The 71,105-nt window shown below is 46.7% G+C and overlaps 2 protein-coding genes and 1 long non-coding RNA gene across 6 annotated transcripts; 1 reads left to right on the forward strand and 2 right to left on the reverse strand.

Annotated features, from left to right (window-relative positions):
* Nucleotides 1–3,299: 3,299 nt before the first annotated feature.
* Nucleotides 3,300–3,809, reverse strand: LOC117312089 (receptor-transporting protein 2-like). Its single transcript, XM_033855206.1, has one exon. It carries the CDS (start codon nt 3,807–3,809, stop codon nt 3,300–3,302), a length of 510 nt encoding a protein of 169 aa, XP_033711097.1.
* A 22,105-nt stretch (nt 3,810–25,914) lies between these two features.
* Nucleotides 25,915–49,930, reverse strand: BCL6 (BCL6 transcription repressor). 2 transcript variants are annotated; one of them, XM_019946139.3, is made up of 10 exons: nt 49,854–49,930; nt 39,415–39,453; nt 38,423–38,595; nt 36,412–36,633; nt 33,812–34,783; nt 33,081–33,265; nt 31,529–31,696; nt 30,301–30,431; nt 30,049–30,186; nt 25,915–27,123 (listed from the first exon to the last, which is right to left on the reverse strand). In XM_019946139.3, the coding sequence occupies exons 3-10, from the start codon at nt 38,581–38,583 to the stop codon at nt 26,980–26,982; spliced, it is 2,121 nt and encodes a 706-aa protein (XP_019801698.1). In that variant the 5' UTR covers nt 38,584–38,595; nt 39,415–39,453; nt 49,854–49,930; the 3' UTR covers nt 25,915–26,979. The 2 variants fall into 2 exon arrangements, with proteins under 2 accessions (XP_019801698.1, XP_004329364.1); XM_004329316.4 differs by lacking the exon at nt 49,854–49,930 and adding an exon at nt 40,612–48,736.
* A 358-nt stretch (nt 49,931–50,288) lies between these two features.
* Nucleotides 50,289–57,735, forward strand: LOC101317422 (uncharacterized). Of its 3 annotated transcripts, XR_012331425.1 has the most exons (4): nt 50,289–50,519; nt 53,661–53,878; nt 54,650–54,828; nt 56,553–57,720. It is a non-coding gene; the product is annotated as an uncharacterized lncRNA (long non-coding RNA). The 3 variants fall into 3 exon arrangements; XR_002178591.3 differs by having other exon boundaries at nt 53,661–54,828; nt 56,553–57,735; XR_186285.4 differs by lacking the exon at nt 54,650–54,828 and having other exon boundaries at nt 50,291–50,519; nt 56,553–57,690.
* Nucleotides 57,736–71,105: the final 13,370 nt, after the last annotated feature.

The following is a 71,105-nucleotide window of genomic DNA, read 5'->3' on the forward strand; positions in this document are numbered from 1 at the left end:
GGCCTCTGCCCTCTGGCAAAGTGTTTCTTGAGTCCTTCTCAAGAAATGGTATGTATTGTTAGTATCTGGAAATGAGGTGTGCCTGGCTAATGAGACTAAATTTTATCCACTAGCAGGAAAGAGCACAAGCAGGGGAGAAAGCCGATCATATCCGATTATTAGAAAATCACCCCAGGATAGCGGTAGTGTGGAGAGTGTGCTGTAGCAGGGGAGGCTGAAGGCATGACAATCATGAAGGAGGCTGCAGAGGCAAGGGACACAAATGATGAGTTTGGGCAGCAGTAAATGGGAAGGAAAGAAAGAAGATCAACCTCAGAGGTATTTGGGAAGAGCATTCAACAGGGCATGGTGACCGATTCGTGCGGGATAGGGTAGGGTGGTGAGAGAGGTCAGGAAACACCTCCCAGATTTCTGAAGTAAGAGCAGCAAACAGGAGGGCAAAATGATGAGATCAGCTTTGGTCATGCTGAGGGATCTCCCAGCGGACAGGTCAATTGGTCTGTGGGTCTGGAGTTCAGTAGAAATACTTAGAGGAGCTATAAGGACTGGGAGTTCATATGCAGTAGAAACCTAAGTCATGGCAGGTGTAAGTAACAGAGAGCAAACCAGCAAGGGGAGAGAATCTCAGGGAACACCAGCACGTAAGGGATGCTGAGAGAATGAATATCATCACAGTAGAGAGGAAACAGAAGTGGGAGACTGAAGAGGGTGTGCTCCCTCCTTGACCCGGAACCTTCAAGGAGGGAGTGCAAAAGGCAGCAGCGAGACCAGGTGAGATAGAGATGATTTGGCAATGGGGGGGCGGGGTGACAGTTTTAGGGACATGGAAATGAGACTTCCACGAACTAAGGAGTAAATAAGAAGTAGAGATAAATATAATCTACTCTTTGAGAAACTGGGCTTTGAAGGAATTAAAAAATACCGGGAAATAGTCAAAAGGGAAGTGAAGGCAGTGAGGGAGTCGTTGGAGTTAAATATGAAGAAGACACAGGTATATTTATATACTGAAAAGAAGTGGCTGTTGAAGGAGATGTTCATCTTCTGGAATTTTTCTCAGATCTCATCTCATTTCACCTACTCTATCCCCCCCACCCCCACTCTATTTTCAGTGGCTCTTCATCCCTCAACCCCCAGGCCCACTGCAGAGGCCTCACCTTTGCTGACCCACCTGAGGCCTGACCCTCCCCCTGACACAATCTGAGCAGCCTACCCCTAACCTTATACCCCACCATTTCAGTAAGAGGTGCTGCTGCTACTGCTTCATCAAGCTGGGAGCAGTTGGAGACCTCTGGAAACCTCCTGACACCTGGCCTGCTGACATTCCTCTTCCCAGGAGCCACCATATGTCTGCAGTTGAACAACACCCTGTGAGGCACACGCTCTACACAGGCCCAGCTGAGTATCCTCTGTTGCTGGTGGAGGTGAACACAACCCCACACGCCCACTGGTTCACAAACACACCAGCCTGATGCTCTTCCTGCGCCTCTACTGCACCCAGTCGAAGAAAGGTAGATTCTTCCAGATTGCCTAGCTCTCAGTCCCTAGAGGAATCCGGACGAGTCACCAGAAGCTCCCTGCCAAAGCCAGAGAAGAGTAAAGCCAGCCTGCACATAAGCGGACAGGTGGGACACAGTGTCCAAAGCAGTCCGTCTCTGGAAACACATCCAGGCAAACACACCACCAGACAAACGCACCACCTTGAACTTCATCTTCAGTTTTCAGGTCTCACTTGGGGCAGAAACTCTAAAGATGAGCTATAGAAAGGTGTGAATGTCAGAGAACAATTAGGGGTGTGAATGGGACAGTTTCTTTTCCTATTCCAGATAATAATAAGCACAGGGTCATCTGATGTCAGTCCATGAATCAAATCGCCCAAGTCACAGCTATGCCTGAGGGAACAGGCACAGCAAATACGTTCCCCCTCATGGGGCAGTCTCGTGGACTGGGCAAGGGGGAGGGGCTGGGAGACAGGCGCTGTCTCCACTGCTCATGCTTCCGCTTGATCATCGTGCCCCCTGAATGGAGACACACAGACCCACTGTCACCTGGAGGATCCATCTGCCTCATCTGCCCTTTCCCTCAGCATCCCCAGGATCTAGGACAGCTATAGAATCTTCTACAAGGTATCTTCATATAGGAGGGCAATATCACACCTGATACTGCATCATGTGTAAGTAGTGGTACCACAGCTCACACATTTCTGCAGAGCACAGGAATATATTCTCCAGGCCCCAAACCAAGACACACATACAAACACACACAGCCATCCTCTTGTGGTGAATTTCTACAGCTCCTCCTTCCCAGGAAATAAATTTAGGCAACACTGGGACTCATAGATTCTAATCAACTGACAGAGCACAGAGGCTGCATATTTATTTGTGTATCTATACCCCACCCCAACTGTCCCTGCCCCCAGGAGGTTTCAGGCTGTGCCTTTAAACCTGTACCCACCTCTTATTTTATGAGACAAAATACATTGAAGTGGGAATTTCAAGTTCTAGACCAGTGCTATTCAATAGAAATTTCTGTGAATATGTTCTATATCTGCACAGTACAATATGGTTACCAGTAGCCACTACTAGATATATGGCTTGATATATGATACCTGATATATGGCTGGTTCCATTGAGGAACAGAATTTTTCATTTTATTTTAATTAATTTAAATTTAGCCACACATGGCTCATGGCTAACATATTGGACAGTGCAGCTCTAAATAATTCCAGACAAACATTCTAATACCAGAGTAAAAAAATGAAGGTTTTCAGAATGGTGGGAGCTGGCTCTCAAGGAGAGGGACGGGTCAGGACGCACTGAGTATTGATTGAAGCTGCTTTGGGTGGGCCACTGCCCGTCCCAAGAGGAACCATGGTAGGATGCTCAGAAGCAGCTGAAGATGAGCTTGAGAATCAGGCAGGGACAAGACGGGTCCTAATGGGGTCCTAATGGGGTCCTAGTGGGGTATGGGATACGGAAATGAAGCAAAAGGAGGTGTAGAGATGGAGGTGGAGGAGGTGCAGGGAAGAGATACCTCCCTGTGAGATAACTACTAACACCAGGCCTGGAGAGTTCTAAATCCACTTAGTCCCTTCTCCCCGTGCCCCCACCACTGTAAATTTTAATGGAAGGATCATTAAATATCTCCTAGAGCAACTCACATTCTGCAGAGTAATAAACTGAGGTCCAAAGAGGTGACTGGGCTGTCCAGCGTTATATATTGAATCTGTAGCAGAATCAGGACAACAACCGCATCGCCACTCACACCCCCACGCACCCTCCTCCCACCCTCAACCAGCTCCACTACAGGAAGGTCGAGCTTCGGAAGGAGAACTGCAGGTAGACAATGAGCAGGCCCAGTGAGGCCCAGAAGAGGCCCCAGCGAAGGGAGAAGAAGTTGTACCCCGATGCCTCCCGGGCCCGTGGCTTGGAGGCACCGGAGAAGGTCACGTCCTCCTCCAGCAACTTCTCGCTGGGCTTCCAGTGCACGATGCCCTCCTGGCAGGCCTCGCAGAACTCTCCGCGGTGCCGCCGGTTGTCTTGGCGGCTGGCCACGTGGATGCGGTACTGGCCGCCGCTCTCCCCGTAGCGCTGCTCGCGCAGGCTGCTGATGAGGTTGTCCACCAGGCTCTCGATGTCCTCCTCCAGCATGCTCGACTCGTCCAGCCGCGCCGTGCCGCACTCGTAGCACAGCTGCTTGAAGACGCGCATGCGCACCGAGCGCGCCCGCTGGGCGCGGTCCAGGTACATGTGGAAGAGGATGACCACGTGGGGCGACTGCCAGGTGTGCCAGCACCAGGAGCAGTGGAACATGCGGCGGAGGGAGGCAGGGATGGAGAAGGTGGGCCTTCCTCCCAGCCACAGCCGGCCTGGAGGAGCCTGGAAAGGAGGAGCACTGTGTGCCTATACCTGGAAGTTGAGGCGGAGTGTTTACCGCCCCGGGGGTACATTAGTGCCTGAGCCGGCGTCTCAGCCTCCTCCTGGTGAGCTGCCCTCGGCCTGGGGCAGCAACCTCAGGAGCCAGATGCTGGAGCCATCTGGCTTCCAGCAGTGCTCTCCGCCTGCCTCCTGCGGGCCCTCCCGTGGCCTTGGTCCCCCCAAGCCTAATGCACGCAGGACATGGGTCTGGACGCTGTGGACTCACTCCCCCCAATCTGGGCCTTATTTCTCATCTGTGAAATGCAGGATAATTGTGTCCAATAAGCATCCTTCTGCTCAGCCCTCCCATGACTCTGATAAGGGGGATGACCACACGTCTCACTCATGCATCCTGTCTGTTCTGGGGCAAAGAGATGCCTCTAGCTGTCCCAAGCACAGATCACCAAGAATCCACCGGATGGCCAGGTGGATGGGTGGCGTGCCAGCAGGGGGAGGACTACAGAGTTTGGTCCCTGCACCTTCACACAGAACACTCTCCTGTCCCTTGACAAATCATCCCTAGATCCCACTGCAGGCCCACAGAAGAGACTGGAAAGGTGTATCCTGGTCTGCATCCCCCTCCACACACATACACACATGTACACTTACGTACACACAGGCCACTTTGTCTACCCTGGGCCCCTTCGAGTTCCAGCCTCAGGAAACATGGAGGGAAGTGGCCTGGGACGCATACGGCCTAGGCTTCATCTCAGCCCCCACCCAGTGCTGGCACCCCTTCAGTGGCAGAGAACTCATGACGTCCAGTGGCAGCTCCTTCCGTCCCTGAGATAAAGCTCTTCCAGGCCCCTGTTACCAAGGCTTTACAGGCAGTCCAGAGTCCACTGGGTTGAGTCTGCCCTCACTGCTAACCCTCTATGGGATCCCTGTTGACGGCCCTGAAGGACCTCTGATGAGGAACTCAGTTCAGTCCAACAGACACCACCCAGCACCTACTGTATGCCAAGCAGCACGCAGCGCAGTGGGGTGGAGATGAAGCCAAGCCTGGCCCTGAGCCCTGGGGCCCACAGACAACGTAAGCGCAGCACAGTACCCAGTGCAGCCCAAGGCAGGATTGGCAGGCCAGAGCATTCTGATTGGTCCTGAGCCAGAAGGGGCGTGTCCCCCTCCATCCTGCCTCTCTGTGCTAGGCCAGAGCTGCAGGGCACCAGGGTTACAATGCTTACAGGTAGGGTGAGCCTCTGCACAGAATATGCACAAGGGTGACGCCTCTCCAGCTCCACCTGAGGTCCGCTGGGAGCCACAGATCACCAGCCAGGAATAGGACCAGCTGATCCCTGAGGCAAGAGGAGCCACGAGCCTACGGAGCTCAGCCCCAAACCCCTGGACCCCTGCACCTGAGTTTCCAACCCTTTGCACCCCTCCCACCAGCCAGCCCGGAGCTTCACATCTTCAGTCCCCTCCTTCTGTACCTCTTTAAATCAAGCCAATCCAGAGATGTTTTCCCTCCCTCAAGCCACACCTCAGATCTTAAATCTCAAAGCATCAGACCTAGTAGGAGGGGACCTTAGGATATCTAGTCAAACTTTTATTTCATTGAGAGAAAGAGAGCCGTCTGCACACACAGCTAGTCAGAGACAGAGCCGAGACCCAGCCTGTAACAGGTGCCCAAAAGATGTCTCTTGAATAGATTTGAATTGAAATGAACCAACCAACCTCTGACTGTTGTCCCAAAGGCAAGTTCACTCTAATATTTGCAGCTCTTGGGGCAGGAGTACAGGTGTAAGCTCCTCACCCACGGCCTGCCTCCTTCTGTTCCCACCGCCAGCCCAAGGAGCTTAGCATGCAAGCATGTGTGAACAGCCCAGTCTGTGTGTCCACACCCCCAGGACACAGCCCCCTGTTGCCCTCCCCAGGGGCCTAGGGCTACTGTCTGTCCTTGATTCAATGAACCCAGGGAAGAGGCCCATACAGTGTGTGCCTTTTTTTTTTTTTTTTTTTTTGCGGTACGCGGGCCTCTCACTGTTGTGGCCTCTCCCATTGCGGAGCACAGGCTCTGTCCGCGCAGGCTCAGTGGCCACGGCTCACGGGCCCAGCCGCTCCGCGGCATGTGGGATCTTCCCAGACCGGGGCACGAACCCGCGTCCCCTGCATCGGCAGGCGGACTCTCAACCACTGCGCCACCAGGGAAGCCCCTATTTTTAAAAATCTGATTTCCTCATTGTACTCCTCATCTCTTACCTGAAACCTCCTGACACTGAATTAAGACAGCTCAGGCCCACAAATGGGAAATTAGTCGGCCAAGGAAATTACTGGCCTCAGGACCGGGCTGCTTACTCCTTGATCACTCCCTCTCAGCAGTCAGCTTCCAGCCAGGAGAGATGGGGGTTCCTGTGAGTTCCTGGGAACAGAACCAACCGAGGAGCTTATGGCCCAGTCAGGAGTGAATCTCTGGGAGACGTTGTGTCATTGTTCCCACAACAAATGACAATGAAAAAAACCCAAAAAGATAGAGGGTGGAATTGTCAGGGTTTACCTGCTTGCTTTTACTCAAATGATGCCACCCCCTTAGGCCTAGAATCAGACTTAATTTGAGTGGGAGCCGTCTCAGCAGAGACCAGTATGTCATCTTTCTGTACCACCGCCCTGTTTTCTCTCAAGAAGAAACGCTTGCTATACAATCAGTGAGCACAATTACAGCCTCACTTTTCTACACATGGGTTGCTCCAGGAATCCCAGTGTAAGAGCTCACTAACGTATACATGTGTGTAGCTGTGGCCACATCACACACTGGCAGTTTCACTATGCATTGCCGCCATATTTTTTAATCCAGATAATACTTCAAAACATAAAGGAATTTGTATTCCTTTATAAAATTAAACACTGTGTGCCTGTATTCTGCAAACAAAATTGGCAAAGGGGTGGGGGATGAAAGAACCATTCCCCCTCTCCAATTTGGAAAGTGGGTCAATAAATACCTTTGTAAAATAATCATTATTTATATGTTACTTCTTAGAATAATAAGGAATGTCAATGGGGAACCTAAAAATAAAAGTAATGAAGAGTGAGGGAGGTGAACAGATATCCCTGGGGGCTTTTGGAAACTCTATGTACCCTGACCCCAGAGATTTCAATACATGGTCTTGAGGGGGATATACCCCCTCCACCCATTCTGGTTCTGGAAAGACACCCTCATTGACAGCCATTGTTACTGATGGGAATATGTTGTCCCACAGGCATCTTGGTGCCAAAAAAGAGAAAGAAAAATGAAGGTTGGGTAAAACTGAGATAGTGGTTCAGGATATTTCTTTACTTAGAAACAAATCCAGGGGAAATGCAAGCTGAGTCCTGTCTTCTCTTTCTCCACAATTCAAGGAACCAAGGAAGGTGCTACAGGGCAAAGCAAAGGTCCCAGGGGGAATCTTTTCAGTAGCGGTTAGGATGGCCTCTCATCCCCAAGATGCAGTGCTCAGAGGCAACATGGTCCAAGCTCCACTCTGGGCGAGAGGTGACCTCTGAGTGTCGGGGCATTCACATGGTCAGACCAGCCCACAGCTCTCAAACAATGTGTGTAGCGAAACACCCTCTGGGGAAGATTTCACGCCTCTCTGTTATCAGTTGGCAGCAGACAGGACAAGAGCAGGCAGGCGAGATTCTATTCCTGCTGGTTTTCAAAAGTCCAAATTCTATGGGTCATGCTTCCTAGGCAGCCCAAAGTCTGTATTAAGGGTGGCCATACCTACTGTCACTTTTTTTCAGGGCCTTTTAATGTTAGGCAGAGATTCGGTGAAGAATTGTCACACTATCTGTGGGAAGAACATAAATAAAAAGAGGGAGGTGGGAGCAGGGGGTGCTCTACACAAGGAAAAAAAAAAGAGGATGGGGTTTGAATAAGTGAGTTAGTGGTTTAGGAAGGAAGACTATAGAATTCTCTGCTGAAAAGAGACAGTCGGACTCAGAAGATCTGGAGATACTTTCAGCAGGTGCAGCCAGTGCTGACTTCTGTCCAATAAGTAGAGGGCCTCCGTCAGAGTCCCCTAACTATACTGAGAACCTGTCAGTTTCTGATGAGCTGAGGCTCAACACACACAAAGAACCATGACTCCGCCCTGGGACAGTCATGGCAGAGCAAAAAGGAAGCATGGGAAAGCTTATGCTGGCTCTTAAAGCTCCCATTCTGAAATGACACTTTTCACTTCTCCTCACATTCCATTGGCCAAATCAAGTCATGTAGCCAAGGCTGCAATTGGGCAGGGAAATATATTTTGCCAAAGGAGGGAGGGGGGCACCTTAGGGAGTGGTACCGAGCACTTTGGACTCAGTAAAATAAAAATAAAATTCATCACAGCATCCACCTGAATGATGGGCACCCTCCTGGAACAATGGAGCTAAACAGGTTTTATGGTGCAGTGTAGTCAGAAATCCTGAATTCTAATCTCTAACTTCTCTTAGACCTTCTCTGTGACCTCAGTGAAAGGGACACCTGTAGAGGATGGAGACCACATGTCCTGAGTTCTCCAGAAGGATCTTCATTTCAAGGCCACTGCGATGTTTCCCAGGAGAATACGTACTTAGCAGACCATGGGGAACTGCGGTCAGTATAAGTTGTTGAACCGTACTCCAGACCCTTGAGAATCCAGCCCCAAAGTCCTGGAAAAATGGCTTTACTAAATTCTCTTGCATAGTAGGACAGAAAGACATATTTGTAAAAATGGTAATTAACAAAATAAAAGCATGCACTTAAGCACCACAGATTCTAACCACCACCAAGACTGTTCCAGAGGCAATCGTACCTGAGGTTGGCAGCGAGGATGCTACTCTGTCTAGTTCCAGTTCTTGGAGGACAGGATTATAAAGACCAACCTTTCTGCTGACCACAACTAAAAAATGCTGCTTAAAATATTGTTTATAAAAGCATTAATTATATAACAAGATCCTTTTGCACCATTAGGGTGGAATCTACATGAAGGCAGGAACCCAGAAAGACGAGCAGAGCGCTAAAGCTGCTTTAACTCTGAAGACACTTGTCAAATCAGATGAAATAGAGCCGCTGTATTTATCCCTTCAGAGGACCCAGGACAACAGGAGACACAGTCTAGGGTCCACCTAAGGCAGGGAACATAATAAGAGACCCTCTGCCCAGAGGGCTGGAACCAGGAAGGGCAACACCTCCAGTGTAGCAATGAATGGGAAGCATCAGCCCCAGCCACTCCCAGAAGACTGCAAGGATAATTGCCTTGACCATGAGGAGGAAAACGTATTGTTTAGCTTCAGAATTGGATAAACACTTACAATGATATGGGGATAATTACTAAATGAATAGGAACAGAATATATCTAAACTTTCATCCTAATAGAGAGAAAATAATATAATTATTAGAAAACATATAATCCAAAAGAAAACAAGAGAGAAGAGAGGGAGAATCAAAATACAGTGAGACATGAATTCCCTGGCAGTCCCAGTGGTTAGGACTCTGCACTTCCACTGCAGGGGACACAGGTTCAACCCCTGGTTGGGGAACTAACATCCCGCATGCCGCACAGCGTGGCCAAAAAAAGTGTAGGAGAAGAAAAAGAAGAAGGATCCTTAAACAAAATACAGTGAGGCATAGATAACAAAAAATCAGATAATGGCAAATAGATTAGCAAATACATTAAGTATAAATAAACTGAATGTCCAGTTATAAGGCAAAGATTGTCTGACTGAATTAAAAAACAACATCCAATGACAATCCCAACAGAATATTGTTAGACACCCACCTGACAGGCAAAAATGAAAATGCATTATCAAGCTAAGGACTGGTGATGTTAACAACTAACATGAACTGCAATGTGCGGTTGGTGGAAATTTACATAACCCTTTTGGGGAAGTTGTCACTGCCTTGAAAGGCTGAACATTCAAGAACCCTATGATCTAGCCATTATACTCCTGGGTGCATATCCTAGAGAAACTCTCACATTTTCACTAGATTACACCTATGATAATGTTCGTACATCATGTTTGGAAGGATGCAAATCACATTCCAACGCATTTCATTCCACTTCTCTCTACCCTATTCCATTCCTCTACATTCAATTCTATTCCTCCCCAGTCGGTTTATTCTTTTCCATTTCCCTTTACAAATGTCCATCAACCAAAGGATGGACACACACACACTGGAACACTACAGAGCAATAAAAATAAGTTAGTTCTACTCACATCAACATGATAAAATTTCATCTTACTCCTTTTTCTCCACTTGTCATGTTGATGTGAGTAGAAGTAATTAATCTGTGATTTAATGAATTGATATATTAAATGTGTATATGTTAAAATATTTAAATATATGAATAAAAGTATATATAGTGATTAAAATAACTATAAGTTTTCTCCGTGGGAAGGGAGAGGGGTGCTTGTGTTAGGGGATTATTACATATTGTGAATGAAAGAGTTTTCAGGGGGCTGGCAAAGTCTTTCTGACCTAGGTGTTTGTTATGTAAGTTTTCAGTGTATAATTATTCTTTAAATTTTATGCGTATGTCTTACGTACTCTTCTGTATATAGGATATATTTCACAATTTACAACAAAGTGGATACCACCCCCTTTCTGGGAGAGATCCCCTTTCCCGTTGCTCAGATGGCCCCAAAGTACCAACATCTAGCAATGGCCCTTCTGAATATTTTCATTAAGGTGGTCATAGATTTTAAAACTGAAAGAGAACTAGAAAAACCATCATCCCCCTACTCTGAGAAAAGCTTGGGCAGGTGAGCAAAGGAAATTCAAATAAGGAAATAATGAGACAGTGCCTGGCAAATAGCAAGCTCTTAGTGAATATTCCAGGTTCTTCTTCCACAGCACCTGCCATACTATCATTGCATTTCCTCCACAAGTCCAATTATTCTTTGTTTTCTCCAATGACTAACAAAACCTTACATAGTAGGTGCTCAGTAAAATTTGTTTAATGAATGAATAGTGGTGAGACTTAACTGTATATAACCTTTACAATTTAGATTGAATGTAAATTTTACTAACACAGGAACCATAAAAATATGTCTCTACAGATCCCATAGCATATGGAATTGCATATTATAGAAGTACAATAGGTGTTGTGAATTCCATTCACTTCACAGCAACAAAGATTCTTCTAACATCCATGACGTGCTAGGATGGAAACGAAGTGCCACGGGGGACACATAATTACGTGATCTGCCCAAATGGGCAGGAAACAGCCTTCAAATGGTGGGATTGAAGGGGCGCTCTAACACCTGTAGCTTCTTGGAATTAGGTTTACGATGCACAGGTCTGGAAGATTATTCTTCCAGGCACTGTAAGCTTAACACAATGCCAGTTATCAGAAAGGGGGAAAGCCCTGAACCTACCGAAAACTACCCTCAAAGAGGATATCTAATTTTTAAATAGAATTTTTATTTCACTCAGACATATCAGACTCGTCAGCCAGTATATAATGGACATAAAATTTCTAGTATTATTATTAAGAATTTTTCTGATGCAGCACTCAGAACTCTTGGTTTTAAATTCGGGGCAAACTGCCATTGACCTCAGTGTTATAGGCCAAAGAGAATGCAAGACAGGTGTTCTTTTTTTTAAAGATCTTTACTTCAAATAAATTTTTTAAATTAATTAATTTATTTATTTTTGGCTGTGTTGGGTCTTCGTTGCTGCGCGTGGGCTTTCTCTAGTTGCGGTGAGCGGGGCCTACTCTTCGTTGTGGTGCGTGGGCTTCTTATTGCGGTGGTTTCTCTTGCTGCAGAGCACGGGCTCTAGGCTCCCAGGCTTCAGTTGTTGTGGCTCGCAGGCTCTAGAGCACAGGCTGAGTAGTTGTGGCGCACGGGCTTAGTTGCTCCGAGGCATGTGGGATCTTCCCAGACTAGGGATCGAACCCCAGTTCTCTACATTGGCAGACGAATCCTTAACCACTGTGCTATCAGGGAAGTCCAAGACGTGGTTCTTAAAACACCGTTTTTTACATGTATCCAACTCAGCCTCAAGTTCACTAAATCCTTTCTCATCTTTTCTTAATATTAAAGTCTTTACATTTGTCTTTCGTCCTTTGCAACACTACAAGTTTTTCCTCTGAGCACACAGTATATTTGGATAAATACGTGCACCACACATATTTAAAAGAGACTTCCAGAAGGGATGATGCAAACCCTTGAAGAATGAGCAACTGACAGCTAAACAAAGAAGGGGGATAAATGTATTCAAAGTAGAGGAAACCATTGGCAAAGACTTCAAGGATGAAATAATCTAGAATCGTTCTTGAAACTCCAACGAGAGATATGTGGGACCTGGATTATAAAGGATTTTTCAATGTCATGCAAGGCATTAAGACTTTGTCTTAAAGGGAACATGGAATCACGGGAATCATTTTAAGCCTGAACTACCTGATCAGATTTGCACACCAATAGTGGGCCAGTAAAGGGCATTGATCTCTTCCCCTTTCCCCAGGAATGGCTGGTGCTTCGAAGTGCTGCTCCCATGACACTGTAGCCCTGGGTTCTGATCTGTCTAACTTCTTGCAAATCCACACCCCTCTGCAGGAGGGATGGGGAGAACTTTCACTCTGTCATACAAAAAAAACTCTAGAGAGTTTTGCTCTGCCAGTTCAGACCTACTGGATTCAGTGTCATGAGAAAATAGAGAAATAAATAGTTTACAATGTTTATGCTGGAAAGCAATTAATACTCAGAATTTGAACATTAAATGTTTTAATCAGTTTATATTGTCAATAAAGCTTCTATGGATTGTTTTCCAACAATGGAGATCCAGGTGAATAAGAAATAGATACACTGATGCTTGTAAGTTTGCATTAGTACATCAGTATTTGTCAAATGAACACAGACACCCCCAAGACATACATAGCCATCAAGTTGCCTAATATCTCCTACCTAGTTTTTTTTTTTGAGACAATCTTTGTTTTATTTTATTTTTTATAGTTTTTATTTTATTTTTAATATTTTAATTTTATTGTAAATTTAATAATTTACAATGTGTTAATTTCAGGTGTATAGCAAAGTGAATCTGTTATACATATACACATATATATATCTCCACTCTTTTTTAGATTCTTTTACCATATAGGCCATTACAGAGTACTGAGTAGAGTTCCCTGTGCTATACAATAGGTCCTTATTAGTTATCTATTTTGTATATAGTGGTGTGTATGTGTCAATCCCAATCTTCCAATTTATCCCTTCTCCTGCCCTTACCCCCTGGTAACCTTAAGTTTATCTTCTACATCTGTAACTCTATTTCTGTTTTGTAGATAAGTTCATTTGTAGACATATTTTAGATTCCACATATAAGCGATATCATATGACATTTGTCTTTCTCTGACTTATTTCACTTAGTATGACAATCTCTAGGACCATCCATATTGCTGCAAATGGCATCATTTTATTCTTCTTTATGGATGAATAATATGCCATTGTATATATGTACCACATCTTCTTTATCCATTTCTCTGCCAATGGACATCTAGGCTGCTTCCATGTCCTGGCTATTGTAAATAGTGTTTCAGTGAACATGGGGATGCATGTATCTTTTCAAATTATGGTTTGCTCCAGATATGTGCCCAGGAATGGGATTGCTGGATCATATGGTAGCTCTATTTTTAGTTTTTTAAGGAACCTCAGTACCATTCTCCATAGTGGCTGTACCAGTTTACATTCCCACCAACAGTGTAGGAGGGTTCCCTTTTCTCCACACCCTCTCCAGCATTTACTGTTTGTAGATTTTTTGATGATGGCCATTCTGACCAGTGTGAGGTGATACCTTATTGTAGTTTTGATTTGCATTTCTCTAATAATTAATGATGTTGAGCATCTTTTCATGTGCTTTTTAACCATCTGTATGTCTTCTTTGGAGAAATGTCTAATTAGATCTTCTGTCCATTTTTTGATTGGTTGTTTGTTTTTTTGAAATTGAGCTGCATGTGCTGTTTGTATATCTGAGAGATTAATCCCTTGTCAGCCGCTTCATTTACAAATATTTTCTCCCATTCTGAGGGTTGTCTTTTCATTTTGTTTATGGTTTCCTTTGCTGTGCAAAAGCTTTTAAGTCTAATTGGTCCCATTTTTTTTTTCTTTTAACATCTTTATTGGGGTATAATTGCTTTACAATGGTGCGTTAGTTTCTGCTTTATAACAAAGTGAATCAGTTCTACATATGCATATGTTCCCATATCTCTTCCCTCTTATCCCATTTGTTTATTTTTGTTTTTATTTTCATTTTCTAGGAGGTGGATCGAAAAAGCTCTTGCTGCGATTTATGCCAGAGTGTTCTGCCTATGTTTTTCTCTAAGAGTTTTATAGTGTCCAGGCTTACCTTTAGGTCCTTAATCCATTTTGAGTTTATTTTTGTGTACAGCGTTAGAATGTGTGGTCTCAGGACTTAATGAAGCTCCGGTTCTTCATATCTCGTGGTGGAAAGAATTCAGCGAGAGACAAAGTGATAGGTAAGAAGTGGATTTATTTAAAGAGAAACGCACTCCGCAGACAGAGTGTGGGCCATCTCAGAAGGCGAGAGGCCTCTCCTACCTAGTTTTTAAAAGATGATATAGGAGGACAGGAAAATCTTAATGGGAATTTATGCCAGTAAGCATGGGACAGGGAGAGTTTGAAAATAACTTACGCTGGAGAGTAAATTCTGTGATGATAAGGTAGACGCTGCAGGTGCAAAAGGCATTACAATTACTTAATTTGCGTTGCTCCCTGCACAATTAAGCAAAGTCCAAGAGGGTGAGGGGACTCGAAGGTCCAGTCCAGAATGGTTTCAATGTCCAAGGGGGCCTGTTGATGGAAACCAGTCAGAGTACAACACCAAACTCATGCGTAGCTGCAGTTTCCCCATGGGAATCCAGGTCATTCTTCTGAGAGATTTTATATGATGCAAGAGACAGCAGAAGCCACAAACCAGTTCTTGAGACATCAGGAACCGGCCAAGGAAACAACAGATTATTTCTTCACCTTAAAATCTAGTTGGGAGGAAAATCCTGATAAATCTCAATTATAATAAAAGTTAATAGTGACAGAGTGCTTACTTTACATCATGAGGTTTTCCTAGTACTTTACATATGTTAATTTATTTAAGCACACAAGAATCCTATGAGGTCAGTACTATAATTATTATCCCTATTTCACATATGAGGAAACTGAGGCATCGAAAGGCTAAGTAATTTACTGGCAGTCACATAGTTAATAAGTGACAGTTCCAAGATTTGGACCCAAACAGTCTGGCTCACCAACTACGTGCATTTTATCCACTAAGCTTTTCCCTAGGCCCAGTTTTAAAAGTAATAAATTCGGGCTTCCCTGGTGACACAGTGGTTGAGAGTCCGGCTGCCGATGCAGGGGACACGGGTTCGTGCCCCAGTCTGGAAAGATCCCACATGCCGCGGAGCGGCTGGGCCCGTGAGCCACAGCCGCTGAGCCTGCGCGTCCGGAGCCTGTGCTCTGCAATGGAAGAAGCCACAACAGGGAGAGGCCCGCGTACCACAAAAAAAAAAAAAAAAAAAGAAAGTAATAAACTCATTATAAAATGTTGAGCAATACAACAATATATTAAAGAATAAACAAAAGTTCAACATTCTCTTCACCTCACCTCTCCCTGCCCTTCATTTTTTGGTCCAGTTATTATTGGTAAAAATTTAGAATTTTTGATAACAGAATGTGTTTGATTAAAAACAGAATCATAACATTTTTAAGTGTTGTACAGCACTGATATGTTTCCAGTTCGGTACATAATGATTCATGAGATACGGGGCCTTGTTCGTGAGCCTGTGTTCAACCCATCTGACGCCAGCATCAGCACCTCAGCTGCAGCATCTCCTTGGGCCTTGCACGTGCTGCTGCACATGCAGTACCTTGTGACGTCATTACAGTACTGCCTCTGTGTGAAAAACAACTATCAAAAGAAGGAGGAAACTTTATTAAAAGGTGAAAAACTGGTTAATTTGTGATGTGAGGTCATGCTTTGGCAACCCACGATTCTCCCTGACTGTGATTCCAGTAAAAGCCAGAAAGCTTTTGTAAACATTTCTCAGTTTTCAACTTGGGGATTCTTGGAAGTTCAGGTAAAAATAGTCTCTGTCTGCTTTTAGCATAAAGGTGTCTATGGAGAGCCAGAGACCTGCGTACTTATCTCAAATTTGTAGTAACCTAGGATCAATCACTTTCACTCCTCAGCATTGATTTTCTATTTCCAAATGTCAAAAGTCCTCACCACCCCAGCCCTGTTCGCTGCTGAGATTTTGGTGTCTAGAGGCACCATGAAAAGCAAAGTGGTCTCACCAAGCCTAATACAGATGTCCATCCCCTAACTCTACTGTTTCTACGTACCTCTGTCCCTGTTTCGGTGTGCTTTTGCTTCTGGAGACCCATAGCTTCCTCCAGCTTTGTCTTACAGATTTAAGGGAATCTAGGTATTATCCAGAGTGAGCTATATTTTTTAATCCATGAGTAAACAGTTATTGACTCCTATTAGTGCAGAGTGAGGCTCTGAGGCTATTGGGATGAACAAAACACAGTCCCTGCCCTTCTGGATTCCATCTGGGGCAGCACAGTGTTGCCTTTGTGGCCATGAAACAATCGCACTTTCACTGCCGTGACATTCTATCCGTGAACCTTTAGCTCTCTTGTTAGAATAAACTCCTGCTCTCTCCTTCTTTGACCGGTGAATTGTTTTAAGGGTTTTTTTTTTTTTTAATTTACAGACAAATGGAATTTTTCCAGTTCTCTCTTTTTTATATTATTATTGATTTTTAGCTTAATTGCATTGTTTTGAGAGAATGTCTATATGATACCAAATCTCTGACACATTCTGAGGCTACTGTTGTCCTTTCTTTTTTTTTTTTGCGGTACGCAGGCCTCTCACCGCCGCAGCCCCTCCCGCTGGACGTGCAGGCCCAGCGGCCATGGCTCACGGGCCCAGCCGCTCCGCGGCATGTGGTATCTTCCCGCACCGGGGCACGAACCCGTGTCCCCTGCATCGGCAGGCAGATTCTCAACCACTGCGCCACCAGGGAAGCCCTCCTTTCTTTATTATACTTTTATGTATTTAGTTTTTAACAATTTGTATTAAATATATTTAGAGAGACAGTATAATATTAAAATTAAAACCTCAGACTCCAGCACCAGATCTGGATTTTAATCCCAGCTCTGCCAGTTAATGGTTGCGTAAAATTGGGTGATTATCTGTCTTCATGTTTATAAAGTAGGGATAGTAATAGAGACCACTCCAATTGGTTATTGAGAGGATCAATGAGCTCATACCTGTACAGAGCTAGACGCAATTCTTGGCACATAGTGAATGCTCAATAAATGTTATTTATTATTATTATTTCACTATATTATATTGCTATTAGTTTATTCCATTTATAGAACATTCTCAAAATGACAAAATTATACAGATGGAGACTGTATAATTTTGCCAGGGGTTAGGGATGAAGGGAGGAAGAGGATAACTATGAAGGGGTAGCATGAGGGATTTTTGTGGTGATGGAACAGTTGTGTATCTTGGTTGTGGTGGCCATAAATCTATACAGGAGATAGAATTGCATAGGGCTATACACACATACACATACACACACATACGCACACACGAGTACATGTAAAACTGGTGAAATCTGAGTAAGATCTGTGGGTTATACCAATTGCATCACCTTCCTGGCTTTGATATTGTGCTATAGTTGAGTAATATGTTACCACTGGGGGAAGCTGGGAGAAGGGTACATGAACTTCTATGTACTACTTTTGTGACTTCCTGTGAATCTACAATTACTTAAAAGTAAAAAGTTTCTTTAAAAAAGATCCTAGAGGGCTTCCCTGGTGGTGCAGCGGTTGAGAGTCCGCCTGCTGATGCAGGGGACACAGGTTCGTGCCCCGGTCCGGGAAGATTCCATATGCCGCGGAGCAGCTAGGCCCGTGAGCCATGGCTGCTGAGCCTGCGCGTCCGGAGCCTGTGCTCCGCAAAGGCAGAGGCCACAACGGTGAGGCCCGCGTACCGCAAAAAAAAAAAAAAAAAAAAAAAAAAAAAAAGATCCTAGAACATTGTGACTATTCAATAAATGTTATTTAGTATTATTATTTTGTCATAGCTGTTTTTCAAGTTTTTCTGCATTCAAACATGTATTAATTTCAAAATTAAATACACAGCAATAAATGTTATTTTTAAAAGACTTCAGCAAAGTTACAAATTGTTAACTATATAGAAACTCTGAGCCCCTTGTGAACTGTTAAGTAGGTTAGAGTTGAAATGTTTGTTAGCCCCTCTTGAACTGTGAAAATATTAGGAGGCATGAGGAGGGAAGCCCCAGAGCTTGGGTGTGTGAATGTTGGTCTACTGGCTGCAGGAAACACTGAGAACAACAGATGAGAAAGGGCCGGCCTACAGCACTTAGAACTCCGTGGTCTGGATGCCTGAATTCTATTCCCAGGACACCCCCAGTGAGAGCAATCACCCACCTCTGTCTCCCAGCTCCATAGGCTGGAAAAGCCAGAGTCATGGTTTCCAGAAGGGGCCTGGGAGACTGACTGAAAAGACAGTCTTTTCATTTAGAGCCAGAAATTGAGGGCCAGGGAGAAGCTTCCTGACCAAGGCCAATGACCTTGAGTCAGCCAGAGCAGTTTGCCCTGGATCTCACTGAGTCAGCCCAGGTCAGCAGGGATTGGCTGATGTCCTCCACCCATAACTTCCCAGGGTCACTGAGGATGACCAGGGGAGCACATCTTAGGCCCCCCCCACCAGGCCCTTGGCATTGAAAGTGAGCGACAAGGCAGCCAGTCCACACCTGGTACCAGGCACCCAGAGTTCAGGACAACGCTCTGACATAGGGGGTGAGCTCCAGGCCATGCCGAGCGGCTTCTCTGTTAACATTAAGTTTGTGATTTTAACACAAAGAGAATTCCAGTTCTGAGATCCTGAACTCTCTTCTCAGCCTGTGTTGTGCAGTCGGAAAAGCTATGCACTAGGGTGCATGAAGATAGCACAATGATGCAGAATTAATCTTTAACCCATCCGCCGGCACACAAAGGTATTGCCTGCGTGAGCTGAGCCCCCAAACGCAGTCAGAAGGCAAAGGTTCCCTTTCCAGGCCACCGCTGACTCGTCACATGTTCTTTCTGATCCTCAGATTCTTCATCTGCCAAATGGGATTCTTTCTTTCTTAACTGGCAAGATGACAGAGGATTAAGAGAGCTCTTGGAAATGAAAGCTCCTGGCGATCTCTAAACTTAATTGTTCTTATTCGTGTCATCTCCTTAGCCCCTGCCTCCTGCCAGGTTCTACTAGGGATGGGTCTCTTTTGCCTGAGAATTGGTAAATGACCCTCTCCTTTCCAAGGAGAACTGCAAACACAAAATTCAAAGGAATTCCTTTCTGAGTGGAAATTTACACACTCAAGTAGGTCTCGGAAGGAGAGACTTGGGGGCCAGAGGACCTCCAATCACATCCCACAGACTCCCAGCCAATTCTGTTGGATGGCTTTGCTGAGGTGAAGGAGAGCTCTAGGAAGGAAACAGGCACAAAGGCATAAGAGGCCGATTAGAAGAAATAGCCCTGACCCCATTTACACCTTCCTACTTTCCGGGAACCAGTGGCACCTGCGGCCTTAATGACTTGGTCTACCCTGCCACCTTGTGGTTGTTTGCTAGACTGCACTAATAGAACTGCCTCAAACAATCTGGGTGCCAGAAGAGCTATAAACCCAACTGGAACCCTTAATCACACACTCACTCTCTCAGTCCACCATTCAGCAAACCTATACAGATGCTCACAGTGTCCCAGGCTGAGGAAATTCATGCATGGATGGCCTTTAAAGAGTTCCCAGGGTGGGGGAGAGTAGAAGGAGAAAAATGACATGCTAAGCAGAAGGCGTGGTGTATACAAAGACACTGAAGCCTGGTATGTTTGTGAAATGATGCATTTATCTATGAGCCTGAAAGATAGGGAGCACCAGGTAGGAATAGAGGGAGATGAGGTGTAGTCCCACTCTCAGCAAATGATGTGTGTGAACCCCCAAGAAAAACAAAATGGACATAAGCTGCCCCTGGAATAAGTTCAGGGGTACAGGAGCTGTCCAACCTACACAAAATGACCCCAGACTCATGGGGTCATGCCCTTCTCTCTTGAGATTCATAGCAGACCCGTACTCCTGACTCTTCCCATGATCAAAACCAGTTTCTAAATGGGATAGGACCTTAGAAAAACGGCAAGCTTGAAAGGGGCCTTAGAGTCATTTAGGCCAACTCTCCCTCCAAGTCAACATCACCGCAACTCATCGTGCAGCTTCTGCTTAATCACCTCAGGGATGAGCCCAGGCGCCTGCCCAGAGCCCATTCCGTCCTTAGACAACTATGCGAAAATCCCTCATTCTATGCCGCTGAGTTCCTCCTTTTTATGATTCTTGGCCCAAGTTTCACTCTCCAAGGGTCACACTGAATAAGTGATTTGATATAGGAAGATATATGAAGCAGGCAATCATTTAGGGGCTGTGCTCAGGTCTGGAAATAGAAAATCATGGCAGTGATTTTAGTGGAAAGAACACTGACTTGGGTATTGGGAGAGCCGTGTCCAAGTCCTCCTAGAATCTTTGCTTAATGTCACTTGGCTTCCTTTTATATATGACGAAGGGGCTGGATTAGAGTGGAGATTCTCCCCTCTGGCTGCATGAGTGTCGCTGGGGAGTGGACAGCAGTACGATTACACATTGCCTATGGCAGAGAACCGGATTAGGTCACCACCAGGGTCAGTGCGAACACTCAAGGATGTTTCAAAATACCATTAACTATAATAGCCTCCTGTGCCTGTTAAGGGGCTTTTATCAAACCTGTAATGGTCTGTATACACATTCTTGGTGATCCCTACTCCATAGAGACCATGGATCTAGATTTTCCTCCCTTCTCCATAACGGAAGTGTGGTTGCTCACTGAGCATAGTTAGTTGGTCCCCTAGCTCTTCTGAGGTGAGACCTCCCCACCACCACCTCGCATTGATAAGAGAGACACAGCTGGTTAGAGGGAAAACAGAAGAGGCTCTGCCCAACCTCAGCCAGGTGACTTGGCCTCTCGTCTTAAAGAGGTCAAGTTAGCCCCCCGCCACCAGTGGTTTGTTTGTTTTTGGTTTTTTTTTGGCGGTACTCGGGGCCCTCACTGTTGTGGCCCCTCCCATTGCAGAGCACAGGCTCTGTACGCGCAGGCTCAGTGGCCACGGCTCACGGGCCCAGCCGCTCCGCGGCATGTGGGATCTTCCCGGACCGGGGCACGAACCCGTGTCCCCTGCATCGGCAGGCGGACTCTCAACCACTGCGCCACCAGGGAAGCCCACCAGTGTTTTTTTGTGATGTGACTGAGACCACGGTATAAAGTCCAGTGCCCGGAGTCAAGAGGTCCCTCCAAATCTCAGTTCCCTTCACCTTAGACAGCCGGGAGAAGGCCCAAAGAAGAGGTGGCGGTGGTGCCACTCCTGAGAGCATCTCACCAACCCCCATCCCACAGACAATTCTTGTCATGGGCTGAAATACGTCCCTCCCCCCCACCCCCCGATTCTTATGTTGAAATCCTAACCCCCAGGACCTCAGAATGTGACCTGATCTGGAAATAGGGTTGTGCAGATATAATTAGTTAAGATGAGGTTATTGGGGTGGGGCCTACTCCCATTTGATTGGTATCTATATAAAAAGGGGAAATGTGGCCACAGAGACACACACGTAGGGAGAACACTGGGTAAAGATGAAGACAGAGATCAAGGTGACACTCTGCAAGCCAAGGAGTCCCAAGGATGACCAGGAAACCACCAGAAGCTGAAGGGGAGGACTGGAATAAGATGCTGCCTCACAGCCCTCAAAAGAAACCAACCCTGCTGACACCTTGATCTCAGACTCCTAACCTCCAGAACGGTGGGACACCCTCCTGTTGTCCTGGCCACTCAGTTTGCGGTACTTTGTCAAGGCAGCCCTCGCACGCTTATCCACCTCCAGAGGGGGCTCCTATTGGTGGCATTGAGGAGGTGAGCTCTTTTCAGACAGAAGGAGGCACTGCGGTCCCACAGAAAGGAGGGAGATGCTTGCCAGCCCCGGAAGTGCTTCCGCCCAGCCCCCAACTCCGCAGGCCAGCTACCCCTGTGCTGCCCTGAAAGAGCAGTTTGCCATCCGAGGTCGAATCCTCAGGAACATCCTCTTTTAGCCACAATGGTATGTCTCTTTGTGTCTCTTTGTGATTTCACTTCCATATTTGTCCATGTTTCGTCTTCCCAGAGTGACTGCACGCTCCTTGGAGTCTAGGGCCATGTTACAAACCACCTGGGAGTCAGGACCTCTTTGATGAAAATTCTGGGTGTGACCTTAGGCATGTCGCCTTTCCCATGGCTTCTGCACCTGTAGACTAGGATCGTAATCACAAAGGCCCCTGCAGTCATGCTATTCTGTGATTCTGGTTCTAAGCATGCTTGATATTTAACCAACCTGCCTGTTCGAAGTACAAAAGGGAGGAGAGACCCAGGAAACTCATCTCTTAAATGTACTGAGAAGCCAGTCCCTTGGGGTTACATGGGTCAGAATCATTTAATAAAAGGGCGAGACCCCAGGGGCTTAGGGGTAAGATAGTTTTCCATGGGCTCCAAGCCCCACTGAGTGCCCTTCCTAGACTCCAAGACCCTCCTGCTTCAGTGCCTGCCTCTCTAGAAGCCGCTTCCTTAGTGATGCTGAGGCTTTCTCCTCCTTCAATGAAGGTGTGTGGCCCTGGATACTACGTCCCGTGCACCCACCCAGGGCTGGGCTGCTGCGTGCCTTTTAGAAGCCTCCTGCCACTGCTTTGAAGGCTAGGAGGAACACGGTCTTTCCATGTGGTTGCCGTATGTTGGATGGACCACTCTTTGTGTCTTCCCTGGGAGGGATCACAGCATGCCTCAGCCTGAACCCAATCTAAGAGTCTTGAAGGGCCTTCCTGATGGCTGACACCTCAACTGGATACCTGTGTAAATTGTGCTCTTTCAGTTCCAGGAAACAGGGACTCACACAGACCAGACCAAGTACGGTGGGTGATATAGGAGTAGAGGTAGAGACCTTACGATGAAGCGGTTATAAAAGGGATGGACTCTTCTAGAAATCTGAAACCAGAATCCCCCAATCAATGGCAAGCTTCCTAGGACCTGGTACTGGAAGGACATTCTAGTTGCAAGCCTTCTCCAGGGACCTCACTGTGGTACCATTAATGAAACCCAGCTTCTCTCCAGAGGGTCAGCTTCTCTCTGCATCATTTTCCTTCTCTTCCTTATTCCATCTCTCTTAGTGTTTTGCAAAGCATGTCTCTGGTAGAATGTGAGACAATTTCTAGAAGGCATATGAGTGAACATTTTTATTTTGAATACTAACTCTATTTTTATTTATATGGGGGAACCATATCTTAAAAGTGAGTCGATTTACAGAAAAATAGTGCATAAATATTCAAGGTATGATGTTACAGCAAAATCATGAAGGTGGATCACAAAGGACTGAAATTAGAGAAACACTGGACTGGCTGGTCTTCTTCATATTTCACTACAAATCCCCAGGACACAGGATCTTATGGCCCAACTCATCAGCGCCCCCTCTCAGGCAGCACTTGACCTGCTGTGATAGGCTACAGGCCTGCCTGTGGGATCCAGTGTCCATCCTTAGACAAGTCAGGGGTCAGGGAGGTATGGTATGAAATGTGGCTGCCCGTGGTCTGACTCTTCCTCCAGGGCTGGGGACAAGGCAGTTTCTTTTGGAAAATTCTGTGTACAGGTGTAGTTTGATGTGTTATTATGGGCCCCTGGTTCCATTGTAACTCCTGTGGCACTGCTGCTGTTCCGGAGTTTCTGAGGTTTCCATCCTTCTGTCACTTCTACTCTGAGGAGTGGTTGTGAGATTGAATGTGATCGTTGATACCAAGGTGTTTTGAAAATCATAAGCACCTCATAAATGCAAGATGTTATTACCACATTTAATAAATATACTACTATGAGTGACAGACAGAGGGATGGGAACGCAGATTCCAAAGGAAATAGCTCATTTTCCCCAAGAGAAGGAAATGATTGAAGTTCTACCAACAAGCAGTTGTGTGAACTCAGATTAGTTGGCCACTTCTTAGCTGTGTGACCTTGGACAAGTCCCTGCCTCAGTTTTCTTATTTCTAAGATGGGAACATTTGTGACTGTGCTTCCTTCCCTCAGGGTGGGGCCAGGGGCAGGAGACTGCCCTCCACTCTCTGCCCCAGGGCACCCTAGTTTCTTTATCTCAGTCCCTTCGTGGGTTGAGGACAGATTTGAACTAGGTAATCCTTACCATCCCCCATCCCTTCCAGCTCCTAAATTGATTCTAACCAACCCCCCTCTCCAGGTCCACCCTCCAACCACCACTCTGGTCCTTAGAAACCTTTCCTCTAGAAACCCCACAACATAGAGAAAACCATCACCCTGTTTTGTAAGTTATGCATTTGTGAAAAGTTGCGTTCATGTCACGCTTTTGTAGTAAAAATTTTATATTCCCTTTGCCCTAGCTTATCTGCTTAGAGATGTTTGCCTTTTACTTATTATTGATTGTCAATTGGCTGCAGTTACTCTTTGATCTTCCCTTTTGTTTGAACTTGAATGCCACCCACACTGTCTGCCCCAGCCCCTCTATTAAACAGTAATGATACGTAAACAATCTCAGAGGCCCTTGGGGAGCAAACCGCCCGGGGGCCAGCCTCCCTCGGGCCTGTGAATCGTCATTCCTGAAGCTGTCTGTTTTGTAAGTTCTTCTGCCAAGTTTCTGTGGGAGCAGAGGGATCATTTTCTCCCTTTTCAAAGAGCAGGGTGAGCTGAGGCCTCGAGCTGGCAAGTGCTTTAAAGTCATTTTCAAAGGAAACCTGAGTTGCAAGGCCATGTGGCTGGCAGAGGGCGGTGTGACTTTCTGAGGCTCTCTCTGGGGCTTTGGGTGGTCAGCTCCCGCAGCCTTCCCAGCACGTGCTCGGAGCCTGCTGCAGAGACACTGCCAAGGGACGCCACTGTCCAGCCAGAGGCCCCAGGGCACAGCAAAGGCTCTGCTTCACGTCCCCACCCCACCGCCACTGCCACCCAGGAACGGAAGAGGGGAGTGAGGACTTTCTCCTCTGCGCCGGTGGCCAGGACCACACGTGTCCTCACCATTCTTACTTCTCATCCATCAAACTTGGTTCTTGAGGTTTTCGGAGGTAAAATAAAACGGGGTGTCAAAGTAAGCCAGGGTGAACTTATGTCTGAATTATGGAATCATAAACAATCTAGTGAATCCAATCCCCTCAGGGGTGGTTGGGAAGGGGACCCAGAGAGGGAATGGTTGTCCCAAGTCCCAGGAGGAGGTGGCTGACTTCCAGCACAGAGTTCTTGGGACACAGAACACTTCTGCAGGCATGGAGACTGGCTCGGCTCGTATCAACGCATGAAGTTTCTGGGTCTATAGATGTCTGTCCATCACACAGCAGACAGCAAAAAGTCTCCAAAGACACCAAGGCTGAGGAATGCGTGAGTTGAGGCAGATGCCTCCGTACTGTCCTTGGACCCCAGCAGAGAGAAACTGTTTAGGAAGCCAGGAGGGGATGAGCCTTCTCACTTCACAGAAAGGGCAGAATCTCCAAGGCCCAGGGGAGGAAAGGACACATACATTGGTGTCAGAAGGGCTATAACTGAGGTCATTTATCTGAAGCTCAGCCTAGAGCTCTGAGTGAGAAATAAAGTGAATGAAGCTGGTTAAAACAACAACCAGAAAAAACAAACACAAAGAGGAGGGAACTGGCCAGAGATAGAGGCGAGGTCCATCCAAAACCCCCCACCTGAGCGCTTCATGACCAGAATCTGCAGTCTCTGGTCCAGCCTGTTGCCAGGGGCCAAAGGTGTAGGTCCCTGCCCGGCCGGCAGGAGCAACCCCCAGCCTCTGCCGTTCTGAGCCCCCGTGGCCAGTGGCGGCTGCCCTCCGCGAGCACCTCCCACCAGGTGAAGAGCTGGGGAAACCGACTCATCCAAGTCTCAATTCCGGCACAAGGAAAAAAATCCCAGAACAAACCGACCTGACTTTTCAACATTTTATTCTTGTATTTGTACAGCTATATTTTACAACTCAGTAATGCAGTTTAGACACAGCCAAACCCTGTCTCCGGAGTAGTTATAACACAAGCATGACGCAGAATGGGATGAGACAAACATTCCCAAAGAGAGCTTAGTTAGTGATAACTCCAAGTCCCTGTGTCTGCCTACACTTCCAAAAGGGATGGTGCGGTCGTTGCCCGCTGAAAACTTCCATGAAAAAAAGGCACCGTAGGACACGTTGTACAGGTATATACAAACCGAAAACTAGAACAAAACTACACATATTTCCTTCCGCAGCTTTTTTTGTTCTTTTTTTTTTAATACACACTTTGTAAATTGTAAACCTTCACTTGCAAAAAAATACAAATACACTGAGGCATTTTAGACAAAATATTTTCTTACTTATACAGATGCAATACTTAAAATATTCTCTTAAGTGCTCTTTCTCATAAAGATTCTCAGATCCGTGTCTGCCTGCAGATACAAAATCGAGCCTTTAACGCGGTTTTATATTTTTAATATATCTTTTTTAGGTTTATATATATTTATTTTATATATATATATATTTATATATTTACAACTCTGCCATATATTCCTTCACCTTTGGTTAAAAAAATTAAAGCCCTCTCTTTGATAACATACCGAAGTCTCTTCTTTTAAAAGAATGCACATTTACATACAAAAGAAACATCTGATCCCACAAAACATATACATTCCTCATTTTGCAGACTGAGTCAAGTCAGAACTTTTGCATACTCCCCCAGCTTCGATATATAAAATGATTTTGCTTTTTGCTGACATGGTTCGCCTTACACATAGGAGAAGAAGCAGTATTATTTTCTTAATGTTTTACGGCAGTGGGGGAGGGGAGCGGCCGTGGCTCCCCCTCCCCCCGCCCCTCCCCCACCCCCCCACTCCCCCAGCTATGATTTGCACTAGTGGATGAAAGAGGCACTACATCATGGGATGAACATGGTAAAGTGTTACAGTATCCTTTGGGTAGATTCTGAGAAGGGGCTCGAATGGAAAGCATCAACACTCCATGCTTCAGCAGGCTTTGGGGAGCTCCGGGGGCAGGTCAGTGGCGGACACACGGTATTGCACCTTGGTGTTGGTAATGGCACCGTGCTTCTGGCGCAAGTGAAGACGCAGCTGGCTTTTGTGACGGAAATGCAGGTTACATTTCTCACACTGGAAGAGAACCAGAGGCAAACCGTTAGTCATCAACTCAAGAAACATGTCATTACTCAAGGACCTTGAGAAGGAGAGATTCTCCCTTCAAGGGATGGGGCAGCTCTTCCCTCTGGAAGGCCACTTTGAGAACCCACATGAATTCTGGCTTCTGCTAAGGGACAAGTAAGCTGTGTACGAATGTCCCTTCCTTGCTTTCCAAAGTGTTGGTCATGCTTTTACCCCACTTGAGATGAATTTCCCTGCTTCAGCTCCACAAGTTCAAGTCTAAACCAAAAATGCAGTTCCGATGCAGACTCCCCAAATTTTTAAGGCTTTCCTGAATCCCTCAAGGATGAAAATAATCCCTCTTTCCTTTGACTTCTGTAAGATTTCTAGCCTTGCCATGTAATGCCAGATAGCCTTGCCAACCCATGCATTAGCATCCTTCTCAGGTAGGGAATCCTTTGATGGTGGTGAGCACTTCTTACTAAACTTTATAATCTTCCCAGTTCCTAACAGAATATACCTCAGACAATTATGCAATAAATCTGAACATATTTGGATAAATGGATTAGAACAGTCTGAATTCATAAAAATTCTGGAATCTAGGATATGCTTAAAAAATACAGTTATATTCCTTTAAGTGAGTGTGTACACCTCAGATCAGCTAACAAGGCATTAGCAAGCAGAGCTGTTTCTTGCTTTGATTCAATGAATGGATGATAATGGTTTTAGTGGGAAAGTTCTTTAAAAGTAACATGGATGACTAAATGTAATGGGGTAACCTGATGCAATCCTGGAACAGAAAAACATTTTAGGTAAAAGCTAAGAAAACCCAAATAAAGTATGGACTTCAGTTAATCATAACATACCGGAATGAGATCATTAGTTGTGATAAATGTACCCTAGTAGTAAGACGTTAGCAACAGGGGAAAACTGGGTACATACGGGAACTCTCCATACTATCTTTGCAACTTTTCTATAGATCTAAAACTATCCCCTAGGGGCTTGCCTGGTGGCACAGTGGTTGCGAGTCCGCCTGCCGATGCAGGGGACATGGGTTCGTGCCCCGGTCTGGGAGGATCCCACATGCCGCGGAGCGGCTGGACCTGAGAGCCATGGCCGCTGAGCCTGCGCGTCCGGAGCCTGTGCTCCGCAACGGGAGAGGCCGCAACAGTGAGAGGCCCGCGTACCGCAAAAAAAAAAAAAAAGCACAAAAAACTATCCCCTAATAAAAGTGTAATAAAATATGTTCACATAGAGAATATGTTTTAAAATAAAAAAGGAAATATATTTAGAAAAATTAAAAAATTAAATGGGCAGGCAGTGAGTAGAAAGAGCCCCGGTCTTGGGAGACAAGGGCCCCTCATATCAATGGCACCCACCGCTGTGCGTCCTGAGTGCGGCATTTCTCTCTGAGCCTTGGCTTTTCCTTCTGTAAGGGACTGAGTCAATACACTCTGAAGGTCACTCCTAATTCTGACATTCCTGTGCATCTAAACACCCACAAAATAACTGAAACAGCAAATATGTACTGGACTATGGGCCAAGCACTGTTCTGAACACTTCAGGGAATCCATTAATTTAATATGACTCCATGAGGTAGGTGTTATTATCAGGCTAATTTTACAGATGAGGAAATTAAGGTACAGAGAGGATAATTAATTTGCCCAAGAACAAAAGCAAGTAAGAAGATATTCACTCAAGGATTGATAAACAACTGAATGAGAGTAACCACCTTTTCAGGTTAACATTTGCGATATGGGTTAACGATTCATTCATTCGTCCTTGTGCCCATCACGACCTAGAGCGATGCCATAAACTCAGCAAAGCCAGCCTCATCTATAACAGTAGTTTCCACACCTGTAAACCATGGGACTCTTTTTTCAAATTAAATGGAAACTGGAAAGGAAAAGAGACTGGTACTGTCTCATTCCCGTCCTGTCCTGCGGGGTTGCAGAACCTCAGTGATTGGAAGAGCACAGTTTGAAAACTGCTCATCTACAGCATCCTCACTATTTCATAGAGAAAGAAAACTGTGGCCCAGTGAGAGGGTCAGGGTTTGCCCACAGCCCTAAAAAGGGTCATTGTCAAAGCTGGAATAAGAACCCAGATATCTCAGCTACCTGGCCAGTATCTTTCCCCTTTACAGCAGAGATCGGCAAACTGTTTCTGTAAAGAGCCAGACAGTAAATATTTTCCACTTTGTGGGCCTGATATTCTCTGACACAACTACTCAGCTCTGCATTATAGTGTGAAAGAGGCCAGAGACATACGTAAACAAGTGAGCCTGGCTGTGTGCCAGCAAAACCTTATTTGTGGACATTGAAATTTAAATTTTATATAATTTGTATGTCACAGAATATTATTCTTTTGATTTCTTTTTAGCCATTTGAAAGTATAAAAACCATTCTTAGCTCATGGAATTTCAAAAATTAGCCCACAAGCCATAGTTGGCTGAGACCCTGCCCTAGAACACTGTGATTCCAATGGCCCGATCATGGCCTTTCGCTGCTGGTCACCTGCAGTTGCCTTTTCTCTGTTTTTTTCCCTTGTATCACCACATTCTTCTGGTTCTCCTCCTACCCTATTGACTGCCCCTTCTCAAACACCTTAGCTCCTCTGAAGTAGACACCTAGCCCAGTTTAGGGCCGTGCTGGAAGCACTCAATAAGCAATTGTGGAATGAATGAATGACTCTGATATCTATGTATTCACAATCCAGACCTCTTTCCTAAGGCCCGGATCACCTAGCCCAACACCTCCACTTTAAAGATGAGCAAACTAAGACTCAGGCCAAGGTCAAGCTGGTTGTCTTAGGACCATTCGAGTTCAGTGGTCATCCCACTGCGCGCCTGAGATTAGAGCAAACAGTCCTGCGGCCCCAGCCCTCCACCTCCGCACCCATCCCAGGCCAGCCAGCAGCCACCAGAGGCTAACGTACATGGTAAGGTTTCTCTCCCGTGTGGATTCGCAGGTGGCTCTTCAGAGTCTGAAGGTGCCGGAAACGGGTGCCACAGATTTCACAGGGATAGGGCTTCTCGCCAGTGTGGATGAGCACGTGGGCACGGAGGTGGGCCACCTGCGCAGGAGAGCAAAGAGCGAAGTGAGAGGCTCTGCCGGGGTGGGCTACAGACACGCCGCAGCCTCTCAGCGGCACCCGGGGCTAGGGTCCTTCCCCACGCCCTCTGCTCACCTGGACAAATCTGGCTCCGCACGTTTCGCACTTGTAGGGCTTCTCTCCGGAGTGGATTCGGGTGTGGGTTTTCAGGTTGGCTGGCCGGTTGAACTGGGCCCCGCAGATGTTACAGCGATAGGGCTTCTCACCTGTTACCGAGAGAAGGGGAAAAGGCAAGCCACACTCAGCAGAGGTCTCCACAGTCCCCGGGCCCTGGATTTCAAAGCAAGCTGCCCTTCCTGGGGCCACTTTGGCTTTCCTTCCCTTGGAAGATGTCAGAGAGAGGCGTCAGGGGTTGGCCACCCCTGCCTGCCAGCCCTCTCTTACACACACACCAGCACACCTCGCCCACGGCCAGGCTCAAGAAGCAGGTGGTGATGTGGAGGGAGGGAAAGGACGCAGGGCGTGGGACAAGGAGGGAGCGAGGTTCCAAGAACCAGCCTTTTCATTGGGATTATCTAACTGTGGGACGTGGACATGTCACTCTCCTTCTCTGGGCCTCAGTTTCCCTCTCTGGAACCCGAGGGGTGAGTTTAGATTACCTGGGAAGGCTCTTCTAGCTCTTCCCTCGGGTGAGACTGATTCAGTCATCAACCCACTCCCCAGAGAGACACAATCAGGCCGCTCTAGTTTCTCTCCTTGAGAACAAACACGCTTTTCCGCTTGTGGCAACTACAGCTGGATTCCGTTTGCACGAGAGCTGGGGCCCGAGTTGGAGTAGTTACTCAGACAGAGGAAACCAATAGAAGGGCCGAGCCTTCCTTCATGGAAAGTTTCTGGGATAATAGACCCATTTAAAATACCAGGAGAGAGTCAACTTTGGACAACTATCAGGTTATTAGACGCTACCTGGGAAAGGAATGTGAGTTGATAAGGAACAAGCCCTTAGAGGGAATCAAGAGGCCTTTAGCGTTTTTCTGATTTATAAAAACCGAATTGACTTTGCCCCTCTCAGCCAAAGTTTCTTCCCCTGTGCAGTGGGATTAACACTTCTGACCCCAGCAAAGGTGGAGAAGCAAGACAGAGCCTGTCAGAGGAAAGACAAAGGATGTGGGGAGTGGCTGGGTCACTAAGCAAAGACGTGGCGGGGCTAGGCCCGCACTCAGGCCAGGGCAGCACCTGCCCCCTGCCTCACCCCACAGGGCACCGAGGCCCTACACTGCTTTCTCGAGAATGCTCTCCCCGTCCTGCCCCTGGGGAACCCTGGTGAGCTCGGGGGGTGGGGGCAGGGTGTACAGGGCCATACCCGTGTGGACGGTCTTGTGGCTGGCGAGGTTGCCCTTGTAGCGAAAGGAGGCCTGGCAGCGGTCACACTTGTAGGGTTTGTCACTGTGGGTCTGCAGCGTATGCCTCTTGAGGGAGGCCTCCTCAGAAAAGCGGCAGTCACACTCATTGCAGAAGAAGGCCCCGTTCTCTGTCGGAGGGTGGGAGGGGGCACCAGCGTCAGCACCACAAGGAAGGGAGGTAGGGCTCCGAGGCCTCCCCACTCTGGAGCTCCCCCGAGGGCCAAACTGAGCCCCCAGCGCCCTGTCTGCCCAGGGTTCACGGGAGCCCAGAGCAAAGGGCCTGTGCGGATTCTCTTTTTCTTAGCATTTAGAGTCTCGATCGTGGAGGCGAAAGGAGACAGATTTGAAGATGAAGGTATAGGAGGGAAACTCAAACCCACAGGTACCCACATGGCCTGCGCCAGCTTGAGGAAAGCTTGGCACCTCCTTCTCTCGAGAGCTCTGAGAACTGACTTTCCTTATCAGGTCATAGTTCTACTTACATTCATACACAGAAGCCCTCGGGTAAGACAGCCTCTGTCTGTGTCTCTATCTCCAAAATCAGGATAATAAACCCCTGTCCTGCCTACCTCGCAGGCTCACGTTGTATAACATAAAGCATCATAGGAATGTAAGATATGAATCAAAGTCAAAGATACTCTGAGGTCATCAAAGGAGGAATTAATGATGACCATGGTCACCCTTGCACCTATCTGGACTTCATGTCTCCCAAACAGTTTGAGATAGGGAGACCAAAGATGATGGTGGAAGTAGAAACACAGGCCCAGAGAGAAGGAACTGGAGTGTAGAGCAAAGGCAAATGGCCACGGGGCCAGGAGGGGACAGTCCCTGCTCTCCCAACTATCGGTCCATGACCCTGTGCCAAGCCTCTGAGTGTAAATAACTAATTTTTTCTTTTGTTTTAACAATTTGGAAATGACACATCAGGGTAGTTCACCCCTGAAGAGGCATCGCTGGGCTATCCTGTTACAGACAGAGCTGGAGGAAGAGGTAAAAACTGGGGAGGCCAGTCACACACTATCCAGAAACGTCAATTAATAATCAGTTCAACTAATCGAATTCAGCTGACAATAACTGAGCGCCTACTCTGTGCTAGACTCACTTGGCCCGATGGGAAATGCAGGCATGAATGAGGCCGGATGCTTCTCCTTCTGGAACGTACAGCCTAGCAGGGTGAACCAACATGCACACCAATCGGTTGGGGTCCAGTGGGCCTGAGAAGGCTCCGGGAGCTAGTTATAGCCAGCCCCACAGCCAACTTTGCTGGAAGGAAGCTGAAAAGGCTGTGTGGTCCTTCTGCAGTCCCCCAGATTAACTCAAATTCCCCAACCCTTGCTTTGGTCAACTAGTTCCCTACGAGGTCAAGAGTGGGACTACGGGTTGCTGATTTAAATGCCATTGGACTTCCAACCAGGGGCTTCTCCCAATCAATGACAACAGCGTAAATAAAATGGAAACACAAGGCCTGTGGAGCAGAGGCAGAGGCCAGGGGAGGGAGGGGAAGGAACTCACCACAGCTGGAATCTGAGTACTCAGACTGGGTCTCTCCCAGCTCCTCGGGGAACGTGGGACCAGTGGCGTGGAGGCACATCTCTGCGTGCTGCGGGGACTGAGAGCCACAGGACGTGCACTTGGGGGCGTGCAGGTAGAGCGGAGAGTGGCTCTCACTGCTGCTGCGTGGGGAGCCGGTCAGTGACCTGTGGGCGGGGAGAAAAGGGCCTCAGCAGCTGGAGCAGGGCAGAGCGCTCTGCCTGGCATTTTTGCATCCCCTCTTCCCTGTGCTCAGGGCAGCCCAGAGGCCAGTTGGAATCTGACGCCACAGAGTTATTTATCCCCTAGCCTACCTCCAAATAGCAGACACATCGAGATCACTGATGGGGGCCACACTGAGCCCAGACTCCACTCCCGGGCCCAGTTTCCTCCCCTCAGTGCTACAGTCCACAGCCTCCCTCGGTCCAAGGCAAGTAAGAGGACTCCCCGCTGCCACAGAGATTGCAGGAGCTTGGGATTCTTGGAATGCTCATCTACCATGGAGGGGAATTCTCTCTCTCTGTGAAAATATACCGAAGCTCAAGGTCCTTCCTCACTTAGGCCAATTCAGTCAATAGGCCTTGGCCCATACCTCCAATGTGCTCAGCATTTCAGGCAAGAGCAGAACACAGCGCCCTGCACCCATCAGAAGTGACTCCAGAACCCTGCCCCGGTGAGCCCCGACCCCAGGTCCGGACTGCCTGTGAAATCACCTGTTGACGATGTTATTGAGCCTGCTGGCCTGTGGGATGGTGGAGTCCTCGCCACTGGTGCTGAGCTTGGTTGGGGACTGGAGGTCAAGGGTCTCGGGCTCCATGGGCGGCTGGCAGGCCGCCGGGGCAGTGTAGGCTCGAGGGGAAAGGCGGCCCAGCTCGGCCTGCTCGGGCCCCTCTGGTTTGGCATTCTGGTTGAGGCTGTTGAGCACGATGAACTTGTACTTCTTCCAATTGCAGGCTTTGGGGTCAGTGGGGCTTTTGGCCGGAGGGGACCCGGAGGTCTGGAGGATGCAGGCGTTCTTGCTGCTGCAGGACTCCGTGGGTGAGTTGGGTTGGCAGTCGGACTTCTGGGGGCTCTGCGGGCTCACCAGACCCTTCCGGTTCAGGGGTGCATTGGGCGGCTCGAAATGCAGGGCGATCTCATCCTCCGACGAGGGCCTCTCTTCCTCTTTGCCGGCCTTGTCACAGGCGAAGTACGGGGCGCTCCGGGCCGAGGGGGCAGCAGGCTTGGGGCCCTCGGCCACACTGTAGTGCATATCACTCCGCGCCTCCTCCAGGGCTGCCTCCTTGGGTGAGTACACGTTGTTGTGGCCCACAGTGGGGGAGAGCTCCATGGCCGGCCGACTGTACTCACTGGGGACTGGCCTGGCACTGTCGCAGGGGAGGGTCCGCTCCTTGGGGAAGGAGTTGGCCACAGGCATCCGGGCATCCCGCAGCTCCTCGTCGGAGAAGAGGAAGCTGCTGACCGGAAGGTGGCCATACATGGGGTACGAGGCTGGCGGCGTGGACAGGCCATTGTACAGGCTGGGCGCGAAGGCTCTGCTCTCACACCCAGGGGCGTTCCTCAGGGGCAGGCTGTTCTCCACCACCTCCCGGCCCCGATAGGCCATGAGGTCCTGGGGCATCAGCATCCGGCTGTTCAGGAAGTCTTCACGGGGAGGCTTAATGGCAGGGACCATCTCTGCTTCACTGCAGGAGCAAAAAGAGAGAAGACCCCGGCCTCCAAGTCAGAACCTTCCAAGTGACACTGGTCTATGAAACCACATTTGCACTTGAGTCAGTCAGACCTGGGCAATGTGGCTCTGGAGTAGGGAAACACTTGCAGTTACAAGGCAGTTCTGCTAAAAGTCTAGCAATCTAGCCCACAGCTGGGGAAACAAGGCCCAGAGAAGGGAAGTGAGTTACCCACACAATCAGTGCCTGTTTAGACGTGATTTTGCATGTTTAAGTCCCATATGTATACATATGCATGAATCTATAATTATTCAGATGTTACAGAATATAAAGCTATCAGGGTCCTTATCTCATTTCATCCTTACAGAAGGGATGTAGATCAGGAATTACTGTCTCCATTTTACACACCTGGAAACTGAGCTTCAGGGAGGGAACAACTTATACGATGTTGGTGCTACATGTTTGGAGGGTCTTTGTTATACTGGTGCCCTGGGAAGAAGGGACTCGCTCTATATACTGCCTGGAGACGTGGGCGAGTTTACTTTGGAGAACAGGCAGCACGTGCCAGCGTAGGAAGCCCTGGCTCTGCAGCAGCCAGACCTGGTTTCCAGTCCCTGCTGTGCCACTTAGCAGCTCTGTGACCTGGAGCAAGTTACCGAACGCTCCAAGCGCAAGGCCTGACCCAGAGAAAGCATTCATAATGATGATCTTGCCACCATTATCACCCACAGGAGACAAAGAGCCCAAGCTGCGTATACTTGAAGGGACATTATGTGGGTGAAAAATAGGCCAGCTCAGTCTGATCACAGTTAACAGAGCTAGAACCAAGGAGTGAAGGTGAAGGGAGCCAGATTTCAACCCGCTGTAAAGAAGAGCTTTCAAACTATCCAAGGGAGAACTGCATGGCTCTGGGAACACTGAGTTCCTGGCTCCTGGAGATGTTCAAACAGAGGCCGCAAACCTTTCTGTCTGAGAAGGGATGCAATTATCCTGGAGTAGCTGAATCCAACGGTTCTATAGAAGTCAAGGCCCAAGTCTCTGTTCCACTTAGCAAAGCTCTTCCCTTCTTTGGCTCTCAGGTTCCTCAACTTTCCGTGATAGTCATGTCTTACCAGCCCTCTGATAGGGGGCTAGACCCAGTGAACCCTATTTAATTCAATAAATGTTCTCTCTAGTAGCAGCAGGGTGACATAAAAGATGAGTAAAGCAGCCCACAGTCTGGTGGGGGAACTAAGGGGCATATGTAAATAGTTACAGTGGAAGCCTAAAGGAGAACTAAAACATGTATGCAAATAGTGAAAACAGAGGCAAAGTCTAAAAGACAGGCAAAAGGCTTTCAGACACAGCTGAAGAGCTGAGGAAAGAGCAAAGTGATAAGTGCACAAACATCTATGAAGAAGCTGGCATCCAGGCGTGGTCTTGCAGGATGCGTGGGAGGAAAGGGTCTATCAAGTGAATGGAAGGAAGCAAGAAGTGGGGAGGCACACGGCATATCTAGGTAGCAGGAGTGTGCAAAAGCAGTGGAAAGGTAGGTTGTGGCGTATCACAGAGGATTGTTTCTTCTGTGTGCAAGCATTATCAATTGTTTCCGACCCTGTCTGATCCCTTCCATCTCCGAGGCTTCCATCTAGGCAGCAGCTCACCTGGCCTTGATGAACTTCCGGCAAGTGTCCACAACATGCTCCATCTGCAGGTACATAGCTGTGGCCATCACGGCCATGATGTTGCCCTCCCGCAGATTGAGCCGAGATGTGTACATGAAGTCCAGGAGGATGCAGAACCCCTCCGGGTTGATCTCAGGATCCAGGTTGATCACACTGAGGTTGCATTTCAGCTGGTCTGTGAAGATGCTGTAGAACAGGCCACTGTAAGACAAAGAAATGTCTCACTATAACAGACACATAGAAACTGTTATCAATTACAGTCACCACGGACGCTCAGCCCCTCTCCCCTGGACCTAGCTCCAGAGCTTCCATGGCAATTAATAATAGTTGCCAATTATGGAGAATTTACTAAATCCCAGAGAGTCATTACACACTTACATACACTATCCTGTGCTCCTCATAACCTTGCAAGGTAGATTCTATCCTTCTCTCCCTTTACAAACGGGGGAACTAAGATCAAAGAGGTCAAGTGAGGGCTTCCCTGGTGGCGTAGTGGTTGAGAGTCCGCCTGCCGATGCAGGGGACACCGGTTCGTGCCCCGGTCCGGGAAGATCCCACATGCCGTGGAGCGGCTGGGCCCGTGAGCCATGGCCGCTGAGCCTGTGCGTCCGGAGCCTGTGCTCCGCAACGGGAGAGGCCACAACAGTGAGAGGCCCGCGTACCACAAAAAAAAAAAAAAAAAAAAAAAAGAGGTCAAGTGATTTTCACAAAGTCACAGAACCTGTATTCTTTTGGTCTTAACTGCACAGCTTACCAGAGCTAAATTTAGCACTCATTTGCAGTAACTATTTTGAGTCTATATCTTTGGGATAAGCATTTCTTTTCTTGTTCCATCACATTATCCTTATTTTTTAAATCTTATTGTATTTTTTTAGAAGCAAATTGGGTATTGATGACAAATAAAATGATGCCTACATCTACAGTTTACTGATTTTCTACAAGTCCATAGACTATCACAAGGTCAATACTCCTAGGAGAGCCAAGTCAGTGTCAAGCCAAGCCTCCAGGTACCACGGTGTCTGGTAGAGGAAAGAGCACTCAGTGAGAGGCCAACATTCTGGACTGTCATCTGGATTCTACTCTTTCTGAGCGTGTTGCCAGAAGTGAGCTAGACTTCACCCAGTAGTTAGCTAGGCGACCTTGGTTAAGAGACTTCACTTCCCTGCACCTTGGTTTCCTTCTCTGCAAAGCAGAAACAAGAGTGTCTCCCTTACAGGCCTATGGCAAGAATGAGAATGTGAAGGGGACAGATTGATGCCTGGCACGTAGTAAGCATTCGGTTAGCGTTACCTATTCTTTTTCTCTCTATATAAACCTCTCCACTATTTGAAACAAAGGTGCTTGTTGTAGATGTTGAATAAGTCCTCTACTAGCAATCAAGATCCCTGGCTCTACGTCAGTTTGCCTGTGAATGTCTTCATCTTATCATCTATGAAATGGAGCTAATCGTGCCATCCATAACACAGGCCACTATGGAGATCCAGGGAGGTGCTGTAACATGAATTGCTCTGAACACTTGAAATACTTGTCAAGTATGAAGAATTAGCCAGCTCACTTTCACCAACTTACATATGCTCGGAAACACCCATAGAAATATAGTCATGGTATAAATAAATACAGTCATAGAAAAAAAAGAGCAAAAGATCTTAAATTAACTCGCTTAAAATATTTTAAAACTCGCTTTCACTTTTCATTTTTTCACTGGTTCACTGAAGTTAGTCTCCATGTTTGCCCAAAACACATCGCTTCCGGAGACAGTATATGATTTCTTCTCCCTCTATCCCCACAGAATGGAAACTCTTTCTTTTCTAAAAGTATGTTCATTCGTTTGCTTCCTGAGAACCCACTCGGCCAGGCCACGTGCTGGAGATCTGGAGAAAAATGAGATGTGATCCCAAACACAGCCAGAGGCCTCCATGCTCCACACTGGCAGCCGGCACCATCGCTCCCCTTATATCCATCATCCACCTTCCGCTTCCAGACCCCTCACCTGCAGGCCATGAGGACCGTCTTATGGGCTCGGAACTGCTCCCGGCTCACCACTATGACAACATCCGTCAAGATGTCGCGGCTCCGGAGGCGATTAAGGTTGAGAAGAACGTCACTGGCGTGGCGGGTGAACTGGATACAGCTGTCAGCCGGCGAGGCCATTTTTTTCTTCACCTGAAAGAAAAGGTCAGAATCTTGTTAGTCCTCCAGAACCTGTTTCCTTCTCACCAGGAGTGTGAGAGCAGGTGGCTTAGCCTGCTCCCTTGTGTTTGCTTTTGAACAACTCATGGCCCATCTCTGGGCATTACTCTTCATGTCTGTACAATGAGCTAATAATCTTTAACCAACTTGTTAACAGAAAACCCTATTGGGGAAAGAGGAGGGAATGAATATTTGTTGAATGTTTTCTCCACATACCAAACACGCTGCCAGCATTGAGAGGCAGTGAGTGTGTGACAGGGGAGAGAAAGCATGCTTTGAAGGTGAGCGCATGGGCCATACCTTTTGCAGGCTGTGTGACTTGGAGCAAGCTGTTTTACGGTTTCTGGGCTTCAGTTTCCCAAAACGGGAGTAGTAATTCCTAGGCGGTTGTAAAACTTAGAGATACGTGCCTGGTCCACAGTAGATTCTCAAAAATCGTAGCTATTCTCATCGGCATCTCATTTCATTATCCCAGCCACCATCTGTCTCTCCCCTGCTAGGCTTCAGGATTGTCTGACTGTATCCTGAGCACCTAGCGCCTTGCTGGTGCATAGTAGGTGGCTAAATTAATGGGAACCGAGAAACGAGTAAGGGAATGAGTGATCGCACAACAGTGTTAAGACAGTCGAACGCAGGGGCAAAGGGGTGGGGGCTGGGTGTGACGGACAGGCAATCGGCTCTCCTTTATCTCATCTAATGAAGAGTGGCACCATTCACAGAGACACATACATTGGCAAATTAAAAGAAAAGTTTGTCCACAAAATTGTAAAGCACATAATTCAATTTACTTACCCAATGCCTTGATTCACAGTCCAAAATTTTGCTTAAAACCTGCAGGGAAGATAAAAAAGCAAACAGAAATTGATTTCATGAATGTAAGATTGTCCACTATAGTCTTATTTTAGGACACACATATTTAGTTTTACTTTGATAGCTGCAGCCTGCCAGCTGGTGCGGTTTTACCACAAGCTAGCAAACATTTTTCCCAGCTCGGCTCTTATGGAAACAACGGGCATCCAAAGCCATGCGATAATAATGTTTTTACCCTGAGTACTGGGAATACAATTTCATACATTAATTACATATACGTAGACACATTTATTTCCTCTCTCAGAGTAAAAACTGTATGCCATCCAAAGGCCCTTGAGTTTATGGGAAAGAAAAAAATAATAAAAGTGATGCTTTCAATACTAATGAGAATGATCCTTCAGGGGCCTAAAAACTCTGGATGCGTTTCAAAACCTGCTAAAATATTCTCTTTCAAGGCCTAGAATGACTCCACAAGGCCAACAGGGTCAACATCTTTATCCCTATTTCACTGATGACAAAACTGAAACTTGGGTTCAAGTGGCTTGCTCAGGACAAACAGCTAGGCAGTATTTCCTGACTAGCTGAAACACTTAAGACAGAATAAGGAATCTGCAGAATACAGCCTGAGATGGTATATCTACTCTTCTCTCCTTTTTTGAAATTTCCCCTCCCATCCCTCTTGGGCCTAAGACCAGATACAGGGTTACAAACTTCCGAGTTTGTGCTTCCCCCTGCTGGTGAAAGATTTAACTGTGAGGTTTAGCTGAGAACCGGCCAGGAAGCGCTTAGGAAATATGGACCCTCTCCAAACTGGTTTCTCTAAAACAAAATAATTTAAAGCATAGGTGAAAGACTATCATTTATGATCACATGTGGGCTGCAAAACAGAACAATATTTGAAACCACACACCCCCCCCCCTTGCCCGACTTTTTTTAAAGTGTAGCCCTTTAGAGTTATCTTCCGGGTAAAGGGGCCCGAGGCCAGGGAGGTCATATTGGGCCACATAAATGGTGAGTGACCTGGCCCTAGGTCTTCTGGCTTAAATTCCTGTTCCCTTTCCAAATCAGCCTACGTGCTGTAGAACATGCAAGACAGCACCCTGATGTGGGTGAATCTCATTTTTAAGTTCCTTCCCTCACACAAGCACTTTGCCCCCATTCCAGGCTGCTGAGTCTTACCAAATGAGCACTCTAAAATGAGAGGTTTCCTTGAGTCTGTAACCAAACACTCTGACATTTCTCTGTGGTCCCAAGTGCCAGTCACTCAGTCTCATCGGCTTCAAGGTTAATGTGTGCATGTGAGTGAGTGGGGATGGGGGAAGGAAATGGGGGAAGGGAGAGGATAGAAAAAGACAAAAGAACCTATTTATTTCCTCCTCTCCCCATTCTAACTCAAGATGGGCAAAGAGAGATACACTGAATGGGTCCTAACCAAAGTCCAAGGATGGTCTCCTTGGAAAACGAATGCGGAAGACACGTGAGGTTTATTTATAAACCTTCCCCTCTTCCCCCGTGGAAGAGATCCCTCAACCCTTCTGGAATACCTAAGGCTGCCCTGGAACAAGCTTCAAACACCATCTTGCCTGTGGATTTCTAGTCACAGACTTTTGGAACCACAGGAAGCCCAGATTTGCCATTTCACCTTGACAAGTGGCAATGACTCACTCCAGATGCGGAATGAAACAAACAAACAAAACAATTCCCCTGGGTCCACTGTCAGCCAGGCCCTAGGCTGGGCACTTTCCACTGTAAACCTCTCGGCCTGGCTTGACCAAAAACAAGGCACATACACTAAGGCCCCTGTCCTTATTAAGTCCACTCCTTTCTCAGCTAGCTTTGTCTTCGGAGCCCCACAACTAGTGAGTATGTGGGCTACAGTGGGCGTGGGCAACGCTGCCGCCCTCTAGATGCTGCAGGTGTGGGAGCACTACAGCACCTGGTTTGGTTTTGGGGACCACTCAGCTCCTTCCCATCCATGATTGTGGCTGATAACAATACCAGCCCCCATTTGCTCGGAGGCCACCGAGGCTCCAGGGGATGTCTCGCCCAAGATCTCAGAACTAATTCCAAGCAAAGCCCAGGACGAACGCCGTCTCCTAGCTTCGGCCATCCCACCAATGCCAAACGCAAGACTCATTCCACAGAAACAACCAAGAGAGCAGAGCTGTCAAGGAGAAACTGACATCTGCAAGGGCCCAGACGTGGGCTCTCCCCACCCCAGCCAGCCCCAGTCGCGGAAACCACCAAGTGAGAGCTAAACATGGTCTTTTTCACCCCACACACTTTCCCTTTGGCGCTTTCCCTGTGTATTTTCAATGAGGCACCTTGAGAAGGCAGATCCTTTAAAGGGTCTGAAGAAGAAAAGAAGAGGGAACTCCCCCTCCAAAAAGTCAAAGAGAAAGAAGACAGCATAAAGGAGAGGGAGAGAGACAAGAGGTGAGGAGAGCAAAGCCATCCAATATGAAAGACCCCAGCCTTTCCCTCCCGCCTCCAGAGGCAGCCCCCGTCTCTTGCTCACACACAAGGGCACAAAATCGAGCCGTGCGGCCAGGGCAAGCCCGCGCAGATCCGCAGATTCGCCCACCCCCATCACACCGTACCTGTCTGCCAGGGACCGCCCACCCCCGGGCGTGCTGCCCGCACCGCGGCCCGTCCACCTCGAAGCCCCCGCAGGCGCGGCGGAGGCCCGGCGGTACCCCGGTAGCAGCCCTTAATTTGGTTACATTCAAAAAAAACTTTTCGTGCACCTCGGTAACGAACATTATGTGTGCCTTTTTTCTTTCTCTTTTTTTTTCCTGTTACGCCGTCAAGGCAGGGGGCAGTGAGGGGAATGGCACAACCCTCTCATTCCCGGAACGTAGTCGATCTCCACTCAGCGGATTTCAAAGAACACTCTCTGCCTATCGCCGGCTCCAACGAGAAGTAACTTTCCAGGAAGCTGCCGGCCCGGACGGCCGCCAGGATCGCAGCCTGCGCCGCGCGGGCCGCCGGGGATTCACCCGGCGAGGTTGGCGGAGGGGGTGGGCGCCCGGGGAGGAGGCTCGCGAGGAATACGGCACACTTTCCCCTAAATACCTCGTCCGCTCCCGGTCCAGAACTCCTACAGTTCACCTAGTTCAACCCTTTCCCCATAACAATTTTATAAATAGGGAAAGTCAGGCACAGCTGGTCTAGAACCCAGGATCTCGCGTCCAATCCCCGGCTTATTTCATGACTTCAAGTTGCCGAATTCCGGTGTTTGTTTGCCTGGTGTGTCTTTTTTTTATCTTTCTTTCTCTCATTTTGCTTGCCCCCCCGCCCCTCCCCCTGTTTTAAAGGGAGTGGTTAGGCGAGGCCTGAAGGTAAAAAAGATGGAATCCCGAGGACTGAGGGTCTCCATCCAGCGCTCCCCAGCCGAGTTGGAGGAAAACTAAACCGAAAGCCCCTTCCGCCTACGTTGGCAAGAAGGCGAACCCAGCTCGGCTCGGTTTCCGCCTAAGATCTTTAGAATAGGAGCTGTCAGGCCGAACCTGGCCAGATTTCGGAATTTCCGAATCCGATTTCTCCGAAACCATAGAGAAAAGGTCGGGATTCGGCAGGGCCCTGGGCGCAAACCCTATCGCGTTCATGGGCGCGCTCCAAGGTTGCCTCGCCTTCCCGTGGCCTTTCTCGGAATTATAATCCCTGGGCGCCATCGCCTAATCGGTCTCAGTATCGGGCTCCGAGGGGCACTTTTGGGGGCCGGGAGGTGGGGAGTAGGGGGCGCGAAAGATGCAACCTGTGAGGCCGCAGTCCACTCCTAAAACTGGCGGGTAGCGTCACAGTGCGCCGCGCATCACATCAGCAGCGGAGGCGGGGTCAGTAAAGACTGGGCCTCTCTGGCTTCATAAAATCCCACTTTCTCATCCCTTCGCCCGGTGGGATAAAGGTGAAAGCGAAGGCTGAAATTTAATATGGGATGGGATGAGAATCTAGGAAGGGAAGCTAAAATTAAGTAAATGCACTTATTGGAAATTAGGAGGCCAGTGGTTCCAGGACTAGCTCAAACCTAATCATGTTTTACCGCTGCCTAACACTAGAGGGAGCCCTCCATCAAGGCTTAAAACCGACAACTTCTTGTCGCCCCGCCCCTCCTTCCCATTGACCTAGTTTAGACACAGTCTCCCGATTTGGAGAATGCCTTCCGCCCTTCCCCCTTCAATATCCCGTTCGGGTTTTGGATTATTGGTCATCTAATAACTCCAATAACTCGTTGAGAAATCCAAAGGAGAATCTGGAAGTGCGGAGCACTCTTTAGGGGCAGGGACGGGGGATCTTAATAAGGTTGGAGCTGCCGCAGTGGAACCAGCATCAGGGCTCCTTTCGGAGCGCTCCCTTTCTCCGCAGCGTCTCAACTAATGAGCTGCTCGGGTCTAGCCATGGTGATCTGGAGGTGGCGGGGTAGGGTCAAACCGCCGAGTTGTTTTTGTTTTGGGGGAGAAACACTCCTCGCGCTCTTGGCTGGGGGCGGGGGGGTAGGAAGACAGTAGATGAAAGTGAATTTGATAACGCGGTGGCCTTGGCAGTCGCTTTGGGTGACCGAGGAGGTGTTCAGGGACATTATGTCCTGACTTTCATTTCTATCACACTTCCTGCCAACAGCGCTCTTGCAAGCCTGCAAGCTTCTAGGAAATGCAATAAAATAGAGGGATGTGTTTTATCATCAAGATCTGAAGAGGAGCTGCAGAAAGGACGCTCCCCAGGCGCCCAGCTCGTGACAGCCTTCCAGAAAGGGCCGGCAGTCGATGCCAGCCGACCACGAGCAAAGATATTTTGGCCATCCTGGCTGGACCGGGCTCGGCCTTTGCAAAAAGTCTGGCGGGAGAGGGGGGAGGCATGATCTCCCCAGACAAACAATGCCTTTAAAAATCCGATCTGGACAGAAGTCAGCCAAGGTCTTTATTCACGTTAATGAAGATGGAAGGCACTAACTGTCCTTGGAAAGCGATGAGTCAAACTTGACCGCTCTTCAAACCCGTCCCCAGATTCGTTTCCAACCCGAACAGAGGCGCGTTTCTCCGACGCGGCCTCCAACAGCTCCCGCAGCGGGAGAGGCGGAACTCGATTCCGGCGGACCAGGGCGGTGGAAACAACGGCTTCTCCCGCGGGTGTGCGCGCCTGCGGTCGCTAGGGGCCGCCAGCACTCGGTCGCGCGTTTGCCATCTTAAAATTTGAGCTCCGAGAAAGAAAACTTTGCTGAGAAGCTGTTGTGGATTTCACTCTGCCGGTCCATAGGACCCACACACACACAACTGATTTCTCGCCAAGCCACTAAACAAAGTTTGGAAAGAAGGGGAGGAGAGCTATTTCAGGATCCAAATGTGAGCCTCGGGAGCAGCGAGGTGCATCTCTGCAAGTCTAGGGACTGGGCTTTAATCACGCCCTAACACAACGCACAGCCCCCTCCCAAGAAATAAGACTCCCACCCCTGAGCACTACCGTAGGCTTTTCATGTCTGTGACTGAAAATCTTGGGCCATGCTTTCTAAACAAATTCCTCGGGGACAGCTGGGGAACCCTTTCCAACAATGGTTACCTAAGAGGTTAAAATCATGGCTCCCTCTGACTTCTGCTCCTTTCTCTTAGATAACTCAAAGGGGCGGAGATAAACTCGCCTTTGACTTTAAGTCACTGACCTGGAATTCAGAAGCTTAAAATCGGGTTCCGGTTAGGTCACTAATTCGCCATTAACCCTCTCATCAGGCCTGTTTCCTCAACTGTAAAGCGATATATGTCCTAGAGCCCCTGTGGCATCCCTCCAGTATTGACTTTTCCGGGGGAGAGGCCACAGAGACTGGGAAATCGTGTTTTCAGAATCGGGTACTTTTCGGTTCTCTTAGCGGAGACAGATGCCCGTCGCTGAGTGGCTGTGAATGGAGCAAGCATCCGCAGGCTTTCTAATTTTCATCCATCGTACCAAAACTTTGGAGGTTGGGTGTCATCCTCATTGGAGGGTACCCTCCCCTCTGTCAGTCCTAGCACCTGGTTGGGATACTTGGGGACCCGTAGGTGACGCGGTCGGTCCACTGCCCTAGGCAGGGAACTCAGCCAGGACCCACCACTAGGTGGCGGACTCAGTCCGTGCGAAAATCGCCGCGCGACCACAGCCTTCCACACCCGACTGCCCCCCACCTTTTTGCTGTTGTTGTCTCTTAAGGGAAGGGGGGGGGTGCCTCCATAGGGCAAAGCTGGAAAACACTGAATTTACTAGATGTAATTCCTTCTTCCCGATGCTCAGGCCTCTAGCAACCAAAACGCGGTATCTGGAGCTGCGTTCATGTAGTATACCTTGATTCTTCCAGCCCGAAAGGCTGAATGTATTGGGAAGAGAAAGAAAGGGTGCACATGTCTTCAAAAAGCAGAAGGCAGTCAACGGCATTACCAGAGCTTTCTACCAAACACTGGTCGACCAGCAAAACAGTCGGGAATAAACTGATTCCCACGTAGAAAAGGGGTCCTGGAGGCCAAGGGCAGGCTTAACAGCGCTCGGCTAAGCCGGGGATGGGGGAGTGGGGATGAGGTGGTCTTTTGGTGGGGCTCTCGTCTCAGAGTGGGAGGCGGGGAGGGTTGGGAGGAGCCGTTCCTGGCCTCCAGTGGGGCGAAGAGAAACCGGCCAGCTTTCCCACAACACAGCACCCTCGCTCGGATCACTGCGGTGGCTTTCCCACTTGTTGCGCAGTGCAGGCAACTGGCACGCGCCACACTACTTTGACTCCCAGAGGACTCCAAACCCGGCTACGGATCAGCCTACCATTGCCCCAGTCCATCCACAAACCTCCCTCCCCGACCCATCCCCGCATACACCATCTTCAACCGCCAGCAAAACTACAGGACTTCCAGTCGCTATGGTTTTTTACACCAAAACATTCCTCCTTGTCTCAATATCAGACAGACAGCAGAATTCGGGTGCCCTGAGAGGTCAAGTCCAAGAGGGAAGGGGGGCTACCTCCGCCAGGAGAACTCCCCTACTTAAAGCCAACCAGGCAAGCATTCCCGAGAGAGAGCGCGCGCGCGCGCGCGCACACACACACACAAACACACACACACACTCGAACTACTTCGCCTATTATGACACCATCCTAGCTTTTCTCCCTCCTTTTGAGAGATCAACTACAAAGTCCTTGTTAAAAAGCTACTTTTATCTCCCCTTCCTAAAGAAAAAAAAAATCCTCAAAAGGTCATTTCACAACATTTTTCAAATATTTGACTTTTGCAAATAGATAGTTTCACCCACCGAGGGGTGGCGCTGCCGCACCACCTCCTCTGAATCGCTAAATTTTTCACAACAAAGTGGGTTGTGAGTGTGGCTACCCGGCAAAGGAGAGAGGGAAGGAAGAATTTTGACATCTAGCCATCGCTACCATTTACTCAACCAATAACTGGAACTCTTTAAGGCTCAGCAAACGACAGCTTAAGAGTTTGGAGTCCCATTCCTGTCAACCAAACCCACAATAAAAATGGGACAGGCTTTTCAAGAAAGCAAGGAGTAGAACCCTTCAAAACTGAGCATAGAGAAAATGGCCAATTGGAGAATTCCCACTTCTAGCTGCCTTCTTCAAGTTGCCCGGTTTTTACAAACAGCTACTAGCCTTATTGTCACTATCAACAGACCCTTAAAACCAGTCAGTGCTTGGGCCTGCAGTATTGGAAATCTTCCAAATAGGATATTGGAACCTTCTATTTATAAGTGGGGGGAGGGAGGACTATTTCCCATCTTCAGGTTTCTATTTTGGCCTGAAGACTCAACTACAGTCATTTTAGCAAGGGAATGCCCATCTCCTGGTACTCCCTTTCCATTTCCTCCTCCCCCAGAGACAAATATCTTTTCTCCTTTTAAAAGAAAACACACATATATTTTAAAGCAAGAATGTGATTTCACCTCGTTCCTCTGAGCTCATGTTTGCTACCTCCAGGAATAGCGGGTGGACTAGGGCCAGATGAACTTCAACTTGGGTTGCAGATTTACGAGGCTCTGTTCCTGTGCCAAAGGCTCTTAGTAGTAAATAATGAGCAAAATAGATACCTGTCTCCTGACAGATCCTGCGGGCCCCCCTCTTACGTTTTTTTAAAGTTATTTATTAAAACCACACACACCTTGCAAAGAAAAAGGGAAACTGGCAGTCTCTGTAGAGGAAGCCGGTGGCATCGCTCAGAGCCACAAACTGTATTTCTAAACAGCCCTTTCCCTGGTTCCTTCTCTCCTGCCCCACTTTTTTTCTTTTTACTTTTTTTTTAAGTAAAAAAAATGCATCTACTGACATTTTACTTAAAAAAAAAAAAAAGAAAAAGACTAAAGCATTACAAGATTTACCTCCTGGAAACTATAAACTGAACAAAAAATCCATAAAGGATTAAATCAGTTTCCTGGGGGGGGGGGGATGACCAGCTCACAGAAGAGGTCAGGGACCCAGTAACAGCTCTGGACTTTGAGCACCCACTTTGGGGTCATTCCTTCGGCTCAGCTGTCAGGACCCCCACCACCAAGTCAAACATTTCGAGAAAGTGCACAACATAAAAAGGGTCTTTTTCATGCTTTTTTTTTAATTTGTAGGTTTGTGTATTTGTTTTCCATAGGATAGCTTTTAAAACTCATTATTGCCACACTAGTTCCATTTTTGGCCAGAGTTCCAAGATAATACGGCATCATAAAGGCAACGCAATCCACAGTTCTCAAGACGTTTACCACGGTCACTGCATCCGGCAGCGGGGTGGCCCCTCGCTCCCGCTGCTCCCCAGCGCAGCCGATTTCCGAGGCTCCAACTCCCCACCCACTCCCTCCCCGGGCCGCCGCCGCCGCCGCCTTCCCGCATTCTTACTCCCTCAAGGAGAGCCACAGGTTGCAAATCCAACCAACCTCGCAATCCGTTTTTGCAAAATCACTCACAAAGATCTCCCGTTCGCGCCCGCGCCCCCTTCTCCCGCGCCAGATCCCCCAGCCGGGGCCACAAAGTGCCCTTCTCTCCTCCCGGGTCTCGCACGTAGGACCGCGGGCTGGGGCTGTTTGTTTTTCCCCTCGCCCAGCGCAAGGACCTCGGGAATCTGAAGCCTTGACGCCGGCTACTCTCCGGCCCGCAGTTCTTGTTTGTTTGTTTGTTTTTACAAAGCCTGCACCATGGGAAAAATAAAATTTAGGAAAGCGGGGGAACAGCCATTGGGAGCTAACACCGAGTCACGAAGCGCCCAAAATACAAACACCGCGACCGCCAGAAATCCCGCCACCTTCCCGCTTGGCTGGGCCGTCCTGCGAAGGTTCCCGGAGTCCCCGCACGCTGAACAGCACCGCAGGTGCAAACGCGCACCCCTTTCCCACCCACCCCCCAAATCCCCGTCCCGCCACAAGCTTCCCTCCCCACGATGGGGTGAGGGAGCGCGCGGGGCTTCCCGACTCTCTAGACTGCAACCAAGAAAGAATAATTTTCAAAGTATTCAACATCCCCGCCCCCAGGCAAGCTAAACCTCCCCCAAAACGCAGGGGAAGGGGACACCAAAACACTCGGATCTCGTTAGGAAGATCACGGCTCTGAAAAGAAAGAGGAGAACCCCATACTTCAACTGGGTTTATGAAAAACAAAAAACAAAAACAAAACGAGGAGTTCGCTTGCATTTTTCCTCCCAAATCTCGGCTCGGAGGTAGGGAATCTAGAGGACCAAGGCCGGTGGAAGGGAGCCAGCGGGGCGAGCGAGCGGGCAGCCTCCCTCCTCGCCTCCCGGAGTGACCAAGAAGGACGTGAGAGGGGAAGGAAGGAGAGGCGAGGGAAAGGAGGAGGGAGGGAGGGAAGGCGAGGCTGGAGCGAGGGAGCAAGGAAGGCAGTTTGCAAGCGAGAAAAGAGGGAAAAAACACAGCCGCACGAATCCAGCGAGATCACAAGCCGTACGCAAGCAGCAGCAGAAAGAGCGAGAGCGCTAGCGCGCGTCCTCTCCGCCGTCTGGGGCCAGACAGCCCCCAGACTTGCCCGAAACACCACCCCCCCAAGCACTGTCTCGTCCTTTCTGCTCCGGCCGCCCCCTAATTCCCCTCCTTCCTCTCCTCCACCTCCTTTTCAAAAACCAAAACAACACAAGGGAGGGTGGCAAAAGCCTCCCCAAACCGGCCAATTCACTCAAAGACAACAAGAATAAAATAGTAAATATATAAAAATCTATATCCTAGAGTGGGAGAGACGTGGGACTAATCTTCGGCATTTATTTTAACACCTGACAGCTACAATAAATAAATATATACATTTACATCAATAGATACACATAGGAAACTTGTAGCCAAAGCATTTGGCAAGAGCGGAAAAAAAAGAATTAAAAGGTAAAATAATGATCATGAGCAGCGGCGGCGGCAGCGGCACCAGCGGCAACAGCGGCGGCGGCGGCGGCAGCAGCAGCAGCAGCGGCGGCAGCAACAGCAATAATCACCTGGTGTCCGGCCTTTCCTAGAAACTTCTTGCATCACCACTTCTAAGAACCCCAGTTCTAAGAATCAACAGAGCTCAATTCTCGGAATTTGAGCTGCGGGCCTTACCACTGCTACGTGGCAGGGGAGGACTCGGTGTCAGCTCTCCGCGACTTTTGCCTGCTTTGGCCCATAAAAAACCCTCAAAGGCACAATATTTTCCCACTGTCCGGCATATTTCGGGTTCCTCACAGGCTGGGCGTCTCGGGTTTGGAGGTTTCGGTGTGAGGCTCGAGGGGCCAGACGGCGGCTCTCCCTCCCCGGCCCCCGGACGATGGTACAGCCTGCTCCGCCACCGTCACGTGGGCGCCCCCTCTGTGACGTCGGCGTCTTTGCTGTAGCAAAGCTCGGCCTCTGGAATTCTGAGAACTAATTTGCTATTCGGTGACATAAGAGGGGGAGTGCGCTTTGCTTTCCCGGGGTCTGGGGCTAATTCCTCCTCTCTTCCCCGTAAACTCAACTCCTCGAGCTCAACACACAAAAGGGAGCGAGAGGTTCGAACCTTTGGGAAAAGTCTGTTATATATAGTAGGTTTCGAGGCGAGTAAGAGAAAAAAACAATAAACACCACAGCTCTTTCCAGCTAGAATATTAGGCACCACGAGAAAAATATTTGCCAAGCAGTTTTCGGTGGGTTCATTTGCTTTATTTTTATTTGGGACAGTTTTGTTTTTTGTTTTTTTTTTTTTCCTTGTTGGTGTGGTGGCTCGGGATTTGGGGTTATTGTATTTTGATGGGTTTCGGATTTTTGCTTCTGATTTTTGCCTTTTGCAACTTTGTGATGTTACGTAAATCATAGGATCCCGCATCGGTTGGATTTTGTTTTGAGTGTTTTTGCCCCAATCTCATCTCTCAAGCGCTTTAAGGAAGATGTGTTATTTTTTAATACTGATACTATTGAAAGAAGCTTGAATTTTTTGTCGTATATGTTACATCCCAACCCCCATTTTTTGGGGGGTGGGGAGGGTGCAATTTTCTTTCTCCCCGTGGACTTTTACTGAGAGGACGCTCCCCTGCACTTGAGAGACATGTTCAAAGGATTTGTTTTGGTTTGTTTCTTTCCAGGACAGCAAGTGGTGGGTTTACTCTTTCTGTTATTGTTGACTCTTAGGAAATTTCTTGCTGCGAGAAACGTGTGTGTATGTGGGTGTGTGTATGCGTGTGTTCTACAAAATTCCGTGAGCCAAATACATGTTTGTGCTTTGCTTTTTCTTAAGGTCTTGATTCCGCCCCCCCTCCCCCCGGCCCAGCTCGCTTCAAGGTCGTTGTAAAAAATCTCTCCTGTCTGTGTTTAAAGAGATCAGCCGGAGGGAATTCTAAAGGCCTACCGTGCCAGTATCACAGATACTGCGTGTGTTTAGAACAGACTGTGCTACAACTACAACGCGCTGCACGCAGCACAGTCCTCTTAGCTTTAGAGCTGAGTTTCGAGGAGGAGGAGGAGGAAAAGGGGGAAATCTTTCTTTCTTCCTTACTTCCTTTCTTTTTAAAGGCAAATGCAGTGCAGAATCATTCCACTGTGGGCCTTGGTTTGTTTATTCAGAACTGCCAGTTTCCCTATTTAAATATTGGTTGGGGTTTTTTCCCCTCCTACTCATCCCTGAATGAGGGAGACTCTTGTTTCTTTTATGTCTCTCTCTTAAAAGAACGGTGTGAGGGGAAAATAATATTTCAGATTCCTCAAGTATTAACCCCAAATGTTTGGACCAGAAGCAGCTTTCAAAGGTCAGACTGTTCTGAGCCTTGGCTATGAGAGTCCTTCAGGCAACTCATTAAATTACAGAGGAGTTCTTAAAGGTTCCGCAAAATTTCTGCACATGTTAATTTCCAATAAAGATATCTCCCAAAATAATCTACCTCTCCCAACCCCAGTTTGGGTTTATAGAACTGAGCAGAGCTATGAAAGACTGCTGGTTGTTGCCTGGGATATTTGGGGTCTCTTTCCCAGAATGCCATAAGAAGTTCAGATCTATCGCTGAAAATGTGGTTGTCAATGCAGCCCCCTTTTGGAAAAGGCTGTGTTGGGGTTTTTAAAACCAGGAGAGATCCAAAGGGGTCGGCTATTTTCACAAGGGCTGGAGCTTAGGAAATATGCGTAAGTGTCTGTCCCTGTGAAATCTGAATATTTTAATACTTATTGACAGATGAATTACTGCAGTCTCTGCAGAAAAGCCTGTCTTGTGAAGGATTTTTGAAAAATATACACAGGCCTAATGCTGTCACTGTTGTCAAAATGAACATTTTACCCCCAAAGACACATGATGTCATCCAGTGCAGATCCATTTGGCCAGAAGGGAGACTATCTGTTTTTCTGATTGTCCCCTTCCCCCTCATTTTCAAAGCGTTTTAAAGGAATCCCACTGGATTCAAAATGACACCCCGATTTTGCTGAAGTGATGGTCTTTGTGTATTTGTATGGGTGATGATTTTTCTATCTTTTATGAGTAATAAGAACTTTAGGGTTTCTCAGGTGTCTGTGTGGTTTGGAATGTGAATTGTATGGCTCTGCCCTATTACTGATCCTACAGTGAGATTACTTTTGTGATTTGGGGTCACTTTTCTTGTCAAAGTTGCCATCCTGCCTCATTGGCTCCCCCCTCCCCCTTAAATACATAGCTTGCCCCTCCCTCGTTCTCTTTGCCACGCCAATCTTAGCCCCATGGGGGCGCTGCAGAGCAAAGGGAAATCTCCCTCAGACAGCAGAACAAACCAGAGCGGGGGCTGGGAATGAATTCACCCTTCTTTAATTCTCTGCGGAGAGCCCTTGGAGGAAGAGCCCACCAGGCCTGGTTTGTAGATAATTAATCCTACCGCCAGGGACCGCAAACCTTCTCAGGACGTTATTTCCGGGACCCAGTGCCAGGGTCCCACATTTCTACTTTTTTTTTTTTTTTTTTTTTTGCCAAATTGAAGTGTTTACACCGAAAGAAATTAACCAGAACAGGAGACGGTTAAATGAAAAAAAAAAAAAAATTATTGAAGCTATTTTAAAGATGAAGATTTACTTTTAGGTAGGTCCCCTTTTCTCTACGGGATGAATGGTGAGGAAAATCGTGTACCCACCTCTCAATCTCTTTTCAATTCCTAGGAAAGTAACTTTATCAGATTTTATACCAGTTGAATTTCTTCCAAAATGCCTTCTCTCATTCTTGATCTCTCCCCAGTAGTAACCAGTTGGTGTCACTTTGTGGACCTCCCTCATTCCAGCAGTGCTAGGATTAAAGAAAGGATTGAATTGAATATATTCAAATTCTTTTAAATCATCCTTAAGAAGCTCTAAAGAGAGATTCCATGTCTGGGGTCTTATGTGTGATTCCTGTGGGCTTGGAGGGGCTGTGTATCAACCAGTCCTATGAGTTAATGGTTTCTGGCTATTAATACTCAGAGTAGAGGACCAGGCCAGCCCCTTTGCCTGGTGTTCTGGGCATAGTAATAGGTTACTAATCACAGGTTCTGGGTAAATAAAAGCTGTGTTACAAAATAAAATAGCTTGGTCTTAATATTACATCTATTTAAGGAAAGGAACAGATTTTGCATCCAGTTCCCCCCAGAGAATCTTCCCCACCATTCAATCATAGCTGAAAAGGAAACTATCCTTGGAATAAGCACTGTCCTGTCTTCTTTCTAAGGGGACTCCAAACAGGAAATTGGTTTCACCTGTCAGGAACTTCTGGCACCTTGGTAGATCTTTAAACTATCACATCGCAGAATTACAGATTTTAGAACTGGAAGGAACCGTGAAGATGATCACTCAAGACTTCTTTCTTTCAGGAGGACAGGATAGCCATCACTGGAGGCGTGTGGGACCCCAGGACACAACTGAAAACGGGTCTTCGTGGTTTGATGGTCCTGTGTTAGAAAATCGGGGTGATCTGACTACCTGGGTTTGGAGATGGGCATCTTGTTTTCTGGCAGAATTGAGGAAAGCAAGGCTGCTTTGGGCTGTGTGTAAATTGTAAACTGGTTCTCAGAACAGACTCCAGGTCACAGTGAGTATTGAGTTTTGATTGTCATCTGGGCTTGGCTATGCTTGTCACCTGTGCTATGGTACTCAACAGCTACTTTTGATGGGTATGGGAGATCTTATTTACCCATTAGTTTTATTTCAAATCCTTCACTTAGAGCCATTATAAACAAGCTCCTTACATTATCCTTGGAGAAAGAAAGGTGTTTTCTTGGTATGATTTAGAGAAATTGAGCAGAAAGTTTTGAGACATTAAAAAAAAAAAAAAGATGATTTCCAGCCACTACCTTCAGAAAAACAAGTGTCAACATTTAATTTTGGTCCATATGCTGCCTGCTTTTGGCCTGTATTATCCTGAGACCTTTTTTTTTTTTTTTTCAGTTTAGAAACCTTTTTGGCCTAGCTCAGAGTTTCCCCCCAAAACACGGATTTTTTCCACACTTTTCTCACTTATTTAAAATAGAAATAAATATCTCGGGAGCTTAAAATAGAGAAGTGATGGGGGGGTGCGTAATCATTTGTCTACAGCACTCTATCACTGTTTTGAATAACAGGGTTTTCACTTCCTATGAAACCTTAGCATGAGGGAAAGCAGCAGCTGGACCAGGAAGGGGATGCAGGGAGGAAAGCACTTGAGTGTTTGTAAACTCAGGGTGGCTGGCCCACCGGGCTGCTGTACTTAGCTGTCTTTACTACCTAAGGCTAGAAGTGGAAAAACTTGATTTGCGTGTTGTGCCTGCATTTTTTTTTTTTTTCCTTCTCCACACCGCCCTCTGTACACCTGACCATGCTGAAGCCTATCTGAAGCCGGCTTGACGGCAGGGAGAGCTGGAGAGCGGAAGAATGTGCTGAGAAAGGGAGTGCTCGGTACTTTTCCATTCACATCTCCACAGTGGCTTTTCTTGTTTATTTCAACCTCCACCAGCGGAACCCTGTCAGCTGCCTGAAATCCGAGTCATTAAACTGTTCCCTGAGGTCAGACCACAGATGCTTGGTGCATGTTTCCTACATGTCGGTGTCTATGTAACATATGTACATACAGAGACACACGCACAAACGTGTAACTCCGTGGGGGCACAGTGTGAGGTAGGGGGAAAAAACATGGATTTGTTGCCAGAAAACCTTGGTTTCTAATTACCGTTCTGCCTGGAACTCCTTATGGGACGTGGAGCAAAACCACTTATCAGGACTCAGTTTCCTCAACTGTGTGAAGGAATAACCCAGATGGTTTGCAGCACGTCTATCTGTTCTAAATTCGATACCTTGTGTCTAAATATATATTTATGTAACTTTAAGGTGGAGGGGGGGATGGAAAGGAGCTGAGTGAATGTGTCCCTGGGGTGGGAAAAGAAGTTAAAATGTAAACTTCTAAGTAAAGAAGGCAGTCCCAGAATCTTCACCTCTATCAATTTTTAACCAGTTATAGACCAAAGTCTGGGATTCTGCTGAGTAGGTCCAAAAGCCAAATGAAGATTTTAAATGTTAAGAGTTGGAAGGGGCCGATTCTAAGACCTTGTACCTTTGATCTCCTGCATTCATAATCGGATGTGACAGTTCCCAAGTGTCTTTTCTGCACTAGAGTTCTTTTTTTTTTTTCCTTCTCCTGTTTTTGGAAACAGTCCCAGTCAGTGATAGGAAGGAGATGACACTTGTAAACTGGGCACACCTTAAGCCGCTGGGCCCCATGTGGATGTAAAAAAATATGACATAATATTCATATACATACACACACACAAAAGAAGGAGAAAAAAAAAGAAAAAACTAGATAGAGATTCCTGGTAAGAAACTTAGAGGTAGTTCAACCATCACTGCATTAAAGGTAATTATTTGACGTCAGAGGAAATAACAGATGAGGAGTTTGCCCTTACCAAAAAAAAAAAAAAAGCCTTACTCTACCAGAACAAACTTGAAGGTAACTCTCCACCAATATTTCCTATGCTGCTTTTATCTCCATTCTTTAAAAAGAAAGGTCTAATGTTTCTCAGGCCTGATTGCCTAGCAAAGCCTTTAACGGACCTCAGCATCTTCAGGACATAATTTAAAGTGTAGTTCCTGTTTATTAACAGTGACCTCCCCACCACCACCGTCCCTCCTCTTAGACCTTCTGCAATATTGATGCCCACGTACAAGGAGAGATGGAGCCAATTATATTCTCTCAATGAAATACTATTGAGAGTTACAATATGCTAGCACTGGGAAGGTCCTTAGCAACTGTTCAATTCCACACGACTGAATTTATATCATTGGAAATTGAGGCCCACACAGAATGTATTTGCCACACACACTGGATCAGACTGAGCCAGGTCCAGAATTTTGATGTCCTGGTTCTAAATCCACTATGTTTGTCCATGGTTTATCATGAAAAGAGGACGTGGGGTGGGCAGCCCTGCAAAAGAGCCATTTGCTGTGTCCTTACGTTCAGAGAAGGCCTCACATTAGACTTTTGACATCATCTCCACTGAGGTTCTACATCAGTCTTAGCCGTACACAGACAGGATGGAAAGGAGCAGACCCTCATCCACAAGTTCTCTGTGTGTGTCCCAGGGTAGGACCCAGTGTCAGAGCCACCACAGGCTCCTACGGTACTGTGATTTAATACTGTTAATTAACCTATAATTATCTTATGAATAGTACAATTGCATTGTAATTGTGTGTATGCTGGTGTTGAAAATGTAAAATTTAATATGTTTTTGGCCTAGAAACAACGATGCTACACTAGCAAAGAGCCCACCTGGTACCAGATCTTGATTTCTGATACTTCTGTGCAGTAATGGAAAACAAGGCTCCTTGGAGAAACGTCTGGTTCTAGATCTAGGACTGGGGCAAGAAGTATTCAAAATCAGAATGGAACATCTTATAGCATCATAAATAAAGAATTGCTGAAAAACAAACAAAAACTACATCGATGGGGCATATTTCAAAGAGACACTGGAGCCACTTGAAGAGCTCCCAATGGGCAAAGCTGGAAGATTTGGAGTAAAAAAAAAAGAAATCAAGTAATATTAGATTACAATCCAAAGTATAAAAGAAATATCCATGAATCCACACTGATATAAATTATTAAATAAATTAATTAATCAGAGAAAAGAGACAAATCTCCCTTGAAGAAAAATTCCAAATCATTTATGTAGATACACTGCCAGCAAGGATGGGGGCAGGGGGTGGTGTGTAACTCCTCACTCCTCAAGTGTGAGCTATGCACAGTGACTTCCTTCCAAAGAGTACGGTATGGGAAGGGAGGAAAGGAGGGAGGGAATCATTTTACATGGAGAAACCTGACAAACACTACACCAGCCAATTCACCAAGGTGAACATCAGCAATGATAAGCCATGTTGATTGTTATGTACCTTTGATCTGAGGAGATGAAAATGGCTTTTTACCTCTGTGGTCTTCCTCCCACACCCCAGTCTATTTATGAGAAAAGTCTCAGACAAGTTTCAGCAGAAGGGCATCCTACAAAAGACGTCACCAGTATTCCACAGAGCTATCAAGGAAAGTCTGAGAAATTGCAGCAGCTGAGAGTAACCTCAGAAGATATGACAACTTAATGTAATGTAGTCTCCTGGATGGGATCATGAAACAGAAAAAGATAAGGTAAACCCAGACAAATCTGAATAAATGAGGAGCTTTAGTTAATAATATTGTATCAGTGTTGTTTCATTAGTTGTTACAAATGTACCATAGTAATATAAAATGTTAATAATAATGGGAAACTGGGTATAGGGTTTTTCTCTGCACTATCTTCTCAATTTTGCTGTTTAAAAAATATTTGGGGAGGGCATATCCTTATTTATTTATTTATTTTTCAATACCAGAATCCTCCAAAAATGAGCTAGGTCTCTTGAAATCTGAGAGATTTTCTTCCCAGTCAACCATGCCCCCCAGATAGAGTCAGGAAAATGAGGGAACCTGCGTTTATTCTTTTAGTTTACTAAATTGAAAGCAATTTAGCTAATTTCTCTGTGTCACCATCTGGACACAGAACTGTGAGGAGAAGAACACTTAGGAAGCACCAAAGGCCAAGTGTTGTCATGGTGGTGGATGACTCAAGGCACCTCATCAATCTGCTTGCTCCACATTTCTTTCTGAAAATCCTCCATGGAAACAAGGCCCTGAAAGATCTAGCCATCAGTCCATAATAGACATATAATACTTAGGGATTCATCACTGAGGTTGGGGGAGCCTCAAGACCTTCCTAGAATGTCTGGTATCTCATTGTACAACTCCAAAAGAACTGTGGATCTCATCAGAGTTTAACTCTGGGTCTAGAGAAGAACGCTAACTGGACCCTATAACTCTATGAATTTGTCTTCATTATCTGAAGATGACCCCATTACCTAAACTAGAAAAATCCAGAGAGGGAAATGGTTTGCCAAGACCATCCCACAAATTAGTGGTAGAGTTGCTTCCCATCAACCAGTCCACCCTGAATCATTTATTTTGCTGTAGTATTCCCTTTAGTAAACTAAGGACTGCTATTGCATTGATATACATTATTTCAGAAATGCCTCATTCATTTCTAACCACCTGTCAGTTACCAGTGGTGTCCAGTTCCAATGTGAGCTTAAGTGTCTCTTCCTTCTTTCCCTTCACCTTTTCCCACTTGCATCAGCCTCTCTGCCAAGTGGTTATAGATCTTTGAACCAACACTGATATTCACTATGGAGGCTGACATCTAAATTCTTCTTGGTGAGATGAGGTAAGACTGAATGCTATCATAGTCCAATTTGGTTATCATTACTGTCAGCAATCTGTTTGGTTACATGTCTCAAGAATCATAAATGTAGTCATGCCCTGTGACCCAGTAATTCGACTTCTAGGAATCTATCTTCAAGGCATAATTCAACATATAGGGGAAGAAAATCTTTGAATGAATATATGCATTCAAGCATTATATCTAGCAACAAAAAAGTTGAACAACCTACATGTTCCATCATGACTGGGTTGGAGGGAAGGGTATTGGATGGAGAATGGTTAAATATAATACAACTAATTTTTAAAAATTAGAGTTGGAAAACACTTATGGTAACAGGTAAAGTGAAAAGCAGTATATATATATGTATGTAGTGTATTTATAACTATACATAAAAAATAAACTGGATATAAACAAAAGCACACAATTAACGAAAAACTATTTACATGAGCTGTCTTAGGGTAGTAGGATTATGGATGCTTTTTTCTCCTTTTATTCTTTTCTTTATCTTCCAAACTGTGTAATGTTTATATGTTAGTTTGATGTCCATCTATCTCACAAGCACACACTCAAGACACTGAAAAGCCCTAAGTGAAATCTTTTCAATGCAAGCAATTAGTCCTCTAATTCACAGTTTTGAATGTTTGACCTAAAGTTGAAGCCTCCCACATCTTTAGGGCCTAGAGCAAAAGTGAGAACTGCCCACTCATTCTTGGAGAAGACCTTTCACTCTGGGAGACACTTGTCTCCACACCAACAAAACCTCACCCTTTCTGAGCACATCGACCATAATGAGATTAAATAGATCCTGTAAATCTTTGATCTGTCTCTGCCTGCTGGGTCTTAGTGTGCTTATCTTGTTTGTTGGTTATTTCACAGCTTTTGAAAATGTTAAAGAGTTTCCTGGGGCTTCCCTGGTGGCACAATGTTTAAGAATCCTCCTGCCAGTGCAGGAGACACCGTTTGGAGCCCTGGTCCCGGAAAATCCCACATGCCACGGAGCAACTAGGCCCCTGTGCCACAACTACTGAAGGCCGTGTGCCACAACTACTGAAGCCCGTGCGCCTAGAGCCCATGCTCCACAGCAAGAGAAGCCACCGCAATGAGAAGCCTGCGCACCACAACCAAGAGTAGCCCCCGCTCGCCGCAACTAGAGAAAGCCCGCGCACAGCAACAAAGACCCAACACAGCCAAAAATTTTTAAAATTAATTTTAAAAAAAAAAGGGTTTCTTGGTTACTTTACTGTCTCCATGAGGCCACCCAGGAGATCTCCTGGTAAAAAGACATTCTTTGAGATGCTTCTGGGGCTACAGGAGATTTGGTTTTCATTATTTTTTTTTTGTTTTTGCGGTACGCAGGCCTCTCACTGTTGTGGCCTCTCCCGTTGCGGAGCACAGGCTCCGCACGCGCAGGCTCAGCGGCCATGGCTCACGGGCCCAGCCGCTCTGTGGCATGTGGGATCTTCCCGGACCAGGGCACGAACCCGGGTCCCCTGTATCGGCAGGCGGACTCTCAACCACTGCGCCACCAGGGAAGCCCGGTTTTCATTCTTATAACATGTTTGACTAGTGAATTCTGAGGAAAACAATTTAAAAATAAGCCCTATCAATGTTGTTTCCCTTAGAGAATCACAAGCTTGTTAGGAACTGGGAGTAGGTGGTTACCATTCTTTGAATCTCTGGTTCTTAGAAAAGGGCATGGGGATAGACGTCAGGATCTAGGAGGTGAGTTGAGGTAAGGACCATGGTTCTGTTAAGCCCTCTTCCCTTAAACCACTGATCTAATTCCTCATACTCAGCTCATTCGTTCACTCGTTCGCACAATACACAGTTCATTGGCAGTCTTTTGTGGGTTAGACACTATTTTCCCTGAATACTGGGGAAATGAATATAAATACAACGGAATTCTGACCCCAGGGGACACACAGTCTACTGAGAAAAAAAAAGGCGGAGAATGGTGCAAAAGCTTGCTTTAAGTCATGCAAACGATAGCCCCCTTGCCAGGCCAAACATCCTGATTCTGAGCCAAACTCTCTGGCCTCCTCCCAGAGGCTGTGTCCTACCTCCTGCTCCAGCACCAGTGTGAGGCACCGACTCCCTCCCTGGGCAGGTTCAGCCTCTGGGTTTTTCATCCAGTGTTGATTAGAACAGGATATAACCCAGCTGCCTCCATGCACCATCCAGTAATACCCAATACACAATGCAAAGAAAATCCACAAGAGCCTGGAGCATACACAGCCCCACCACCACCATCACCAGGTTGGCTCAGCCTGCAGGCCAGAGCTGGACTGTGATTTTTACAACTTCGAGGGCCTGACAGGTTCTACCATGAACAGAGAGATCACCCAGCATCATGCTATTCCAAAGCACACAGCCTCAAGTAGCATCCACAGCCTGGACTCTAGCTCCCGACACCACCTCTAACAGGATCTAGACCCCTAATAGATCCTGAAGCTTACTCAGCTAAACCCAAGTCTACCCCAACCTCTGGGCATCCCAGACCTTTGGATAATAAACTAACAGGTGATATAAACAGGTGCTAGCCCCGCACCCATGCCACTTTTCACAGCACCTTATTGCCAAGGCCCAGACTGCCTGAGGGTTGGGCCCATGTGCCAGGAGTTGTAACCATCTCCTTCCTATGGCACGTGCATAAAACCACCAGATACAATTTCAGCAATCTTACAATTAGCTGGAAGTCTAGCAGCTTTCAATGTCTCAACATCAAGGTTGCTAAGAAACACCCACCCTTTGGAGGGTGAAATGCCAGCAGAATGCTCAAAAGAAAATGGGACAGAAAAAGATTAATAATATCATTCATAAAGGCCATAATTTGGGAAGGTATATGGAAAAGACTTGACGATAGTGATGGTGAATCAATAAATCAAGCCCCTTAGGCCCTCAAACTTCTTTCCAATCCCGTCTCCTGTAAGTTTTCTACCCCAGACTCTTAGCATTCTCCAAGAACCCAGGCACTTACCTCCACTCCACACCCAGGTGTTGATCGCTGCCTTTGGTAGGCTAGAAGCTCCTCAAAGACAAGAGAACTTCATTTTTGTTGTATTGGACTTGCATCCAAAACATGGTGCTCACTTAGGAAATGTCGACTGAATTCAAGTAGGTAGAACTGAAAGAGAATTCAGGGTGAAATCTGATGATCTGGGTTCCAGTTAAAGCTGCACAACTGACTAACTTCTGTGAGTCTCAGTTTCTTGTTCTCTAAAATGGTCATTTCTGTACAGGGACTACATCACAGGATTCCCATGAGAATCAAGTACCATAGAGGGGAAAGTACTTTGGAAATTATAATGCACAGTTCAGAGTGGTCGTTGAATGCGGGGCGAATGGACAAACTCATGAGTGAATCATCACAGAGAAGCAAAGCCATCAGGTTATTCCATAACTGATTTTGTGACTCAGGTTTTATCTGAGGAACAATGTATTTGAAGTGTCCTGCCTTGACTCTGTAACCATCCTTAAAAATGGTTATTTCACTTCCTGAAATATTTTAACCCTTTCAGTACAGGAAGACATAAATTACTGGGGAGGATTCATACTCATCCAAAGAGAATAAAAAAGATCAGAAAGTCTTCATGTCCTCGAAATGCAGAATTGGAAATGAACCATCTCCCAGTAGTGGGAACTGAAATCCACTATTAGATCCTCCTTTTTGGTACCTTCTTCCTCTTCCTCCTCTTTCTACCTTAGCCCCTCCCTACCCATCCCCTTCACCCAGCTGGAAAAAATCATTTGTTTTGAGCCAACTTTAGTCTTAGAAAAAGGTATAAACAAAGCACAAATTTATCAGGGCTGTTTTCTAGGAGCAACAAGGTGGATTTCTATAACTTTTTTAAGTCCTGAGTTGATGGGTGAGTTACTAAAATACGGAGGTAGGATAACTTTCTACCAAAGGCCTGACCCAAATGACAGGGAGAACATTGGGCCGGCTCTGCCCCCTAAGAGAATCTGTGCAGCTCTCTATCCTTCCTACCTCCAGCTCTCTATCCTTCCTACCTCTGCAACAAATGCGCAACAGATCTCACGAATGTTGCGGTGAATATAAAAATGGATTAGGAGCAAGTTGGTCTTGATAGGGAGGAGGAAAGAAAACATGAGCATGGGTGCTGGAGAGAAGGTAAGGGCTTCACTCTAGTAACAGAACAAGGCAATGGTTAAGATGAAGCCAAAGGGGCCAGGGCATGTGTCAAGAAAAAGTTCCTTCAATTGAGACCATATCTGCCCATACTTACCAGTTTTGCCAGCACCAAACCCATGATCAACGGCTCATTTATTTTTGGATTCCTAGAGGTGGGAAGAAGAGAATACTGGATGTATATGGCATTTAAAAAAAAATACAAAAAACCCTCCAACGTGGGAGGGCTGGGATGATGTACAAGGGCAACCGCCTCCCCTATATGGTTCCTTTTTTTTTTCCCCTTTCTACCCTTCCTGTTCCCAACACGTCTCATCCAATCATACCTGTGGAAGCCACATTCCTGCGCAAAGCTAAATCTGTCAGTGAAGGCAGGGGGATGGCGGAGCAAAGCAAAAGAACATAAAGATACTTCCCTTCTCAACCCTGACAGCTGGGAAGTTTCAGTAAGAAAATGGAGGAGTGCTATAAGATTCTAGGGATTTGGAACTGAAAAGGTTGGAGAAACAGAAAATATTCAACTCTATTCCCTTATTTTATCACCTGTTTGGTTGGACTTTTTCAGCATGGAATAAACATATGTTGATATTTTCAGGTCTTATCAATATGCAGGCACAAAAGTTATGAATTGAGCACCTCTGCTAAGTACCAGGCTAGACTTTGCACATACAGAGAACAATTACAGACCTGTCCCTAGAGGAGCTTGTAGTCTAATGGAAGAGACAAACGTTACACAAGTAAATCCACAGATGAGTATGCATTATAATTATGACAACTGAGAATCAGGAAATAAGTAAGGTGCTGTGAGATAGGGGAAGGACAGAATTTACCTAATGGCCTCTCTATTAAAGTAAACTTTAAGCTGAGATCTGAAAAAGGAGGATGGGTTAGCCAGGCCAAGAGTGCGGAGGAAAGTTTGCTGAGTGGAGGGAACAGGGGTCAACAATCCTAAAGGGGGTAGAACCATGGCATGTTCAGAGACCTGAAAGAGGCCAGCATGGCACAGAGAGAGTGGTAAAGATGGATTTGGAGGGAGAATCAGGAACTAGACCATGTAGGTCTTTGTAGACCATGGTCAGAAATTTAGAGATCATTCTAAGTGTGTTGAGAAGTTATTTAAGGTTTTTAGGCAGGGTGATGCCATGATTTGATTTATATTTTAAGAAAAGCACCCCAGCTATTGTGTGGAAGATGAATTAGAAAGAAGCATGAGGAGATTCTTGAAGAGGCTGTGGTAGGAGTCCCAGGGAGAGATGAAGGTAGCTGGGCCTGGGGAGGTAGCAGTGCAGGTGGTGAGGTAGCAGTGCAGGTGGTGAGGTATGGAAGGTCTGAGACCTACTTTGGTAGTAGAATTGACAAGATTGAAAAAGAGATTGGATTGAGTAGGAGTGGGTGGTAAAGGAGAGAAGGGTATCAAGAATGAATCCCAAGTTTCCAGTTTATGCAATTGGGTGGATGTCTTTCTATTTACTGAGTTAGAAACACTGCAAAGGAAGAACTTGCAGGGGGGTAATTACTGGCAATCAAGAACTCAGTTTTGAACATGGTATGTTTGAGATGTCTCTGAAGTAGGTGTCCAAGTAGGCAGTTAGATATTTAAGATCTGCTCTCAAAAGAGATGTCTGGTTTGGAGATATCAATTTGGGATTCGTCAGAATAGAGGTAGTATTTGAAGCTAGGAGAAAATATTGGTTTCCATATCAGACCAGGCATTGAAAAATAGAATAGAAAATGGTAAAGGTGGACTGGATCTTAGAAATACTCCAGTCTAAACTTGTTTCTCAACTGATAGCAAAATTGGGAGCTAAAGTGAAGCCATTGGTGGAAATGGAGTTGATAGGAGACTAGGTCTCCCTTTTGGAAAAGCACTTTTCTTGTTTTGCAATGTCTTGTCAACATTTGACATCAAAATGGGGGAGACTGAGACATCGCCTATGTGAGACATAATTATACAGGTATGGCTCATGGTGTCATGTCTCTTATTGTATATATGCTATATGTAAACCACCACGTCCTCATAACTAATTTGCTCCCCTCTTCCTTTCAGAAACTTGGAAGCTTTACTGCTGGTTCCCTACTTATTGAAAAGATGATGCAGTCATCTCACATGAACATACCTGGGCAATTTGCTATTGAGGGGGTCCCTGCCTTACAGTGGGGACTGAGCTGCCAAAGGCACTTTCCTGTGCAGCTCCATCCTACTCAGTTTAGCACCCGTGGCCCCTGCAATTATCTAGTAGCCGGACCATCTCTCCTCCCGAATGTGAGTGCCGGAAAGTCAGGAGCTACGTTTACTTTCCTTGGTATGTATCTTAATCTCGCCCTGGCACCTGTGATAAGTAACTTAGTCATCTAATACATGTTTTGAATTAGGGGGAGCCAATAAACTGAAACCTTCCATTGGATTTAATGTACCTTTAGTTATCTTTCCATCCTTCCAAGTAAATACATTTACACAACACATGCTATATGTCAGGTATGGTGCTAAAGGTTGCAGTTGTGTTCAGTCTTTAAAATACAGGTATCACGTAACAGTTGCGATCAGCTCTCATCCAGTATATTTAGGCTTATTCATCTGTATACTTTGCATACCTTCCATCCAATTCAACAAATATTGTGCATCAGCCATGTGTATAGAGGTAAGAAGGGAAGCCTCTGTCACTCGGGGCTATAAGGTCAGTGCAGGAGAGAGATATACTGGATACTAGCAATGAAAAGGGCCATCACTGAGCTACAAACAATATACTTGGTTAAATATGGGAACATGATTGCTTCAAACTAAGAGATCTAAAAACGTTTCTTGGAGGGGTGGAGTTTGAACATAATAATAAAATAATGTAAAATTATGAAAGTATCCTTGAAATAAACATCAAAGTAATAAATCTCTGAAATAATAAGAGCTAACACATATATGGGACTTAGTACATACTGTTCTAAAGTACTTTACACTTGTGAGCTTATTTTATCCTCACAACAATCTTATAGAATGGGTGGTACTGTTATCCTCACTTTACAGATGGGAAACTGGAGCACAGAAAGTAATTAAGGTCAAACAGCTAGCAAACAGCAGAGATGGGGATTTGAACCCTAGTGATGTAATACTTTGCTCTTTGTCATTAATGTCTCCTGCCTTATGAATGAAGGTTAGAACTTCAACAGCCAGGTTCAGAAGAGGGGGTGTGGGGAGGAGGGCATTTCAGACAGAACAAAGAGCTGAAACAAAAGCACAGAGGTTAGGGATACACCTAATAATGCTTTATTTTGCCTAGAAAGCTGTATAGTTTGCAAAGAACTTTCTCAGTCATTCTTTAATGTGCTCCTCCTTGTGACCCTGTGAAGTATGCCATGATTATTATTCCAATTAGAAAGATGAGGAGATTGGGAGCCAGGATGGGAAGGCACCAGCTGGGCTAGTGAGATGCAGTGTGAAATTCAAAACCCAGTCATTTCACTTCAGACCAGTGCCTTTTCCCATGTTGCAGTGCTAACAACTAAATATATTCATTGCTCCCGGTTCTGAGCAAGGCTCCAAGTTAGCCTTTTCATATATGTTCTGATTTCATCTCCACAATGGCCCTGAGAGGTAGGTGGTGTTGCATTTCCAAAGAGGAAACAGTTCAATTCTGCCTCTACTTTTTTTTTGAGAATACTAATGATTCCCTATGAGGCACGCTGATTTTCGGGTTCATGCTTTGTCCACTCGTTGGTCCCTGGGAACCCCTGAGGCTGGAGTATTACCTGTGCTTGAGCACAGGCAGCTTCTCTAAAAATGGAAAATCCCGATTCATCTCTTGGCCAAATCCTTCCAGTCACTCCTGCATTTGGCCAACCTCTGCAGTGTGGTGAAAGTCAACATTTAAATATGAAACCCGGCTTGGTTTCCAAAAATTTAATTGCATTATTAAGAATTAGTTGCAACTGGGCTTTGTGATTCTGTGAGGGGAAAGGCTGGGAACGAGGCTGACCAAACCCTCAAGGCTGGCCAGCAATTTGGTGCAATTGCTGAAACACTTGATGTAACCTGGGTCTGCACTGGTTGGCGGTACCATCTGCAACTCAGTGAGTACCCGCTGTGTAGGGCAGAGTTCTAGGCCCTCCAGGAGAAATATAAATTAGTGGCTAGAGAAAAAGATTGGCTGTACCGTGGATCCAGTGACATGTATGTCAAACGCCAAAGCAAGCCCATCAGGCTAGAGCTGGTACAAATTCGCAGCCAGCCACACGGCCTGAGGCAGCAAGGGCTGGATTCCCAAGCGTCAGCTTTGTTTGTGCATGTTCAGTCTGGGAATCAGGTAGAGAAGACTCGGTAGTCCTGTTGCCTTCCGGATTTGATTAAGGCTCTTAGGAGGGTCACGACCTCAGCCTCCGAAGGGCAACATCAGAAAAAGACAATAAAAACGAGAGATAAGATGACTAAAGCTTTTAGTGCAAAGAGGAGGAAGGATGCATGGAATGAAAACTGGGAAGTTTCCATTTGATTTTCACGGCCACCAATATAGTGAAGGGCCTGGTTTTGAAAGCTGTTGTCAAGCCTTTCAAGAGGCTCCTTGCAAGCCGGATGCCAAGCCAGAGGTCTAAGATGATTTCTCTCTCTGCCTCTTGCCTTGGTATGCTGATTTATAAAAGGGGAAAGCAACCGCTAGCTCACAGGTCTTCTTTTGAGGATTAAATGTGGTAGAGCACAGTAAATGGCTCATTAACATAAATGGGTAGAAAATAGACTGTTAGATATCCTGTCCGGCTATCCCAGCCATCCGGGGAACAATGGGACTAGACAGTTAGACTCATTTAACAGAAACTTAGAAATCATCTGATCCAACACCTGAGTGTGGTAGATGAGAATGGAGAAGGCACCCGAGGGTGCCGAGGAAGTGAGAGGCTGAGCGGGGTTGTGGATGTGGGGAGGAGTGAGATCCTGGAGCTTTGCTGAGCCCCTTGTGACATAATCTAATTTCATACTGACAGGAGACATAGGCAGGGGTCTTCATTTCATAAGCCAAGACCCAGAGGTTCCAAATGGAAATAGCATCCCTGAGATCAAAGAGCTCCTGAGCCAATGAGGGGGGTTTGAAGCCCGGTTGAGTTCAATCCAAAGCCCATGCTCTTGACCGTACACTGTTTCGCCGGGTTTTCTGCTTCCTTGCAAAGACCAATTTTTCAAGGTTTCCGTAGCACCTTCAGAAAGCAGTGGCGGCTAGGGAGAAGGTTGTTTTTATTTATTGATTGATTTATTTAAAAGTCTGTCTATGAGTCCCTGTGTAACCCTGCTTTATGCAGCTCAGTTTTATAGTCTAAAATGTCTAAATGCACCAGATGCCCCAGGCCTCTTTCACCCCTAACACTCTAATTGGTGCTTCACACCAAAGAGAAAATGGTTCTCCTTTGCCTCCAAATCCAAGTAGTTCTTACCTATAAAAATCACTTCTTTAAAATTGTCTGTATATGTTTCTTATGATTATCTGAGGCCAGTGCAAAGAGATTATCTCCTTTTCCCTACCACTAGCACCCAGTAGGTGCTTAATACAATTTCAGGTGCATAAACTTTTTTTTTTAATTGGGGTATAGTTGTTTTATAATGTTGTGCTAGTTTCTACTGTACAGCGAAGTGGAGTTCCCTGTGCTATACAGCAGGTTCTTATTAGTTATCTATTTTATACATATTAGTATATATATGTCAATCCAAATCTCCCAGTGCATAAACTTTTTTTTTTTTTTTTTTTGCGGTATGCGGGCCTCTCACCGCTGCGGCCTCTCCTGCTGCGGAGCACAGGCTCCGGACGCGCAGGCCCAGCGGCCATGGCTCACGGGCCCAGCCGCTCTGCGGCATGTGGGATCCTCCCGGACCGGGGCACGAACCCGTGTCCCCTGCATCGGCAGGCGGACTCTCAACCACTGCGCCACCAGGGAAGCCCAGTGCATAAGCTTTTAAAGCAAGCATTCTATCAGCATCCTATGCACTGTTACAGGCTTTGTTCTTTTCTTCTTCTTTTTTTTTTTTTTTTGGCATTTCTCTGACCTGTGACTCCAGTATCCACCCATCTGTACATCCATTATCCATCCAAATGAATTTACATACGTAATGACCAGAATCACACCGATTACGTACATGGTATACATGCACATGGAGATGCCTGTATATACTTAGTGGACATTGATTAAATCCCATATGTGGCAGGTAACAGGCCCGTTGTTGCAGAAGGGTTATAGGTTAAAATCTAGACTGGGTTGTTAACCATCCAAAAAGTTTTTTCTTATACCATCGCTTTAAAAATTTATTTCTGATGCTTAGAAAGACCAGAGGGCATTGCTATAAGCTATGTTATTCTTTTTTTTTTTTTTTTTTTTTTTTTGCGGTACGCGGGCCTCTCACTGTTGTGGCCTCTCCCGTTGCGGAGCACAGGCTCCGGACGCGCAGGCTCAGCGGCCATGGCTCACGGGCCCAGCCGCTCTGCGGCATGTGGGATCTTCCCGGACCGGGGCACGAACCCGTGTCGCCTGCATCGGCAGGCGGACTCTCAACCACTGCGCCACCAGGGAAGCCCTAAGCTATATTATTCTTATGCTCTGCTGAAAATTTAGCTCAAAATCCTGATTTCTTCTAAATTGTTACCATATACTGCCATACATAGTACATTCATAGCACAAGGCAGTGGCCTAGAGAAGGGTTTAGATTCACAGGTGGCACATGGACCTTCCTTTTCACGTTTTGAATTACATTTAACAGCTTAGAGTCTGTTATGTGCCTGGATCCCTGATGTTAGACTTGAGTATTATTCACTTGCCCAAACTCAGGTGACTGAGGCAGTGCTGTTGGTTGCTGAATTAGTTGCATCTAGGTCTCTGAAAAGGCAGCCCGTGGAAAGAGCACAGACTCTTAAAACAAAGCTAGTTTCTTCTGGCTCTGACGCCAAATACCTGTGTGACCCTGGGCAAGTTACTTAACTTCTCTGAGCCTCGGTTTTCTTAGCTCTAAAGAAAGGGGGAATAATACCCAACTTCCAAATGTATGTAAGGATGAAAAGAGAAGTAATTCCCAGAACCTGGTGTACAGGGAATAACAAGCATGTCTCCGAGTTCTTTGGCCTGAGCAAGTGTACCAAATGGAATTGTTATTTACCGATAGCACAGGGGACAATATCCATGTCTTCAGGAAGGTACATCTTCCAATCCTGCCTTCTATGTCCCTCCCATACTTGAAAGTCCAGATGAAAGATTTCTGAATTCATCACCAGTTTGGAGCCTCCTTTCCCCTTTCCTTGCCACTGGGATTATTTCAGCGACATTCTCATGCATTTCACTAATCCCCTACAATCATCCCGCTTTCAGAGTGTAAAGCACTTTCCCATCCATCACCTCATTTGATCTTCACAACAGCCCCATGAGAACACAAGCCAGTGTTGTTATCCTTCTGTGGCAGATGAGCAAGCAGAGGCTTAAAGAGGTTAAGTGGCTAGTCTAGGGTCACACTTCCAGGTTCAGGTCTATGACTCTGAATTCTATCCATGAGCTTTCTATTATACCAAGCAGCCATGGGATTTTTGCTACATACTAAAAGACAGACAATAGGTATCCTGGAAGAAATAAAAACAGGAAGGTATAGACTGACAGAGAACAAGTCCGTTAGTCTGACTTTCCCCATCCCCCCTGGTCCCCACCAGTGTTCTTCTCTCCTGGGCACTCCCTTCTCAGCCTCTGGTCATTCAGGTCCTCCCCATGGTTCAGAGCATCTTTTAAACCCATGCTCCTCCACGAAGCCTTTGGCCAACCACCCACTCACTTTTTAATCTAAAATTTACTGAATGCCAGGCTCTGTGCTCTACTGTCTTCTAGTGGGGAGAAACAGACAATAAACTCAAGAGTAAATAGAGTTTATTTTATTACCATAAAAACATTAGTTTTATGGTAATAAAAGCTAAAAAGGAAAAAAGCAGAGAAGAGGGACAGGGCATATGTGAGGGGTAAGGATGCAAAGTGAGGCAGACTGCTAGTGTAGGTGCACTGAGCAGGTTACACTAGAGGCAGAAAGGAGGCAAGGGAGAGAACCGCTTGGGTATCAGGGTGACAGCAGCAGGCAGAGACTGCAAGCACCACGGCCCTGAGCCAACGTGTGCACTGGGTGTTTGAGGAACAGCACAGAGGCTGGTGTCTCTGGTGCAGAGTGAAGGAGGCCAGAGCAGTGGGAGAGGAGGACAGAGAGGAAGGGGAAGTACACTGTACACATCCCACTGAGCACTGGAAGAACTTTCTATGACTCTGGATGAGATGGAAAGTCATTGAGGGTTTGGACAGAATCTAAAGTTTATTTTCACAGCAGAGCTTTGTCTGCTCTGTTGAGATGGGCAAGGTGGGAGTATATATACTATTTAGGAGGCGTGATAATAATTCTGGAGAGAGATGATGGTGGC

The sequence above is a fragment of the Tursiops truncatus genome, chromosome 4, assembly GCF_011762595.2.
Source record: "Tursiops truncatus isolate mTurTru1 chromosome 4, mTurTru1.mat.Y, whole genome shotgun sequence".
Classification (NCBI taxonomy): Eukaryota; Metazoa; Chordata; class Mammalia; order Artiodactyla; family Delphinidae; genus Tursiops; species Tursiops truncatus.

Excerpts from the sequence above, each read along its gene's own strand:
- LOC117312089 (XM_033855206.1), bottom strand. The coding sequence starts at position 3,809 with ATGTTCCACTGCTCCTGGTGCTGGCACACCTGGCAGTCGCCCCACGTG.
- BCL6 (XM_019946139.3), bottom strand. The coding sequence starts at position 38,583 with ATGGCCTCGCCGGCTGACAGCTGTATCCAGTTCACCCGCCACGCCAGT. Across the intron at positions 36,634-38,422 it reads ACGGTCCTCATGGCCTGCAG|TGGCCTGTTCTACAGCATCT; the intron begins GTGAGGGGTCTG and ends TTTGTCTTACAG. Across the intron at positions 30,187-30,300 it reads GCGGAGCCAGATTTGTCCAG|GTGGCCCACCTCCGTGCCCA; the intron begins GTGAGCAGAGGG and ends TCTCCTGCGCAG.